The 72089-nt window shown below is 37.5% G+C and overlaps 2 non-coding genes and 1 pseudogene across 2 annotated transcripts; 1 reads left to right on the top strand and 2 right to left on the bottom strand.

Annotated features, from left to right (window-relative positions):
* The first annotated feature begins 19183 nt into the window (after positions 1-19183).
* On the top strand, positions 19184-29988 carry LOC148580770 (uncharacterized; annotated as a pseudogene).
* Positions 29989-35949: 5961 nt separating this feature from the next.
* Positions 35950-36057, bottom strand: LOC148580771 (small nucleolar RNA R71). Its single transcript, XR_015896303.1, has one exon. It is a non-coding gene; the product is annotated as a small nucleolar RNA R71 (small nucleolar RNA).
* Positions 36058-42495: 6438 nt separating this feature from the next.
* Positions 42496-42603, bottom strand: LOC148580772 (small nucleolar RNA R71). Its single transcript, XR_015895553.1, has one exon. It is a non-coding gene; the product is annotated as a small nucleolar RNA R71 (small nucleolar RNA).
* Positions 42604-72089: the final 29486 nt, after the last annotated feature.

A 72089-nucleotide genomic window follows, 5' to 3' on the forward strand; every position in this document is an offset into this window, starting at 1 on the left:
AAAAATCCCGGAGATTCCTCAAGGGATGCATTTTCCTCCCCAAGGATATTGGAATCAATAAAATACTTCTCTAAGATAATTAAGCTCTAACATGGATCAGCTGAGGATGGAACACTAAGAGCATGCCACCATCCTCCATGAAATAAGAGAAGATCAAAGAGCTATGAGGGAAGAGCAATAGAGACAAGGGCATGACATAAAAGAAATCAAGCACTCCATTGAATTCTCTAGAGGAAGTAGTAGCCACTGTCACTAAGGTGGTCACACTCCACATCCCCCTTTGTTTATGTTATTTTTTCTGTTTTTCATTGTATTTAATTGTTTGTTCCCTTTTTCTAAGTGCATGATCATCCTTTGTTTTGTCTTAAGCTATGAAATATTCCATGCATCTCTCACCATACTTAAAAGAAAATTTTATTTGAAAAAGAATAAGGAGATGCATGAATTTTGAGTTATATAATAAGAATAGTTCAATTATTTGATGCGGTGGCATTGCTTTTACTTTCTGAATGCATGAATGAACAGTGCATATTTGACGTTGGAGTTAAAAATGTTGGCTCTTGAAAGAATGATGAAAAAAGAGAAGTATTATTGGTAATCTGAAAAATCCAGAAAAATTGATTCTTGAAGCAAGAAAAATAGCAAAAAGAAAATAAAGAAAAAAAAAAGACAGAAAGAAAGAAGAAAAAAAATATTTTATCTTGATTTGAGTGGATTTCATCACATAAACCTACACTTAAGCACCATAATAGCATACTTTTGTGTTTGATCCCTAAATTGAACCTAAATGTGAAAACATGCATTTTAATGCTTAGATTAGTGATTTTTAATTCCACTTTCATGTCATTCGATACCGTGATATGGTTTGTGAGTGATTTCCTGCCTTGAAGGCAAGAATGGATGGCCAAAAGTGGAAGAAAGCATGTACAAGGGAGAAAACATGATGAAAACAAAGAAAGCACACACAGTGACGTGTGCGTGCGCACGAGTGCCTGTGCGTACGCACAGTAGAATTTCCAGCTGAGTGTGCGGACGCACACGTCTGTGCGTCCGCACAAGACCCAACACGTGATTTCATTAATGAAACACATGACTTGTGATTTCAGAGGCCTTTTGGGCCATTTTGGAAGGTTGGAAGGCTGAAATGGAAGGCTATATAAAGGGGATATCAACACATTTGAAAGCATTAGGTTTTAGTTTAGTTTTTCTTAGTATTAGGAAGCTTCCATAGGAGTAGGAGTAGGAGTAGTGTAGCTTTGCTCTCTTAGGGTTTAACTTTCATTTCCATTGTAGCATTTTATAGCAAGCTTTGATCTTTCATTTTGCTTCCTTAGTTGTAAGTACTCTCAATTTCCTCTTAATTAAAGCATTTTCATTTTCTTGGTTCAAGTTAATTTGTTTATATTGCAATTTGTTATTTCTTGAAGTTTTGATTAATGAATTTTATGTTTCATGCTCACTTTATGTTTGATTGCTTGTTTATGTTTGGTTTTGTTGATAGTTGGTTATAGTTTTCTAATTTCCTTTACAATTTCTCATGCTTTACTTTTGTGCACACAAAGTGTTTGTGAAAATGCCAACTCTAGATTTTGAGTAGATTTTCCCACCTTGGCTTGTGGTTTGAGCTCCTAGGATACTAGAGTCATAATGTCCGACTTTTAGTGGTAATTCTTGGGTAGTTAGTTGACTCTTGTTTCCATTGATGTTAGCCTTTTATCAACTAGTTTGGTAAGTTGGTTAGGACTTATGGATTAAGGTCAATTATGCTTGCTTGACTTACTCCTCAATGGTTGGAGTTGACTAGGCGAGATTGACTCATCATAATTACCATAGTTGTGGTTATGGTGATGATAGGATTCTTTGGATACTCAACCCAAAGTCAAGGCTCTCTTATTGCGTTTTCACTAGTTTGGATCCTATTTACCTTTGCTTGCACTAATTCTAATTTTGATAATCTCTTTGTTCTTTTATTGCTTAGTTATTTTAATCTTTCATTTCTTGTTTGAAAACCCGCCTTTCCTCACAACCGGAAGAAAAACACTTCCAATTGCATCCTAGGGAGAATGACCCGAGGTTTAATTACTCTCGGCTATATTTTGTTTTGAATTGGAATATTTGACATGAGCATTACTTGTTGGTTAGGAACTATACTTACAATGTCAATCTTATTTTGAGATTAAATTCCTAGCCGGCGGTTATGTTCACTATCAAATTTGGCGCCGTTGCCGGGGAGCTACAAACGGTGTTATATCTTTTGGTTGTTGTGAATATGTTAATAGTGTAAATAGCACCTTTTGTTTGTTTGTTTTCTTTTGTTAATAGGTTTCTGTTTATATTTTCTTAATGACTTTTTCACACCATCACCACAATGCACCGCACTGGAACCCAAACACTTACCTTTATAGTCACCAATCTTATACACCATCACCTCACTACAAACAAAACCCTTACCCTCATGAGTTTGATTGTCAACCTTAATCACCTCAATCTTCACCTTCATACATGGATCAAGCCGCACAAGAAGTACTTTTCATGCTCATTCAAGAACAACAAGAGTTCCAGAAGAAGCAAGAGTAAGTCATGTCCACTCTAGCACAAGCTTTAGCTCGTTTAGCTTCATTGCGTTCATGCCACGAGCAAGAGAGTTTGGTGGATGAATGTATGGAACCAAGTGAAAAGTGTGGAGTGAAAGAAGAATTGCAAAATCAAGAAGAGGAAGTTGAGGCACAACATGAAGTGCAAAAGGAGGTAAATGAAGCATTGGTAGGAATTGATCAAGAGGATTCCATCATTCAAGATTTTTTGTCCAACTTGGGTAATTCCTTCAATGACCTTCATGAACCTCTATCATTAGATTTGGAAGGAGATGTTGATGTAGATTTCACACAACCCCCAATCTTTGACTTGAGTGATGATGAAGAAGACTCTAAAAAGGTTGAGGAAGATTTTTGTTTCCAAAAGGTGGAAGCAGTTGAGCAAGAACAAATTAAGCGGGTGAAGACTTCTCTAACGAGCTTCTTAGGCCCACATCAATATGCCATTTTGGAAAGGGATGGTCAACTTCGGAACCTTCTTGGAGTAGTGGATGGTGAAGAGAAGAATGTTAATTGGCAAGGGAATGAAGAGTTCATTCATGGAGCCGATTTATCATTTGGAGCTCAATTTTGGTGTAAGAGTCAATTTAATGGATTCCGGAGAGTGCACAATCTTGTCAATGGCGATAGAGGAACTCAAGTATGGGATCCAGGAATTAATTTCAAGAGTCAATACTTGAGGATCCTAGATGCTAGTTTGAAGTCTCTTAAGAGTTTGATGCAACCTAATTGGGACCCCGGAGGTCGAATCAATAGCAAACTTGGTTGGAGATTCGAGGAGAAATGGAAGCATAAGCCACCCTAACAAGGATCTCCTCACCAAGTCCAACATAGGACTATAAACCAAAGTGCTAGGTGGGAGACACCCCACCATGGTAGTATCCTTCTAACTTTCTCTCTTTTACCTTTTGTTTCATGAATAATTGGTTATTTTGCTTGGTTGGTTGTTTTATTTTGATGTTTGTTAGGTAGTTTTAGTAAAATAAGGTGTTTTGGGAGTTTTGTGGTGTCCCGGGACTTGAAAACCTATTTTGGATGTCAATTTTGATGCCCTAAAGGCATAATTTTTGTTGTTGCAGAAACAGAGACCTGTGCGTCCGCACATCCCCCTGTTTCCTCGTCCCTGTGCGTCTGCACGAATCTGTATGTCCGCCCAACCTTAAACACTTCCTCTGGTCGTGGCATTCGCAGCTTTCGTGTGTCTGCACACTAACCCTCTTTTCCCTCGGTGCGGCCGAACACCATTCGTGCGTCCGCACAGTTCGCCCACCTTTAAAAAAATAAGAAAGAAAGAAAAAAAAAAGAAAGAGAGAGCCTCTGTGCAAACGCACACCGTGTGTACGGCCACACAGCCTAAACAAAAGCCCCTGTTCACAGCGTCCGCATCTTTTGTCCGATCGCACGCCACCCTGTTCCTTCTTTTGTGTGTCCGCACACCTTCGTTCGCCCGCACAAGCTGCTTTACGTCTTCTATCCACAGTGCGCGCACATGCATCCCTCATTCTCCTTGTCTGCATCCTTACACGACCTCGTGTGTTCGCACAAGTTAATTTTCGAACGTTAATTCGAAAAGAGAGGGAGTGTCGCGTTTCAGTCTCCTCAGTAACCCTATCTTCTTCTTTTCTTCTCTCTCTAAACAATACCACTCACCCCTCCTCTTCACGTAACCACTTCCCTCTGTCCACCTCCGACGCAACCCAAGCGCCCACATCCACCAATCAAAGGTGGAGCTCTTGAGAGACATTCTCCCCGGATTGTGTTTGTGCACGGAGGACCGTGCAATGCTTAAGTGTGGGGAGGATTCGTCATTTTCGGGGTGTAAATTTCTTTTTCGAACACTTCGCGCTTAAATTTTTGTTTTTTTATTATGTTTATTGTAGACATTTAGAGTGTTTTTGTTTGTTGCATTGCATTTTCTTCATATTTTATAACTATTGCATTTTGCATCTTTTGCATGGTATATATCTTATAGATAGAAGTTGTGATTGGATGATGTGAATAGCATATACCTAGTTATCTTGATCCTAATTGTTCATGTTAATTTTTTTGCATAGTTGAAAATTAGGAAAAGAACTAGGAAATTTTGTAAAATTTTCCATCCATCACACCATACATACATATAGGAAATAAATCTTTGTGAAAAACAACAAATTTTACATGAATTTTGTTTTTAGGGTATTCTGTTAAATTGATTTGAAAATTGTTTTTAAACTTGCTTGAATGGATTTTTATGGATCATAGAAGAGAGATAGAACAAATTACCTTGTGAGCTTTTTGGCTATATTGAGTGGTTACACATTTTAACTACTAATTTTTGTACTTGTGTGATATATCTCTTCTATGATTGTGATCTTGATTTTGCTTGATTCTTTATTTTCAATGTTTGATGTTTTGAATGCATTTAGCATGATTGAGGCCATTTTTGAATTAAACTTACTCACCCATGTGGACCTACCCTTGCATCTACCTTTGTTAACCCCTTTTGAGCTTGTTAATCCCCTTTGTTTTAATTGTTAGCACATCACAACCCTAAGCGAAAAACCATGAATTACCTTGAATTGAATCTTTGATTGGTTTAGGTTGAAGAGTGTGTTTCATTTAAGTGTGGGGGAACTTTTGGGAAACATTGGCGGTGAATGAAAAAGTTTATATTGGGTATGCATTGAAAAAATAAAATTTGAAAAATGGGTGCACATTCATGTATCAATTTGCTTTAACCAAATGCATTTGTCCTAGAAAAAGAAAAAGAAAAAAATGGAAAATGAAAAATGAAATGAAAAAATAATAATAATAATGGTAATAAGATGGGACAAAATTCATCCCATAGAAAAAGAAAAAAATGATGAATAAGAAGTGCATATGTGGATTTGGATGAAAAAGATGCATGAATGTGTATAAAAAGTGTGATTATGGGAAGTTAGGTTGCATATTTTGTTATTTGGTTGAGTTGGACACTTGAGGTAATCAAAGATTCAATTCATTAGTCCACTTAGCTATATTTACACTACAAGATTTTTGTTTATTTGTGGCAATTTTTTTTCTTATTTGTGGAGGTTTATAACCCCCACCAAATGGTTCGTGGGAGTTTCTAAAACCTCCAAAATTTGAGGTGCCACGAGGTCTTTTGTGGGGGTTTTTAAAAACCTCCACAATCTGTTTAGTGGGGGTTTTGTGTGTGTTTAGTGGGGTTTTATATTGGACTTTTGTGGCAATTTTAAATCACTTGTGTGGCAGTTTAAAACCTCCACAAACCCTGTGATTATTTATTTATTTTTAATTTCAAATAATTCATTAATCTCATTTCATTTACATACTCTCAAATTAAAAATTTATTTGTTAATATCAAAATTTAAAAATTAAATATTTTATAACACAATTCCTCAATATAAGACATAACTCTATATATAAAAAAATTTTCAATGTCAATAGTTCCAAATATAATTGCATATGGTATTGCTCTACATAACTGTTACTATTTTTCTTTAAAAAGTAAAATAAAACAACAACTTCAATATTTTAATATCATCTAATTATATAAAAGTCTTAAATATTTGTCTTCGGATATCCGTTGCTATCACTAGCTGATCTCCTAGCATCAAAGAGAGTAGTAGACTTAATCTCTATAGTAAAAGAATGCACTTGCACATTAATCAATAAACCTATATATGTAAAATACGTACATTAAACAGGATGCTGTTGGGCAAGATCAAGCAGAGGGATCACTGCAGATTGTTTATAATTGGATGGATAGTAAGACAAAATCTCTTTGACCTTCATGGAGCACAGAATAAAATAATCATAATTTTTATGTTAAACCTAAGTAGCTATACATCACATACCTGATATGTGTGTGGAATCAAAGAACCACATCTCTTGGAAATATTATTATGAAAGGCATCAAATTAGAAATTATCCATTCTCAGCAAATATTTTCAACTCTAATAACCAACTTTAAAACCTATATATCCATAACTGAAGTAATTAGAATAAACTACTCAGCAAAAATTGTAACACGGAACAAAATAGTTCCTCACATTAAGGTAAAATGACAGATAACTAGACACAGTTGAAATTGACCTAGCATCACTATAACAAACTCTAATATTAAAACATTGATTCAACTATGAAAGAATCTACAAAACTTTAAACCTAAAATAAAAACTTATTACCTTATCATCAAGTGGAAGACTGCAGGACATTGGATCCCATTCGGTTACTTCAGCATCTGCCATGCTTGAATCATCTATTAATAATTGAAATTTTTGCAATATAGGGTGTTATTATAAATTGATATTATTATAAATTGATATTATTATAGGATAGGTTCCACCAAACGGCTACGAATTGATGTTATTAGCAAATTAAATTTAAAAATTTATATTATAAACAATTAAACTTCAAGAAAGCAAGGAAATCAACCATTTTGCAACGGATGACATGTTTACTTTCTCAATTTCATATCATGACTTTGGAATTTGGATTCAATCATCCATTACCATTATATTCCTACTTGCGTCCTTTTTTCACTCCATGTTAATCCCTACTCATGAATGATAAATTCTTCAGCGACATTAATCAAAAGGAAGATATATATATATATATATATATATATATATATATATATATATATATATATATATATATATATATATATATATATATTAAACCGATCTAGGACAATGAATAATTGAATTAAACAATGTCCAAAAGTGCAAAAATTGTACAGAGATAGAAGAAGAGGTTGGGGACTTGTATTATTGAAAGACAAATCAAGTGATTTCTTTAACATGATTTTGATAGTTGTATTAGTTGTGTATACAGATCAAACAAATTAGATGCGAACATTAACCTCACGAGTAAAATCCAAATTAATATGGTTCAGTCATCATCTTTGAATTCCCGGTTTGAAATGAAACATGAAAATGGTGATCAACCATACAAGAGCAAAGTCTTCACCACATTTTAATCCTAATATATCTAACAACTATTTCAGAATTGAGGGTTCCTAAGTATGTTAATATATCTAACAACTCTGCCAATAGTGAATGGTATACGAAATTGTTACTCAGGTTGTGAATTAGTGTTCGAAATTGATTCCCTGGCGATGGCACCAAAAACGGATGCACAGAACCATGGTCTAAACATATCTTCACAACTTCGCATAACTAACCAGCAAGTGCACTGGGTCGTCCAAGTAATAAACCTTACGTGAGTAAGGGTCGATCCCACGGAGATTGTTGGTATGAAGCAAGCTATGGTCACCTTGTAAATCTCAGTCAGGCGGATATAAAATAGTTATGGAGTTTTCGAAATTAATACTAAAATTAGGATAGAAATACTTATGTAAATCTCTGCTTTCCTGCTGTCTTCATCCAATCCGTCTTACTCCTTTCTATGGCTGGCTTTATGTAAGGATGTCACCGGTGCCAATGGCTACTTTCAATCCTCTCGGGAAAATGGTCCAAATGCTCTGTCACAGCACGACTAATCGTTTGGAGGCATCACCCTTGTCATTGGTTGCATCCTATTCCTCTCTGTGAAAATGGTCCGATGCGCTGTCACTGCATGGCTAATCATCTTGGAGGTTCTCGATCATACTGGAATAGAATTTACTATCCTTTTGCGTCTGTCACTACACCCAGCACTTGCGAGTTTGGAGTTCGTCACAGTCATTCAATCCCAGAGTCCTACTCGGAATACCACGGACAAGGTTTAGGCTTTCTGGACTCTCATAAATGCCGCCATCAATCTAGCTTATACCACGAAGATTCTGATTAAGAGATCTAAGAGATACTCATTCAATCTAATGTAGAACGGAAGTGGTTGTCAGGCACGCGTTCATAGGGAATGATGATGATTGTCACGTTCATCACATTCAGGTTGAAGTGTGAATGAATATCTTAGAAGCGAAATAAGATGAATTGAATAGAAAAAAGTAGTACTTTGCATTAATCTTTGAGGAACAGCAGAGCTCCACACCTTAATCTATGGAGTGCAGAAACTCTACCGTTGAAAATACAAAAGTAATGAAGGTCCAGGCATGGCCGAATGGCCAGTGCCCAAACGTGATCAATAGATCAAAAGATAATCCAAAGATGGTTCAAAAGATGATCCAAAGATGGTTCAAAAGATGATCCAAAGATGTCTAATACAATAGTAAAAGGTCCTATTTATAATAAACTAGCTACTAGGGTTTACAGAAGTAAGTAATTGATGCATAAATCCACTTCCGGGGCCCACTTGGTGTGTGCTTGGACTGAGCTTGAAGTCTACACGTGGAGAGGTCATTCTTGGAGTTTAACGCCAGCTTTTGTGCCAGTTTGGGCGTTGAACTCCACTTTGCAACTTGTTTCTGGCGCTGGACGCCAGAATTGGGCAGAGAGCTGTCGTTAAATGCCAGTTTACGTCGTCTAAACTTGGGCAAAGTATGGACTATTATATATTTCTGGAAAGCTCTAGATGTCTACTTTCCAAAGCAATTGGAAGCGCACCATTTTGAGTTCTGTAGCTCCAGAAAATCCATTTTAAGTGCAGGGAGGTCAGAATCCAACAGCATCAGCAGTCATTCTTCAACCTCTGAATCTGATTTTTGCTCAAGTCCCACAATTTCAGCCAGAAAATACCTGAAATCACAGAAAAACACACAAACTCATAGTAAAGTCCAGAAATGTGAATTTAACATAAAAACTAATGAAAACATCCCTAAAAGTAACTAGATTCTACTAAAAACATACTAAAAACAATGCCAAAAAGCGTATAAATTATCCGCTCATCACAACACCAAACTTAAATTGTTGCTTGTCCCCAAGCAACTGAAATCCAAATAGGATAAAAAGAAGAGAATATACTATAAATTCCAAACTATCAATGAAACATATCTCCAATTAAATGAGTATGATGATTCTTGAACACAGCTATTTTATGAGTCTTGGCCGTGGCTCTAAGCACTTTGTTTTCTAGTATTACCACCGGATACATAAATGCCACAGACACATAATTGGGTTAACCTTTTCAGATTGTGACTCAGCTTTGCTAAAGTCCCCAATTAGAGGTGTCTAGGGTTCTTAAGCACACTCTGTTTTCTTTTGCTTTGGACCTTGACTTTAACCGCTCAGTCTCAAGTTTTCACTTGACACCTTCACGCCACAAGCACATGGTTAGGGACAGCTTGGTTTAGCCGCTTAGGCCAGGATTTTATTCCTTTAGGCCCTCCTATCCACTGATGCTCAAAGCCTTGGGATCCTTTTTATTACCCTTGCCTTTTGGTTTTAAGGGTCATTGGCTTTTTGCTCTTGCCTCTTGGTTTTAAGAGCTTTTGGCTTTTTCTGCTTGCTTTTTCTTTTTTTTTTCTTTCTTTTTTTTTTTTTGCTATTATTTTTTTTTCTCTTTTTTTCTGCAAGCTTTGTTCTTTGCTGCTTTTTCTTGCTTCAAGAATTATTTTTATGATTTTTCAGATTATCAAATAACATGTCTCCTTGTCATCATTCTTTCAAGAGCCAACATATTTAACATTCTTAAACAACAACTTCAAAAGACATATGCACTGTTCAAGCATTCATTCAGAAAACAAGAAGCATTGTCACCACATCAATATAATTAAACTGAGTTCAAGGATAAATTCGAAACTCATGTACTTCTTGTTCTTTTGAATTAAAACATTTTTCATTTAAGAGAGGTGATGGATTCATAGGACATTCTTAACTTTAAGACATAGTTACTAAATACTAATGATCATGTAATGAAGACACAAACATAGATAAGCACTTAACATAGAGAAAACGAAAAACAGAGAAAGTAAGAACAAGGAATGAGTCCACCTTAGTGATGGTGGCGTTTCCTTCTTGAGGAACCAATGATGTCCTTGAGCTCTTCTATGTCTCTTCCTTGTCTTTGTTGCTCCTCCCTCATTGTTTTTTGATCTTCTCTTATTTCATGAAGGATGATGGAGTGCTCTTGATGTTCCACCCTTAGTTGTCCCATGTTGGAACTTAATTCTCCTTGCCTTGAGTGGAAGGCTTCAAGTTCGAATCCCAGCAAAGCCATTTTGGCTTTGCTTCTTTGCCCAAGCGCTCCTTCCTTGAGTGTAAGCTCCCAAGTTTGATTCCTAGTGAAGCCATGTTGGCTTATTTTCCTTGCAAGTAGCGCTCCTTCCTTCTCTTGGTTCATGGGTTCGAAACTTTGTGGCTTCACTAGCAAACATTGCACCTTGAATTTATTTGAAGTGGAACCCAATAAAGTTAAGTGAGTTAACCGAGCGCTATGTTTGTTGCCTTGTTTCCTTGGTTCCTTGTAGCGCTCGGTTAAGTCCTGCAGCGCAGCATTCTTTGCCTTTGCTTCCTTGAATTGGATTAGCGCTCAATAAGAGAGTGCTGAGCTCTTTGAGAGGGTGCTATGGCTTTTCTCCTTTGATGTGCCACGCTTTTGTTTCCTTTGGCTACGCTTCATAGGCCACGCTTTCTTGTTTCTTTCTTTTCTTCACCTACAAGTAATTAAAACAACCAATCAAAGTATCACCAAATTCACAAGGTTTGTAAATAATTCAAAAACCAATTAATTTTAGTTTGAACCTCATGATTCAATGTCAAATAAAGGATGGTTGATTGATTTAACAAAACCATGCAAAACCATTCCAAATTACTTATTTCTAATACAAGAAAGTGCATAAATCCTAATGAAACAAGTAAAAATTGCTTGAAAAGCTTGCATAAGATGACTTGTCATCAATGCTCTGCCTTCCTTCCAAAGTTTGAGGCAACGTTGATGGTCCAACTTTGGCCACCAACGTTGTTTCTCCTCCTTCTTTCCATGGCCCTTCTTCAACATCCTTCCATGCCTTTCTCCACCTATCATCAAGCAATACATGCATCAAAGCCTTGCTAATATCATGAGAGATTGCATCATTCTTAGCACACAAGTAATTATGGCATAAATCTCATAAAAAAGCATCAAATTAACTATGTTTGAATGAATCAAGGTATGTATGAACTTTTATTCCAAATGATTGCTTATAGCTCAAGAAAATGCATAAAATCTACTAAAAACAAAAGAAAAAGGCTAGTGAAACTAGACTAAGATGCCTTGGCATCAGTGGTCAAAGTTAGCACACTAACGCTATGGTTAACGTTGTAAAGGAGGAGAAGGCAACGTTAGTGGCCAAAGTTGGCTCACTAACGTTGCTACTAATGTTGCCAAGGAAGAAGAAAACAACGTTAGTAGCCTAAGTTGGCTCACTAACATTGCTACTAACGTTGCCAAGGATGAAAGGCAACATTGCACTACAACATTTTGGGTCTATGGCCATGGTTTTTTTGGTAACGGTAAAAAACCGTGACTATAGACCTCTATGGTCACGGTTTTTTAGGGTGACCAAAAAAAAAAAGCTATGGTCACGGTTTTTTTGGAAAGGATGACCATAGAGTACCTATGGTCACGGTTTTTTAAAAAAAGTGGCCTAAAAGGGTCTATGGTCACGGTTTTGAGGGGTGACCTAAAGGGATCTATGGTCACGGTTTTTTACAGTGACCAAAAAGGGGCTATGGTCATGGTTTTTAAAAAAAGGGTGACCTAAAAGGGTCTATGGTCACGGTTTTTGGGGTGGCCTAAAGGGGTCTATAGTCACGGTTTTGGAGGGTGGCCTAAAAGGGTCTATGGTCACAGTTTTGGGGGTGACCTAAAGGGGTTTATGGTCATGATTTTTTACAGTGACCAAAAAGGGACTATGGTCACGGTTTTTCAAAAAAGGGTGACCTAAAAGGGTCTATGGTCACGGTTTTGGGGGTGACCTAAAGGGGTCTATGGTCACGGTTTTGGGGGTGGCCTAAAAGGGTCTATGGTCACGATTTTGGAGGGTGGCCTAAAAGGGTCTATGGTCACGGTTTTAGGGGTGACCTAAAGGAGTCTATGGTCACGGTTTTTTATAGTGACCAAAAAGGAGTTATGGTCACGGTTTTTAAAAAAAGGGTGACCTAAAAAGGTCTATGGTCACGGTTTTTGGGGAAGACCTAAAGGGGTCTATGGTCACGATTTTGGGGGTGGCCTAAAAGGGTCTATGATCACGGTTTTGAGGGTGACCTAAAGGGGTCTTTGGTCAGTTTTTTACAGTGACCAAAAAGTGTCTATGGTCACGGTTTTTCAAAAGGGTGACCTAAAATGGGTCTATGGTCACGGTTTTGGAGGGTGACCTAAAGGGGTCTATGATCACAGTTTTAATCATTTGAGTTTAAATTAATGAAGATTTTTATGTATTTTTTATAATTTTAAATATTTTATCTTTTAAGAATTTTAATAATTAAATACTAATAATAATTTTATATGATTTATTAAATATTAAAATTTTAAATTTAATTTTATAAATAAAAAATTAAGTTGAATACTATTAATTTTAAATTAAAAAAGATTAAAAACTTAATAACATAAAAAATGATTTAATAAATTAATAATGGAAGTGTTATATAATTAAATTTAGGAAATTCCTATTATGAATAAATTATGATTTATTTATTAAATTGAGTTCTTAGAGTTAGAGATTAATTTATTAGGAATGATTAAATAGAATTTTATAAATACTTTAGATTTAACTCAATTAATATTTATGTACAACTTTTATTTTAATTAGTTATTTTTTATAAATTGAAATTAAAGTTATGATGGAAAAATAGTGAAAGATCATATAATTTAATTTAAGTAATTGATATTTTGAATTTAACCGTATTTTATAAAATGTAATTAGTATATTTACTTTATAATTTAAATTAGAAATAATTATCTGAACTCAATGATATCTTGATAAATGAAATTTTATTTGTTATAAAAATAATTTTGACAGTATTATATTTAAATTATAAATTATTATTTTACCTCAAATATTTTATAAAATTATTATATTACTTATATATATTTTATCTTAGTCCTAAAAATTTCTAATAACAACCCTAATATCCCAAATTTCCCAATTTAATACCCTAAATCCCTAAACACACGCACACAACACTCAGTGAGTGAGGGAGAAAGGGGAACAGAGAAGAGAGAAGGGGGTGCTCGAGGGAGAAGTGGGGAAGAGAGGAGGGGATGACGCGGCTAGGTCCTTCCCGCCGTCACCGTTGTCCTTGAGGTGCGGGAGGAGAGAGAGATTTGCTTTTCAGAGGCGTTGATGGAGAGAAGGAGCCGCGCTCTGCTGCCCATCCGCCACCGAACTGCCGCACGCGAGGAGCCATTGCCATCGCGGAGAGAGAAGCATCGCCGTTGAGCCAGAGCCACCGCTGGGGGTTCTTCGCCATCACCATCTTCGTCATCCTCGCGAGCTGTAGCGCCGCACAGTCCAGCCACCGTGACCTCCGTAGAGCCACTGTTGTTGCGATGTTCCGCCGTCACCGCTGTTGCCCTAGAGAAGGTGTCAAGTGTACAACCTGTAGACTCTGGTATTTTACCTTAAACTTCTTATTTTTAGTGCTTCTATTTGCATTTACATTGTAGTTCACAATTAACAAAACTATTATTAATATTTTTTTTCCAGCATCTAATAAAAAATTTGAATCTCTGAGACTTAATAAGTATGTTCCATAGGATTTGGCAGATCCAGAGAATTTGGGTTTATTACTTACAGTTCGGTTGAGGAGGCGTCAAGTGCCATTTGTAACAACCCTAATTTTTGAGTACGCGAGATCTTTTCTGAATACACGGATTTCTCCAAAAGATCAGTAAAGGGAATACCTCTTCTGTATCATCAAGCATCTCAATCCTCATTGTCATTATATTATCTTTAACTCAGGACCTTAGTTGAGACAAGCTCAATAATGCGGTCACGAAGAACCTAGTTTTTGAACCGTATCGGTTAGGGGTTTTGATTCGGTTTTTCGTAAATAGTCTCAGTTTGACAAACTGGACTCGACTTATGAGAGGAGAGAGATAATAGTATAATATTATCATTATATTAGTATTATAAAATGCTTGAATGATATTATAAGGTTACCTGGTCTGTTTTAGTTAAAAACAGAAAATCGGTTTAACCGGGTTTACGGTTTACTGGTGCAGTTTAGCAGCAGCACTCTCTGATGACTTTAGCAATGCTAAGGCCTCATTATACATGTTCTATTCTCATAATAAATATGTTACTAGTGTCATTTATGCTAGTAGCTCAGAAAATAATTTTTAGAGATATTTTTACGAGTGTTCCGATACACCTAGTTTTAGTAGTTGTACACCTGAGATATTTTAATATTATTTTAACCCACCTCCAAGCCAACCAATCACAACTCACCTTACACCCCCAAGACCTCCAAGGCTGTCTCATTTCATCATTTTGGCCGAAAATAACAAGAGAGAAAAGAGAGAAACTTTCATGAACACTTAATCTTCAAAGCTTGATTTCTTCTGAACCAAAACTCAAATCAAAACTCCGATTTCACCAAAATGATCCTCTCTTCTTCCTCTACATAACCATGTAACTTATCAAGGCTGGAAATAAGGTTAGATGGCTGTCCCTTTCCCATTTAAATTTGGTTTTCAAAGAAAACCATGCAAAACATGTGTTTTCTTGATGTTCTTCCTTAGGAATCATGCTTAAATTGACTTGAGGGCCAAGAAATGTTAATTTCCAGCAAGTATAAGGTGAGATATCTCTTCCTAACATGCTGAGTGAGATTTGGTCAGTTGAGAGTTTTTGGATTTAAAGTTGTTCTTGATGTGATTTAGGAGGAAAAAGTGCTTAAGGACCACCTGAAAGTTTAACCGAATTAGGAGCAGCAAAACTAGGTAGGGTGTCACGAAATTAATCTTGATTATTTGTGTTTGAGTTGTGTGAATGTTGTATTATTTGGATGTGCTAAAAATTGGTTGCATATATGATGGATTCTTGGTGAAAATTTGGTGAAATTTTGATGAAATTTTATGAAATTCAAGCTTTAAAGTTCATGTTCTTGGGCAGCTGGAAAAACGAAACCCTAAGCTTAAATTGAGGTTCAATATGTGTTGAAATCATGTAGAAAAGATGGGGTTTTAGTGGCTGCTAATTTATTATGAATTATGGTAAAAATTGGTTGCTGAAAAGACTAAAAAACGGGTAAAAACAGAGAAAGAATCTGAAGAATTTATGAAGAACATGAAGAACACTTTGAGTGTGATGAAGAACAATGAAGAACACCTTTTTGATTCATAAAAGGGCAAGGAAGTAATTAATTTGGTGTTTGGGGGGTTATTTTGTAATTTTCAAAAGTTAGGGTGGTAAAAGTAGAAATATTAAAAGTTACGGGTGGTAAAAAGTGAATTTTAAAGGTTAAAGGTTAAAGTAAAGTTAATTTTCGAAAAATTAATAATAAAATAATAAATAATGATAAAATATTAAATAATAATATTTAATTAAAAATAATATTTTAATAAAAATAATAAAATAATACGGAAAAGGCAGTTTTCTGTAAAAGCTTTAGAAAGACAACTTTAAGCACAGAATCTCATAATTACCTTCATAAAACACTTAGGGAGTGGTAATAACATGATAGTGAGGCAAAGATAAAGAAAAGATAAAAAGTTGAAGAAAAGATAAAAATCGAAGAAAAAGTCTGTAAAGTTTTAATGACAGAAAAACAGACAGAGACTAGTGAACGAACTAGGGCAACATAGCTAGTCCTGGAATTTGCGAATAGGGTTAGGAATTATATGAAAAGTTAAACTGTTTCAGTATAGACTTAATGAACCTATACTTGGGACAGGCGAACTATTCATACCGAAATTTACATAAACTTTAAATACATACGTTAAGCAGAGAAATACAGAGAACAGAGTAACCAGAGTAAAGTAAAGAGATAAAGAGAAAAAGAGTAATATAGATACAGATGAAAAGAGTAATCAGAGAAGAGAAAAGAGATGCAGAGAACAGAGTAATTAAAACAGAGTAAAGAGATACAGAGAAAGAAAGAGGTACTGCATAAGAATGTGAAGGTGATGATGAATAATGAGAATGATAATGAATGATGATAATGAGAATGATTATGTGATGATCTTCTGCGTGAAGGCAGTCAGATAAGATGGTGGTACGACCACTTAGAGTGCTTTCCTGGGATACTTAGCTATAATGCTATTCTGTAAGTCAGAGGACTCTTACAGAGGTATCGAGAACACACGACTAGCAAATACTCCTGTAAGTCAAAGGACTCTTACAGTGAGAGTGTGTGTATGCTCCTGTAAGTCAAAGGACTCTTACAGAGAGTGTGTTGGGCAGATATAAGTTAACTAGCTCCGCCATGCAAGTCAAAGGACTCTTGCAGTGGTTTGCCTCACAAGTCAAAGGACACTTGCGAGGGGCATTGCCAACAGGGAAGCCTTACCTGGTCAAAGGACTCCGGGTAACATCAGGAGCGGGTATGTAACCGACAAATGAGCTCATTACCTGCGCTAGGGCTAGACATGCATCATATTTGGTTGCGCATTTCCTCTGTTATGATTGTTGTTTGAATGTATGCCTTCTTTGTTTTCATTCTATTCTCTGTGTCTGTGTTTTGTTTTCTTGTATTCTTTTGTTTGTGTTTTGCTTTATGTTTTCTTTATTTTCTCTATTTATCTGTTTCTTCTATCTACTACTTCTCGGTATTCTGCTATTTATCTGCTAAACAACACGGAATTAATGAACGTAACTAATAACCCCGGCCCTACTAAGAACTCCCCAGTTCTTACCCCTTCTCTCTCCCTTCCCCCTTCAGATGGAAGTTTGGGTACACTTTCGTAGTTCGCTGATGACCGTTCACAAAGAGGATTCCGCTCTTGGTAGTCTTCAGAGTCTAGGGTGAATCCCGTTCTCTGTTTATATGTATATACTATGAGACCAGCCAATGTCTGCACCCCGTTTGTATGCGAACTTTAACTTAAATCCTGTGTACGAGACTCCTGTTGTGTGGCTACTTGATGGGGTACCAGAGAGACGCCCTATGGCAATGTCTGATCGTGCAGAGGAGTAGCAGATGATGTTCTACCTTTTGATGAAGTTCCACCTGACTTGAGTTTTGAAGACTTAGAACGTACTTTCCCTCACTTTAGTAGTTTAGAGGGACTAGGTGAGTATAGAGTCTAGGCTAGTCTGGGTGCCAGCTTAGGTACCTCTTGAACAGGTCAGGACCTGGGATGTTGTATGTATGTATATGTATATAGTTATTATCTAGCTATATCTAGGGGTGTTCTAACTAAAAGTCTATACTCTAATAAAGGCTGGATCACTGAATGTTGTTAGCTACTTGTGATGTATTTATGTGTGACTGTTTATAACTGTTTTATCTGTTTTTATTTGTGAATTGATTATAAATGATTATGTTTATTAATCCAAACGTTTTCAGAAAAAAAAAAAGGTACCTCACTAACTAACTACGATTTTAACAACGAATCAGGCTCATATAATAAATAATAGATAATAATTAGGATGACAAATTGGTAGCACTCGGTTTCTGGTATGTCCTAGGCGTACTGAAAATTCGGTCGTTACACCATTCAGGCCTTAGATGGGCAGGTATACAGATTTTCTGCTTCTATGGTGTTAGTAATCATGTCAATTGATACATTTTTGGAGCTACATAGTTTCATGTTTAAATCTGTAGAAGTATGGATGCTATACTTGTCAAGCAAATTTTGTCTAATTATATGTAGGTAATTTTTTTAAACATTATTTTTTGAATTTGTGCCATAGATATTTCATGTGATCTTCAATTAAATGTTTCCCTTTCAGGAATGTAGAACACTACTAATTCTTAGCCTTTATGTGTAAATTTCTCAACTTATCTTTGATCCTAGCAAGACATCTTCTTCCAGAGTTCCAGTGATGCTTTGTATCTTGTAGTTTATATTATGTTGCTCTCTATTCTATGTTAATGAAAGAATATGTTAAGAAAAACAAAGTTCATGTTATGTTCACTACAAAAAAACAGACATGATCCAAGTGAGAAAGAGAGTAAAAACCACAAATTGTTCCCTAGCCTAAACTTTTTTATTCCCAGTGGCAACTTTATTCTTTGGTTTTGGTTTATTAGCTTTTAGTTCCTAGATGTTCACATTGTGAGACAGATGAGTACTATTTTGTAAAATTTGATTGGGGACTAAAATTTCTCTTTTGCATGTTTAATTGCTAATCTTTATAATAATTTGAAATTTAGGGAATAATGGTTGAAAAACAACAATGAAAGACTAAAGTTGCCACTCAGAAAATGTTTCTAAACCAATTAGGGGTTTTACTCGGTGAATAGACTAGTGTTTGAATTATTTAATTAGTGTACCATCTTGGTGAATTTTCTTAACTGTTATTGTGATTAGTTTATCAACTGTAGTGATTTTTCCTTATTGCTATGTTTATATGGTTTTTCAATGTAAACAAAGGAACGTTGTTCATTAGCTTAATCCGATAAAGACCAAGGTCACTAAGTATTGAAGTGGATGTCATTACTCGTAATAATTTATTTGTGTGTTGTTTTCTGATGAATCAAGATAATAATATTAACTTATGTACCATAGAAGTTTTAAGTTAACCTTAATCAACAACAAATTCTTTATTCAATAGCATGATAACAACAAAGAACCGAGAATTATTTAGAAAACTCCAAATTAAAGAGTAATCGATAATGGTATTTGATCTTGTTGAGCCTGAAATTTGTCTTGATCACTTTCACAGTGGTAACATAAGATAGTACTCCATATATGAGTTATTTTTCTAGTCTTTAGTTTAAATTTAAAATCTGATATTAGAAAGTCAATTTTGGATTTTCATATCTGTGTTTTTTATTATTCATGAAGCTCTTTTGAATCTAGCCTTTATGAATTTGTTGTATTTTATTTTTTAATAATTGTTTCTAAGCTTGTGATTGATTTGATTTTTTTTTTATAATTGTTTCTAAGCTTATGATTGTTTTACATGTAGCTAGTAGACACTTGTTCCATATTATTTTTCTAAGAGATTTTTTAGTTGGTCATAATAGGGTCAATATACTCTATAATATTATTTTTTTAATGCTAAAAAGTTTTATATATGGCTGAAGTGAATTCTTCTGATTAATCTATGAGGAGAAAATTTCAGGAAAAAATAGATAGATAATTTGATATGCTTCCAGTAACATCAATTTTTTAACTCTTATAGCTTCTTGTTGTGCTATTGATCCATCTTAAGAACACTGTCAGCCGGCTCTAATGCTGTTCTCTCTATCTCTCTCTCTCTTGCAGAAATTTTTGCATATCGTGTTGTATCTTTGCTTTATACTCATGATGTCTCAATTGCTTATCACTTGGTATTTTTTTTGAGAACTTAATTGTCGGTTGTTATAACAACTGTCTATATATGAATATTTGCCAAGGTTTACTTGTTGGTGATTTGTAACATTATTTAAAAATGAATCCCACCTTTTATGTGCCAACTAATTATTAAAATAATAGTATTTAGTGAATAATGGTTGTGAATAATTCTTGAGTGTTGCTGTAGATGACTGTTTCTCTTTTTTTGCTGCATATGTATTGCATCATCAAAAGCATTTTTGCAAGATATCTAACATGTTTATTTCTTTTACGTGTAGGAAGACATGATGTGATGAAGAAAATATGTTCCATACAAATATCAGATGGAATGGGTCTTACAATGACCTTAGATATGTAAATGTAATATTTTGATGTGTTATGTACTTTTTGAGGTATTACATGTAATTGGAAAAATTACACTCTAGTTTGATTTGTGTTGTTTAGACTAAAAATTAAACATATCTATCTTATAATGAAACTTTTATGATTTAGATTTCTTGAATTTCTTATTTTTAGATTTATTTTGTGATTATTATCATTTTGGGATGTGATTATAATTTTAAAAAATTGAATCTCATAAACAACAACAGGCTATAGTCACCGTTTTAAAAAACCGTGACTGTAGAGGCTATGGCCACGGTGAAAAACCGTGACCATAGATAAGGCTATGGTCACGGTTTTAAGGAAGGGTGACCATAGAGGCTATGGTCTTAGTGAAAAACCGTGACCATAGATAGGCTATGGTCACGGTTTTAAGAAGGGTGACCATAGAGTCTATGGCCACGGTGAAAAATCGTGACCATAGATAGGCTATGGTCACGGTTTTAAGGAGGGTGACTATAGAGTCTATGGCCACGGTGAAAAACCGTGACCATAGATAGGGCTATGGTCACGGTTTTAGGTGGGGGGACTATAGAGTCTATGGCCACGGTAAAAACCGTGACCATAGATAGGGCTATGGTCACGGTTTTAAAGAAGGGTGACCATAGAGGCTATAGTCACGGTGAAAACCGTGACCTTCACCATGACCATAGCATAATCTATGGTCACGGTTTTAAGGAGGGGTGACCATAGAGGCTATGGTTACTGTGAAAACTGTGACCATAGATAAGGCTATGGAGCAATGTACGTACGCACAAAGGGAAAAATTGCTCGGGGGCGCACGCATGAGGCATTGTGCATACGCACATTAGGCAGAATGTTGTTGGCCCCATTAGTGAGCTAACACCAGTGGCAACGCCCTAAGTGGATTTTGAACGCAACGTTAGTGCCACCGTTAGTGCACTAACGGTGGTGTTAACACTAGTGCCAACATTCATTTCCAAGGTGCCTCATGCAACTATGAGAACGTTAGTGAGTTAACGCCTGATAGAGGAAAATTGTCGGTAAAGAATTTTGCAAAAATAGTTACGTTGAAAGTATAGTTCTAAACCAACAATGAATCCTCAAATCAAATTTTAATATGGTTGTTACTAGTTCAACCCCAATAAAATAACCGAGAGTATTAATCACGGGTCGTTCTCCCTAGGGATTACAATGAAGTGCTTTAATTATTGGCTATGAAAGTATATTTTGGGGTTTTTATAATAAGGAACAAAAAATGTAAATAGCAAAAGAAATAAGCTAATAACTGAGAAATCTCTTGGCAAGGAATGAGAACTAGAAGTCCTATCCTCGTTATCATCATCAATTGTGACAAGAAGTATCCATTACTCCACTTAGTTAACCTCTAACTATGAAAGAAAGTCAAGTGGATGGAATTGGCTCTTGTTCAAAAGTCCTAGTCAAATCATAGTGAAAGACTAGCTTTAGTGGCATTCAAGTCAACTAGCAACTTCCAATTATCAATCAACAAAAGAGTTTGATAACTCAAGAGTCTCCAATTAATCAACCCAAGCCAAGAGGAGAAAAATCTACTCTAAAATCCAACCAAGTATTTTATCAAACACTTGGAAGGCATAAAAGGAAAGCATAATAAAATGACAAGAAATATAAAATCTAACACTTCCAAATGCAAGGAAGTAACAATAACAAAGCAATTAAACAATAAAGGAACATAAAACATGAAATTGCATTAAAGGAAATTAAAATCAACAAAGTGCTCATAGACATGAAAGTAGCAAAATAGAAGAAATTAACAAAAAGAACTAAGAGAGCAAAGATGTAGCAATAAAAAGTTTTAATTACTTTTTATTATATTTTTATTAGTTTTTATACAAAAATCACATTTCTAGACTTTACTATGAGTTTGTGTATTTTTCTGTGATTTCAAGTATTTTCTGGCTGAAATTGAGGGACCTGAGCAAAAATCTAATTCAGAGGCTGAAAAAGGACTGCAGATGCTGTTGGATTCTAACCCTCCTGCACTCGAAGTGGATTTTCTGGAGCTACAGAAGCCCAATTGGAATGCTCCCAATTGGGTTGGAAAGTAGACATCCTAGGCTTTCCAGAAATATATAATAGTTCTACTTTGCTCGAGATTTGATGGTCCAAACTGGCGTTCAAAGATAGCCTAAAACATCTTGGCCTAAAACGCCCAAACTGGCACCAGAATTGGAGTTAAACGCCCAAAATGGCACCAAAGCTGGCGTTTAACTCCAGGAACAGCCTATGCACGAAAAAGCTTCAATGCTCAGCCCAAGCACACACCAAGTGGGCCCCGGAAGTGAATTTCTGCACTATCTGCACTTAGTTACTCAATTTCTGTAACCCTAGGCTACTAGTTTAGTATAAAAACTACTTTTAGAGATTTATTTTATAATCTTTTGATCCACTTTTGATCTTTTGACCATTGTTCACGTTTTGAGAGGCTAGCCTCACGGCCATACCTAGACTATTTTCACTTATGTATTTTCTACGGTAGAGTTTCTACACCCCATAGATTAAGGTGTGGAGCTCTGCTGTTCTTCATGAATTAATGCAATTACTACTGTTTTCTATTCAATTCACTCCTACTTCTTCTCCAAGATATACTCTTGTTCTTAATTCAGTTAAGTCAGAATGAAGGGGTGACCCATGACAATCACACAATTTTCGTTACTTGCTTAGCCAAGATCCGCATGCCTGACAACCACAAAGCGGTTGGTGCACGAAATATTGATCTCTGACACGGCGCCAAAAACTTGGTACGTGCGATCGTAATCTCAACACTTTCCTCACAACTCTGCACAACTAACCAGCAAGTGTATTGGGTCGTCCAAGTAATACCTTACGTGAGTAAAGGTCGATCCCACGGAGATTGTTGGCTTGAAGCAGGCTATGGTCATCTTGTAAATCTCAGTCAGGTAGATTCAAATGGTTATGGAGTTTTGATAATTAAAAGATAAATAAAACATAAAATAAGGATAGAAATACTTATGTAATTCATTGGTGGGAATTTCAGATAAGTATGTGAAGATGCTTTGTTCCTTCTGAATCTCTACTTTCCTACTGCTTTCATCCAATCCTTCATACTCCTTTCCATGGCAAGTTGTATGTTGGGTGTCACCGTTGTCAATGGCTACTTCCCGTCCTCTTAGTAAAAAGGGTCCTCTACGGTTTCTATATGGCTAATCAACTGTCTGATTGCTCTTCTCGGATAAAAAATACCATGCACAGATATCGTATGGCTAATCAGCTGTTGGTTCTCAATCGTGTCGAAATAGGATTTAATAATCCTTTTGCGTCTGTCACTACGTCCCACAGTCACGAGTTTGAAGCTCGTCATAGTCATCCCATCCCAGATCCTACTCGGAATACCACAGATAAGGTTTAGACTTTCTGGATCTCAAGAATGCTGCCAATTGATTCTAGCCTACACCACGAAGATTCTGATCTCAGACTCAGATGCTCTGTTGTCGGGAGAGACCATGTGAATCGTTGAAGAGAGATCCAAGAGATATACATTCAAGCTTGTTTTTATGTAGAATAGAAGTGTTTGTCAGGCACGCGTTCATAAGTGAGAATGGTGATGAGTGTCACATAATCATCACATTCATCATATTCTTGTGTGCGAATGAATATCTTAGAATAAGAATAAGCATGAATTGAATAGAAAACAGTGGTAATTGCGTTAATACTCGAGGAACAACAGAGCTCCACACCTTAATCTATGGTGTGTAGAAACTCCACTGTTGAAAATACATAAGTGATAATGGTGTTCATTGGCTTCGGCCCCAGAGAGGGAACCAGAATGACCAAGACCTCTAATACAATAGTAAAAAGTCCTATTTATATTGAACTAGTAACCTAGGGTTTACAGAAATAAGTAAATGATTCAAAAATCCACTTTTGGGGCCCACTTGGTGTGTGCTTGGGATGACCACTGAAGCTTTCATGTGTAGAGACTTCTCTTGGAGTTAAACGCCAGTTTGTAGCATGTTTTTGGCGTTTAACTCTAGTTTGTTACTTGTTTATGGCGTTTAACGCCAGAATAGGGCAGAAAGCTGGTGTTGAACGCCAGTTTACGTCGTTTAAACTCAGGAAAAGTATGGACTATTATATATTGCTGGAAAGCTCTGGATGTCTACTTTCCAACGCAATTGAGAGCGCGCCATTTAGAATGATTGGCCTCCATAGGAACTCAGAATTCAGATAGTGTTATTGATTCTCCTAGTTTAGTATGTTGATTCTTGAACACAGCTACTTTATGAGTCTTCGCCGTGGCCCTAAGAACTTTGTTTTCTAGTATTACCACCGGATACATAAATGCCACAGACACATGACTGGGTGAACCTTTTCAGATTGTGACTCAGCTTTGCTAAAGTCCCCAGTTAGAGGTTGATGAGCGGATAATTTATACGCTTTTTGGAATTGTTTTTACATAGTTTTTAGTATGATTTAATTAGTTTTAGTATATTTTTATTAGTTTTTAAATAAAAATCACATTTCCGGACTTTACTATGAGTTTGTGTGTTTTTCTGTGATTTCAGGTATTTTCTGGCTGAAATTGAGGGACTTGAGCAAAAATCAGATTCAGAGGCTGAAGAAGGACTGCAGATGTTGTTGGATTCTGATCTCCCTGCACTCAAAGTGAATTTTCTGGAGATACAGGAGTCCAAATGGATATAGGCTAGAATTATTGGTGGCCATTCTTGAGATCCGAGTCTTCGTGGTATAGGCTAGAATTATTGGCGGCCATTCTTGAGATCCGGAAAGTCTAAACCTTCTCTGTGGTATTTCGAGTAGGATCTGGGAAAGGATAGCTATGACGAGCTTCAAACTCGCGAGTGCTTGATGACAAGTCATCTTAGCCTAGTTTCACTAGCCTTTTTCTTTTGTTTTCAACTGAATTATACACTTTCATGAGCCATAAGAAAGCCAATTGGGTAGATTTTCATGTTTCCTTTGATTTAATCAACCATGTATGAATTCATGCTATTTCATGAGGTTTTATGCTATAATTGTCACATATTATGAAAGAATGAATATCTCATGATTTTGAGCATAGCTTTGATGTGTTTGGTTGATTAATGATAGGTGAAGAAAGCTTGGAGAAAGGTTGAAGCAAGAAGGAATGGTTAGGAGGAAGAGAGGACAAAAAGTTTGAGCAAAAGTTTGCCTCAAACTTTAGCTCAAACTTTTGGATTAATTGAAAATGAACCAGGAAGCAAAAAGCTGGACCAAAAGTTAGCCTCAAACTTTTTGGCTAACTTTTGGACAAAAGCTGGAGCAAAAGTTAGCCTCAAACTTTTTGGCTAACTTTTGGCATCACAAAACACACCCTGGAGAGCAAAAGTTTGCGCCAACGTTAGCCCCTAACTTTTTGGCTAACGTTGGTGCATGAAAAACACTCCCTGGACTAGCAAAAGTTTGCGCCAATGTTAGCCCCTAACTTTTTGGCTAACGTTGGCACCATGAATAAGCAAGGGGAGGCCAACGTTGGAGCAAAAGTTAGACCCCTAACTTTTGCCCCAACGTTGGTATCAGCAAGGAAGGGTGCTGATGTGAAAAGTTGGAGCAAAAGTTAGCCCCTAACTTTTACTCCAACTTTTACTCAAGCTTTCATAATTCCAACCCGGTTCAATTCGGTTCTTCTCCAAACTCCAAGAGCAATCAACCAAGGCCTCTCTCAACCCAATTCCATCAAGAGCAAAGGCCCAATTGAAGGCTTGAAGACCATTTGAAGAAAGTGTATAAATAGCATAGGATTTAAGTTTTTCGTGGAGCTTCCCTTTTAGTTTTTCAGAATAGTTTTCTTTTCGGTTTGCTTAGAGCTCACTTTTACATTTCTTAGCATTGTTGTTTTAATTCAAGAGAATTTGGGAGGAGAATTGATCTCTCTTCTTCCTTGTTCTTGCCCAGCACTCTTTACTTTTCTTGTCTTGGATTTTGGGTGGAGAATTGAAGAAATTCTGTTTCAATCTCACCTTGGGAGCTTGTTTAATTTTCTGCTTAATTGAATTTCAATTTTGGTTACTTGCTTCTTCATCTACTTTCTTTGCAATTTACAATTTCCTTTGCAATTGTGCTTGTTGGATCTAGGAAGGCATTGAGATCTAGACTTGGTTTTCTAGTCTCTTGGGTCCTGAGATCTGAATTCAAATTTTACATCCTCTGTTTACTGCTTTTCATGCTCATTACTTTTCTGTTTTAGATCCGATTCGATCCAAGTCTTCTTCTATTTCTCTGCTTGTTGAAATTTTACGTTTCCTTGTTTAATTTCTGCAAATCCAACTCCCAATTCCCTTTACAATTCAAGCCATTTACATTTCTTGCACTTTAAGATTCTGCAATTTACATTTCTTGCGTTCTAAGTTTCTGCCATTTAATTTCTTTCTCTTTAAGATTCAGCACTTTAAATTCCAGTTCTCTTTAATTTCATGCAATTTACCCATTTCTTTTACTTTATATGCAATTTAAATTCTGCAAATCACAAATCTCTCAACCAAATCTTGATTCGCTTGACTAAATCAACCACTAAACTAAAATTGCTCAATCCTTCAAGATCGACCTCACTCCCGTGAGTTATTATTTCTTGATGCAACCCGGTGCACTTGCCGGTTAAGTTTGGGTGTTTTGGAGAAATTCGTTTTTCCACGAAAATATCCCATCAAGTTTTTGGCGTCGTTGCCGGGGATTGATTAGATTGACAATGATTAAGTGAGGTGGTGATCTAGATCTAGCATTTTTATTTTCTGTTCCCTTAATTTTCAATTAACCCACTAACTGTTTGAATTTTTGCTTAAGCTAACTAAAACTTCATTCTAGAAGTAGATTGAAGTGTCACTGGTTTGTGTGTTTCTTATGTTCTGCTTGTATGTCAGGTACAAGAAGAAATACACCCATCTTTCATGAACAAGACGAAAGAACTCTTAGAAGGTTAAGAAGAGCTGAAAGAGGGAAAAATATTGTTGGAGAAGAGGAATCAGAAGAAGAATTCCAAGATATGGAGGAACATTCAACCAATCCACCAGGTGGAGCAGACAACAACAATAACAATCCACCCCAGAGGAGAGTTTTAGCTTCCTATACTTTTGCAAATCCTAGACATTGTGGAAGTAGCATCTTAACACCAAATGTCAATGCAAACAATTTTGAACTAAAGCCACAACTCATCACTTTGGTTCAAAACAATTGCTCTTTTGGTGGAGGACCACTTGAAGATCCGAACCAACACTTATCCACCTTCTTGAGGATTTGTAACACTGTTAAAACTAATGGTGTGCCTCCTGACAGCTACAAGCTATTACTATTCCCATTTTCTCTCAGAGACAAGGCCACTCAATGGTTGGAATCCTTTCCAAGAGACAGCATCAACAATTGGGATGATTTGATAACCAAGTTCCTTGCCAAATTTTACCCACCTCAAAGGATCATAAGGTTGAAGACTGAGGTACAAACATTTACACAAGTGGAGGCTGAACCCATCCATGAGGCATGGGAGAGATACAAGGCTCTAATCAGGAAATGTCCTCCTGAAATGTTCACTGAGTGGGATAAGCTGCAGAATTTCTATGAGGGCTTAACATTGAAATCTCAAGAAGCTTTGGATCATTCAGCTGGAGGTTCCTTGCAACTCATGAAAACTGCAGAGGAAGCTCAAAATCTCATTGATATGGTGGCTAACAACCAATATTTCTTTGCTCATCAAAGAAACCGCCAACCATCACAAAGAAGAGGAGTAATGGAGCTAGAAGGAGTGGACTCAATCTTGGCTCAAAACAAGATGATGCAGCAGCAAATTCAACAACAATTTGAGCAAATGGCCAAGAGGATTGATAGTCTCCAAGTTGCAGCAGTTAACACTAGCCAACCATCAACCACATGGGGGCAGAATGAAGAAACTCAAGAAGAACAATAACAAGAGCATGTACAGTATATGCACAACCAAGGACCAAATGAAGTGTATGGTGATACATACAATCCATCCTGGAAGAACCACCCAAACCTCAGATGGGGAGATAATCATACCCAAAACCAACAACCATGGCAGAGGAACTCAAACCAAAATAACCCAAGAAGCAACCAAAACCACAACCAGCAGCAAACTAACCAAAACCCCTACAGAAAACCTCAAAACAACTACCCCAACCCCAACCAGTACCAATCTAATAACCAACCCACCAACCAAAATGCCTACCATCCACCACCCACATCTCATAACCCACCTCAAGTATCACCTGAAGCCCAAAGAATCACTAACTTGGAGGCCGTGATAGACAAAATGTTGAAACACCTGGAAATGACAACCAAGAATCATGAAGCATCCCTGAAGAGCCTAGAGAGACAGATGGGGCAAATCTCCAAGCAGATTTCTCTTGAGAGACCCTCAAGCTCTCTGCCGAGTGACACAATTCCAAATCCTAAGGAAGAATGTAAGGCGATACAATTAAGGAGTGGGAGAACATTGATGAGAAATAATAACACTACAAAGAAGCAAGCAGAGAGCAGCAAAAGTGCAATAGAAGATGAGGAGCAAACAAAGGCAGATGAAGCTAAGGATCAAGTTATGATGCCAAACAAGAGAATTGAGAAACTCAAAGAGAAAGACAACCAGCCACACGGTTCAACAGAAGTGACTCAGGGACAGCAGCAAATAGGAAAGAGCATCACACCTCCACTACCATACCCCCAGAGGTTCAACAAAGAAACCAAGGACCAGCATTTTCACAAGTTCCTTGAGACTTTCAAAAAGCTGGAAATTAATATTCCTTTTGCTGAAGCACTTGAGCAAATGCCTCTGTATGCCAAGTTTTTGAAGGAGCTTATCAACAAGAAAAGAAGTTGGGATGAGAAGGAAACCATACTGCTCACTGAGGAATGCAGGGCTTTGATTCAAAAAGGGCTTCCCCCTAAGCTTGAAGATTCAGGGAGCTTTTTGCTACCTTGCACCATTGGGGAATTAACCATCACTAAAGCAATGTGCGATCTAGGAGCAAGTATCAACTTAATACCATCCTCCTTGGTAAAAAAGCTGCATATAGAGGAAGTTAAACCAGTACAGATATCTCTAGAGCTAGTAGATAAGTCAACAGTATACCCCAGGGGTATGATTGAAAACCTGCTGGTCAAGGTGGACAGTTTCATATACCCTGCAGATTTTGTGGTTCTAGATTCAGAAGGGGATGATGGTGACTCTATTATTCTGGGAAGGCCATTCTTGGCCACCGCTAGAGCTATCATAGACATAGAGGAAGAAGAATTAACTCTCAGAATGCATGATAAGAGTGTCACTCTGAAGGTGTTACCAGAAGCACAGTTTGGTAATGAGAAGAAAAACTATATGGAACTTGACAAGGAAGAATCTCAGTTAAAGGAAGAAAGCAACAAGGCGATTCACAACAACATCCCAAGGCAAAAGATTGTGCAAACTGATGAAGAAGTCCAAGAGAATATGGGAGTATTAGCCACTGAAAGGATGAAAGATCCCCAAGGTAAGCCTACGGCCAGAAAAGAAAGGTCAACGAAAGAAAGGATGAAACACAGAAACAAAACAAAAAGGGGTTGGAAGAACAGGAAGACTCCAACAGAAGGGCTTTCCAAATGTGACAAAGTGCAATTAATATATCAACAACTGGGAGCAAGCCGACAGACTGATGACTATTACAATGTTAGCAATATACTCTCGTTGGAAAATGCTGAAATTGAACACCAGAGAACAAAGAGGAGGATCACAGTCAGGGGAGACAAGTTGAGGCACTACAATCCTCAACCACCATAAAAGAAAGCCCCAATGTCAAGCTAGTGACAATAAAAGAGCTCTTGTTGGGAGGCAACCCAACCTGAGGTAGTTTTCTTTTCATAGCTTTTTCAATAAAAATGTTGAATAATTGACATGTATTGCAAGGAGCTAAGTTTGGTGTTGCACACCAAAAACAACTTAAGGGAGAATGGAGGATTCTAAGTTTGGTGTTCCACCAAAACCTCATTCAAAAGCACATTCTAACTTCCTGCACATTGTTAGTTCCAAGCAATCGAACAGATTATTCAACCACTTAACTGCCTTTTAGTCTTAACTTCATAACCTTTAGCAAGGACACAAGATTTTGCCTAGAGTTAACCTGTTGTATCCAGAGAAGTGGCAAGAACTCAAGTTTGGTGTTCCCACACCAAATTAAATCCACAAGCCACACTCAATTCATGCATACTAACTGGTCATCTAAGGGCTTGAGAAGCAAGCTACTTTTGAGAATTAAGCAGGGAATTCACCACCATTTGAAGACACTATGCATCATAACTCAAAAGGGCACAACAGAAGGAAGGCAAAGGAATTGCAAACCAATAGGTTGTATTTATACTTAACTCTTACTGTTGAAAAATGTTTCGACTTGTGTTTTGATAAAGTGTTCATCTAATACAAGTAGAATTTCTCTTAGAATAAGTAAGCTAGTCTATGTGTATGCTTGTGTGTTTACTTTCACTGAACAAAACGCATGCTTTGTCCCCTGCATTTTCAATTCAATAAAAGAAATGTTTGAATGTGAAGTGAGATAGTTCTCTGTTAGATAGAAGTACAGTAAAAGTAAGAGGTGGTGTGTGTGTGATTGTATAATAGCTCACTTTGGTGAATAAGAGACCTAGGATGTCCCCTTCTAAGTATAAAGTGGCCTACTGTCTATGAATCTCAATCAAATAAAAATCCTTGGTTAGAAAGAAAAATAAAAAAAGAAAGAAAAAAAATAGCCAAAGAGTGGTAGAACAAAAGAAAACAAAAAAGAAACAAAGCTGGACACCAATAGCTTGAACCTTAGAATATATGCCTGTGGTGTCTTTGTATTAGGATCTGCTTGGATTATTAAACTCTTTGGAGTGCATCAACACTTGATGACTTGGGTTAACTAACCCGGGATCATCAGCTAAAAGTCCACTATCAAGAGCAACCTAACTACAAGGCATTTAGTAACCCAAAGAGGTGCTGGGCATCAATGTTCTAAGAAGAAATGTGAGCCAAGTGTCTATAGTGAATAATGTGTCAAGTATAAAGAAAAGGAAATGAACTTGCTACACATGACACTCAAATAAAGCTTATGAACAAGATAATAGCCAAGGATAAAGGAATAATGAGAGGTCATAGCAGTATGTTACTTGAAGCTTGAAGGAGGCTTTCTAGGCTTAAGAGTCAATAAGAGGTGAGTGTGTACATATCCACATAAAACCCCATGAACTACCAATAACACTCTACTAGCATGAACATCCTCTTCCATTTCATTCTTTCTTCTCAATAAATCATTTCTTGCTTGGGGACAAGCAAGCTTTAAGTTTGGTGTTGTGATGACAAGTCATCTTAGCCTAGTTTCACTAGCCTTTTTCTTTTGTTTTCAACTGAATTATACACTTTCTTGAGCCATAAGCAAGCCAATTGGGTAGATTTTCATGTTTCCTTTGATTTAATCAACCATGTATGAATTCATGCTATTTCATGAGATTTTATGCTATAATTGTTACATATTATGAAAGAATGAATATCTCATGATTTTGAGCATAGCTTTGATGTGTTTGGTTGATTAATGATAGGTGAAGAAAGCTTGGAGAAAGGTTGAAGCAAGAAGGAATGGTTAGGAGGAAGAGAGGACAAAAAGTTTGAGCAAAAGTTTGCCTCAAACTTTAGCTCAAACTTTTGGATTAATTGAAAATGAACCAGGAAGAAAAAAGCTGGACCAAAAGTTAGCCTCAAACTTTTTGGCTAACTTTTGGGCAAAAGCTGGAGCAAAAGTTAGCCTCAAACTTTTTGGCTAACTTTTGGCATCACAAAACACACCCTGGAGAGCAAAAGTTTGCGCCAACGTTAGCCCCTAACTTTTTGGCTAACGTTGGCGCATGAAAAACACTCCCTGGACTAGCAAAGGTTTGCGCCAACGTTAGCCCCTAACTTTTTGGCTAACGTTGGCACCATGAATAAGCAAGGGGAGTCCAACGTTGGAGCAAAAGTTAGACCCCTAACTTTTGCCCCAACGTTGGTATCAGCAAGGAAGGGTGCTGATGTGAAAAGTTGGAGCAAAAGTTAGCCCCTAACTTTTACTCCAACTTTTACTCAAGCTTTCATAATTCCAACCCGGTTCAATTCGGTTCTTCTCCAAACTCCAAGAGAAATCAACCAAGGCCTCTCTCAACCCAATTCCATCAAGAGCAAAGGCCCAATTGAAGGCTTGAAGACCATTTGAAGAAAGTGTATAAATAGCATAGGATTTAAGTTTTTCGTGGAGTTTCCCTTTTAGTTTTTCAGAATAGTTTTCTTTTCGGTTTGCTTAGAGCTCACTTTTACATTTCTTAGCCTTGTTGTTTTAATTCAAGAGAATTTGGGAGGAGAATTGATCTCTCTTCTTCCTTGTTCTTGCCCAGCACTCTTTACTTTTCTTGTCTTGGATTTTGGGTGGAGAATTGAAGAAATTTTGTTTCAATCTCACCTTGGGAGCTTGTTTAATTTTCTGCTTAATTGAATTTCAGTTTCGGTTACTTGCTTCTTCATCTACTTTCTTTGCAATTTACAATTTCCTTTGCAATTGTGCTTGTTGGATCTAGGAAGGCATTGAGATCTAGACTTGGTTTTCTAGTCTCTTGGGTCCTGAGATCTGAATTCAAATTTTACATCCTCTGTTTACTGCTTTTCATGCTCATTACTTTTCTGTTTTAGATCCGATTCGATCCAAGTCTTCTTCTATTTCTCTGCTTGTTGAAATTTTACGTTTCCTTGTTTAATTTCTGCAAATCCAACCCCCAATTCCCTTTACAATTCAAGCCATTTACATTTCTTGCACTTTAAGATTCTGCAATTTACATTTCTTGCGTTCTAAGTTTCTGCCATTTAATTTCTTGCTCTTTAAGATTCTGCACTTTAAATTCCAGTTCTCTTTAATTTCATGCAATTTACCCATTTCTTTTACTTTCTATGCAATTTAAATTCTGCAAATCACAAATCTCTCAACCAAATCTTTATTCGCTTGACTAAATCAACCACTAAACTAAAATTGCTCAATCCTTCAAGATCGACCTCACTCCCGTGAGTTATTATTACTTGATGCGACCTGGTGCACTTGCCGGTTAAGTTTGGGTGTTTTGGAGAAATTCGTTTTTCCACGTAAATATCCCATCAGTGCTGGGCGTAGTGACAGACGCAAAAGGATTACTGAATCCTATTCCAGTATGATCGAGAACCGACAGATGATTAGCCGTGCGGTGACAGCGCATATTGGACCATTTTCACTGAGAGGACGGGAAGTAGCCATTGACAACAGTGATGCCCTACATAAAGCTTGCCATGGAAAGGAGTAGGAATGATTGGATGAAGACAGCAGGAACCAGAGGTTCAGGAGGAACAAAAACATCTCTATACGCTTATCTGAAATTCTCACCAATGAATTACATAAGTATTTCTATCCTATTTTATATTTTAATTATATTTTAATTATCAATTCACCATAACCATTCGAAATCCGCCTGCATGAGATTTACAAGGTGACCATAGATTGCTTCAAGCTGACAATCTCCGTGGGATCGACCGTTACTCACATAAGGTTTATTACTTGGACGACCCAGTGCACTTGCTGGTTAGTTGTATGAAGTTGTGAAGAAGAACTAAGATTATGAACGTGCGTATTAAATTTTCAGCGCCGTTACCAAGGAATGAATGATCACGATTTTGCATACCAAGTTTTTGGCGCCGTTGCCGGGGATTGTTCTAGTTTGGACAACTGACGGTTCATCTTGTTGCTCAAATTAGGTAATTTTATTTTAATTTTAAGCTTTTTGTTTCTATTCTTTTTGTTTTCGAAAAAATTACAAAAAAAAATAATAAAATTATAAAAACCAAAAAAATTTGATGTTTCTTGTTTGAGTCTTGTGTCAACTTTTATGTTTGGTGTCAAATTGCATCTTTTTAATTTCAATAAAATTTTCGAAAACTCATGCATGTGTTCTTCATGATCTTCAAGTTGTTCTTGATGATTTTTCTTGTTTGATCTTTAAATTTTTCTTGTTTTGTGTCTTTTCTTGTTTTCCATATGCATTTTCAATTTGTTAGTGTCTCAACATTAAAAATTTTTAAGTTTGGTGTCTTGCATGTTTTTCTTTTCTTAAAAATTTTTTCAAAAATATGTTCTTGGTGTTCATCTTGACATTCAAAGTGTTCTTGCATGCATTGTGTGTTTTGATTCATAATTTTCATGTTTGGAGTCTTTTTGATGTTTTTCTCTCTCATCATTAAAATTCAAAAAAAAATATCTTTACCTTATTCTCTCATAAATTTTCGAAAATTTGGTTTGATTTAGTCAAAAAGTTTTTAAATTTAATTGTTTCTTATGAGTCAAGTCAAATTTTCAATTTAAAAATTCTATCTTTTTCAAAAATCAAATCTTTTTCATTTTTCCTTTCATAATTTCGAAATTTTCAAAATTTATTTTCAAAATATTTTTCTTATTTCTATTTCATATTTTCGAAATTAATGCTAACAATTAATGTGATTGATTCAAAAATTTTTAGTTTGTTACTTGCCTAGTAAAAAAGGTTCAATCTTTTAAATTTAAAATCATATCTTTTTGTTTCTTGTTAGTTAGGTAATCAACTTTAATTTTTCAAAATCAAATCTTTTTAAATTTCTTTTTCAAATCTTTTTCAAATAAGTTTCAATCACATCTTTTTCAAAATCAATTTCAAAATCTTTTCTAACTTCTTTTCTAACTTCTTATCTTTTCAAAATTGATTTTCAAATCTTTTTCAATTAATCTTATCTTGTTTGATTCTTATCTTTTTAAAAACTACATAACTAATTCTCTCTCTCTAATTTTCGAAAATCACTAACATCTTTTTCAAAATTCCTTTTTAATTAACTAATTGTTTTAAATTTTACTTTAATTTAATTTAATTTTTCTTTTTTTAAAATTTTTTTTTGAATTTTAACTTTAATTTTAAATTAAAAACAAAAATATTTTTTATTTTATTTAATTTTCGAATTCTTCCTTCTCTCATCCCCTTCTATTTATTTATTTATCTACTAACACTTCTCTTCTACTCAAAAATTTGAACCCACTCTTCTCTTCTGTGTTCAAATTTTTATCTTTTCCTTCTTCTATTCTTCTCTTCTTATACTTACATAAAGAATCTCTATACTGTGACATAGAGGATTTCATATTTTCTTTTGTGTTCTCTTCTTTTTCATATAAGCAGGAACAAGGATAAGAACATTCTTGTTGAAGCTGATCCTGAATCTGAAAGGACTCTGAAGAGGAAGCTAAGGGAAGCTAAAGCACAACTCTCTGGAGAAAATCTGACAAAATTTTTTGAAAAAGAAGGAGACATTGCCGAAAATAATAACAATGCAAGGAAGATGCTTGGTGACTTTACTGCACAAAATTCCAATTTACATGGAAGAAGCATCTCAATCCCTGCCATTGGAGCAAACAATTTTGAGCTAAAGCCTTAATTAATTTCTCTGATGCAACAGAACTGCAAGTTTCATGGACTTCCATCAGAAGATCCTTTTCAGTTCTTAACTGAATTCTTGCAAATCTGTGATACCGTTAAGACCAATGGGGTTGATCCCGAGGTCTACAGGCTTATGCTTTTCCCGTTTTCTGTAAGAGACAGAGCTAAAATATGGTTGGACTCTCAACCTAAAGATAGCCTGAACTCTTGTGATAAGCTGGTCACGGCTTTCTTAGCCAAGTTCTTTCCTCCTCAAAAGCTTAGCAAGCTTAGAGTGGATGTTCAAACCTTCAAACAAAAAGAAGGTGAATCCCTCTATGAAGCTTGGGAGAGATATAAGCAACTGACCAAAAAGTGTCCTTCTGACATGCTTTCAGAATGGACCATCCTGGATATATTCTATGATGGTCTGTTTGAATTATCAAGGATGTCATTGGACTATTCTGTAGGTGGATCCATTCACCTAAAGAAAACGCCTACAGAAGCTTAAGAACTCATTGACATGGTTGCAAATAACCAGTTCATGTACACTTCTGAAAGGAATCCTGTGAGTAATGGGACGCCTCAGAGGAAGGGAGTTCTTGAGATTGATACTCTGAATGCCATATTGGCTCATAATAAAATATTGACTCAGCAAATCAATATGATTTCTCAGAGTCTGAATGGATTGGAAGCTGCATCCAACAGTACTCAAGAGGCATCTTCTGAAGAAGAAGCTTATGATCCTGAGAACCCTGCAATAGCAGAGGTGAATTATATGGGGGAACCCTATGGAAATACCTATAATTCCTCATGGAGAAATCATCCAAATTTCTCATGGAAGGATCAACAAAAGCCTCAACAAGGCTTTAATAATGGTGGAAGAAACAGGTTTAGCAATAGCAAGCCTTTTCCATCATCCACTTAGCAACAGACAGAGAATTCTGAGCAGAATCCATCTAACTTAGCAAATATAGTCTCTGATCTATCTAAGGCAACATTAAGTTTCATGAATGAAACAAGGTCCTCCATTAGAAATTTGGAGGCACAAGTGGGCCAGCTGAGTAAAAGAGTTACTGAAACCCCTCCTAGTACTCTCCCAAGCAATACAGAAGAGAATCCAAAAAGAGAGTGCAAGGCCATTACCTTACTTGGTGTGGCCGAACCCAAAGAGGAGGAGGAGGACGTGAATCCTAGTAAGGAAGACCTCCTGGGATGTTCACTGACCAATAAGGAGTTTTCCTTTGAGGAACCAAAGGAATCTGAGGCTCATTTAGACACCATAGAGATTCCATTGAACCTCCTTTTACCATTCATGAGCTCTGATGACTATTCATCTTCTGAAGAAGATGAAGACATTGCTGAAGAGCAAGTTGCTCAATATTTAGGAGCAATCATGAAGCTGAATGCCAAATTATTTGGTAATGAGACTTGGGAGGATGAACCTCCATTGCTCATCAAGGAACTAAATGCCTTGGTTCAGCAAACTCTACCTCAAAAAGAAATAGGATCCTGGTAAACTCCTAATTTCCTATAACATAGGCACCATGACCTTTGAGAAGGCTCTGTGTGACCTGGGGTCAGGAATAAACTTAATGCCACTCTCTGTAATGGAGAAACTATGAATCTTTGACGTGCAAGCTGCCAGAATCTCATTAGAGATGGTAGACAACTCAAGAAAATAGGCTTATGGACTAGTAGAGGACATGTTAGTAAAGGTTGAAGGCCTTTACATCCCTTCTGATTTCATAATCCTAGACACTGGGAAGGATGAGGATGAATCCATCATCCTTGGAAGACCCTTCCTAGCCGCAGCAAGAGCTGTGATTGATGTGGACAGAGGAGAATTGATCCTTCAACTGAATGAGGACAACCTTATGTTTAAAACTCAAGGATCTCCTTCTGTAACCATGGAGAGTAAGCATGAAAAGCTTCTCTCACTGCAGAGTCAACCAAAGCCCTCACAGTCAAACTCTAAGTTTGGTGTTGGGAGGCCACAACCAAACTCTAAGTTTGGTGTTGAACCCCCACATTCAAATTCTAAGTTTGGTGTTGGAAGGTCCCAACAATGCTCTGAACATCTGTGAGGCTCCATGGGAGCTCACTGTCAAGCTATTGACTTTAAAGAAGCACTTGTTAGGAGGCAACCCAATGTTATTTAATTATATCTATTTATTTTCTATTGTTATTTTATGTTTTTTTTAGGTTGATGATCATGTGGAGTCACAAAAACTACTGAAAAATAAAAAACAGAATGAAAGATAGAATTAAAAATAGCTCACCCTGGAGGAAGAGCTTACTGGCGTTTAAACGCCACTAAGAAGCATCAAACTAGCGTTTAACGCCAGAAAGAAGCATCAAGCTGGCGTTAAACGCCAGAAACAAGCATCAGACTAGCGTTTAACGCCAGAACAAAGCATGGAAGTGGCATTTAACGCCAAAAACAGGCAGCAGCCTAGCGTTAAACGCCAGTATTGCATACAAAGGGCATTTTGCACGCCTAATTGGAGCAGGGATGCTACATCCTTGACCCCTCAGGATCTGTGGACCCCACAGGATCTCCACCTACCCTAACTCTCTCTCTTCACACCTTTTCATAACCCTCTTCCCCAAATACCCTTCACAAATCACCTCAATCACTTTTTCCCATCACCTCTGATGAGCGGATAATTTATACGCTTTTTGGCATTGTTTTTAGTATATTTTTAGTAGGATCTAGTTACTTTTAGGGATGTTTTCACTAGTTTTTATGTTAAATTCACATTTCTGGACTTTACTATGAGTTTGTGAGTTTTTCTGTGATTTTAGGTATTTTCTGGCTGAAATTGAGGGACTTGAGCAAAAATCAGATTCAGAGGTTGAAGAAGGACTGCTGATGCTGTTGGATTCTGACCTCCCTGCACTCAAAGTAGATTTTTTGGAACTACAGAACTCAAAATGGCATGCGTCGAATTGCGTTAGAAAGTAGACATCCAGGGCATTCCAGCAATATATAATAGTCCATACTTTGGCCGAGTTTAGACGACGTAAAAGGGCGTTGAACGCCAGTTCTACGCTGCTGTTTGGAGTTAAACGCCAGAAATAGGTTACAAGCCAGAGTTGAACGCCAGAAATACGTTACAAACTGGCGTTCAACTCCAAGAATGACCTCTGCACATGGAAAGCTAAAGCTCACCAAGTGGGCTCCGAAAGTGGATTTATGCATCAATTACTTACTTCTGTAAACCCTAGTAGCTAGTTTATTATAAATAGAACTTTTTACTATTGTATTAGACATCTTATGATTTTTAGTTCATCTTTGAATCATATTGATCACATTTGGGGGCTGGCCATTCGGCCATGCCTGGACCTTCATCACTTATGTATTTTTAACGGTAGAGTTTCTGCACTCCATAGATTAAGGTGTGGAGCTCTGCTGTTCCTCATGATTTAATGCAAAGTACTACTGTTTTTCTATTCAATTCAACTTATTCCGCTTCTAAGTTATCCATTCGCACCCAAGAACATGATGAATGTGATGATTATGTGACGCTAATCATCATTTTCACTTTTGAACGCGTGCCTGACAAACACTTCCGTTCTACATGCAAACAAGCTAGAAGGAATATCTCTTAGATATCTAATACAGAGGACCGAGTCTGAGATATTAGAATCTTTGTGGTATAAGTTAGAACCCATGGATGGCCATTCCTGAGATTTAGAAAGTCTAAACCTTGTCTGTGGTATTCTGAGTAGGATCTGGGAAGGGATGGCTGTGACGATCTTCAAACTCGCGAGTGCTGGACGCAGTGACAGAAGCAAAAGGAGGGTGAATCCTATTCCAGTATGATCGAGAACCTCAGTTGATTAGCCGTGCTGTGACAGAGCATTTGGACCATTTTCACAAGAGGATAGGATGCAGCCATTGACACGGTGATGCCTCCAGATGATTAGCCATGCAGTGACAGTGCATCGGACCATTTTCCAGAGAGGATGAAAAGTAGCCATTGACAATGGTGATGTCCTTACATAAAGCCAGCCATGGAAAGGAGTAAGATTGATTGGATGAAGACAGCAGGAAAGTAGAAGTTCAGAGGAACGAAAGCATCTCCATACGCTTATCTGAAATTCTCACCAATGATATACATAAGTATTTCTATCTTTATTTTCTGTTTATTTATTATAAATTTTCGAAAATACCATAATCAATTATTATCCGCCTGACTGAGATTTACAAGGTGACCATAGCTTGCTTCATACCGACAATCTCCGTGGGATCGACCCTTACTCACGTAAGGTTTATTACTTGGACGACCCAGTGCACTTGCTGGTTAGTTGTATCGAAGTTGTGAATGAAAAATGATTTATTAAGACGTGCGTACAGAGTTTTTGGCACCGTTGCCTGAGATCACAATTTCGTGCACCATGTTTTTGGCGCCTTTTCCGGGGATTGTTCGAGTTTGGACAACTGACGGTTCATCTTGTTGCTCAGGTTAGGTAATTTTCTTTTTGTTTTATTTTCAAAAATTTTTCAAAAATCTTTCAAAAATTTCTCATCTGTTTTTGAAAAAAAAATAAAAAATAAAAAATTCTTTTCAAAAAAATTTTATTATGTTCTTCAGAATTTTTAAGAATGAATTCTAGTGTTTCATGAAGCATGTTGAAGCCTGACTGGCTGTAAAGCCATGTCTAATCCTTTTGGATAGGGGCTTCCAACCATCAGCATAGAGGCAAGTTAATTTGATAAGTAATGAGCAGTATGTTCTGATGTTACATGCTAAAGCTTGGCTGGCTATTAAGCCATGCCTAACCCTCAGATTGGAGCTTTAGACTAAGAGTACAAAGATTCCTGGAATTCATATAAAAAATTTTGGAATCCTTATTTTTATTTTTCAAATAATTTTCAAAAAATCCAAAAAAATCATAAAATCATAAAAATCAAAAATTTTTTGTGTTTCTTGTTTGAGTCTTGAGTCAATTTTTATGTTTGGTGTCAGTTGCATACTCATCTTGCATTTTTCGAAAAATTCATGCACTCATAGTATTCTTCATGATCTTCAAGTTGTTCTTGGTAAGTCTTCTTGTTTGATCTTGATATTTTCTTGTTTTGTGTCTTTTCTTGTTTTTCATATGCATTCTTGCATCCATAGAGTCTAAACATGAAAGATTTCTAAGTTTGGTGTCTTGCATGTTTTCTTTGCATATAAAAATTTTCAAAAATAAGTTCTTGATGTTCATCTTGACATTCAAAGTGTTCTTGGTGTTCATCTTGACATTCATAGTGTTCTTGCACTTATCACATGTTTTGATCTAAAATTTTCATGCATTGAGTCTTTTTCATGTTTTTCTCTCTCATCATTAAAAATTCAAAAATCAAAACAATATCTTTCCCTTTTTCACTCATAAATTTCGAAAATTTGAGTTGACTTTTTCAAAACTTTTTAAAACTTAGTTGTTTCTTATGAGTCAAATCAAATTTTCAATTTAAAAAAAAAAATCTTATCTTTTTCAAAATCCTTTTCAAAAATCAAATCATTTTCATTTTTCTTAGTTATTTTAAAAAATTTTAAAAATATTTTTCAAAAATCTTTTTCTTATCTTTATCACATAATTTTCGAAAATAACATTATCAATTAATGTTTTGATTCAAAAATTTCAAGTTTGTTACTTGTTAAGAAAGATTCAAACTTTAAGTTCTAGAATCATATCTTGTGATTTCTTGTGAATCAAGTCATTAATTGTGATTTTAAAAATCAAATCTTTTTCAAAACAAATTTCAATCATATCTTTTCAAAAATATCTTTTTATCTTATCTTTTTCGAAATCATATCTTTTTCAAAAATTTGATTTTAAAATATCTTTTCTAACTTCTTATCTTCTTATCTTTTCAAAATTGATTTTAAAAATTTGTTTCAACTAACTAACTAACTTTTTGTTTGTTTCTTATCTTTTTCAAAACTACCTAACTAACTCTCTTTCTCTAATTTTCGAAAATCCCTTCCCTCTTTTTCAAAATTTCTTTTTAATTAACTAATTATTTTAATTTTTTATTTTAATTTTCGAAAATTACTAACCTTTTTCAAAAAAACTACTAACTCTTTTTCAAAAATTATTTTCGAAAATCCTCTTTCTCTCTCATCTCCTTCTATTTATTTATTCATCTACTAACATATCTTCCTCACTCACCAAAAATCCGAACCCCCTCTCTCTCTCTGAGTTCAGATTTTCTCTTCTTCTTTTCTTCTACTCACACAGGGACCTCTATACTGTGGTAAAAAGGATCCCTATTATTATTATTTTTCTGTTCCCTCTTTTTCATATGAGCAGGAGCAAAGACAAGAATATTCTTGTTGAAGCAGATCCAAAACCTGAAAGGACTCTGAAGAGGAAACTAAAAGAAGCTAAATTACAACAATCCAGCAAGAACCTTTCAGAAATTTTTGAACAGGAAGAGGAGATGGCAGCCGAAAATAATAATAATGCAAGGAGGATGCTTGGTGACTTTACTGCACCTAATTCCAATTTATATGGAAGAAGCATCTCCATCCCTACCATTGGAGCAAACAACTTTGAGCTAAAACCTCAGCTAGTTTTTCTAATGCAGCAAAACTGCAAGTTTCATGGACTTCCATCTGAAGATCCTTTTCAGTTCTTAACTGGATTTTTGCAGATCTGTGATACTGTTAAGACTAATGCAGTAGATCCTGAAGTCTACAGGCTCATGCTTTTCCCTTTTTCTGTAAGAGACTGAGCTAGAGTGTGGTTAGACTCTCAACCCAAAGATAGCCTGAACTCTTGGGATAAGCTGGTCACGGCTTTCTTAGCCAAGTTCTTTCCTCCTCAAAAGCTTAGTAAGCTTAGAGTGGATGTTCAAACCTTCAAACAAAAAGAAGATGAATCCCTCTATGAAGCTTGGGAGAGATACAAGAAACTGACCAAAAAGTGTCCTTCTGACATGCTTTCAGAATGGACCATCCTGGATATATTCTATGATGGTCTGTCTGAATTAGCTAAGATGTCATTGGATACTTCTGCAGGTGGATCCATTCACCTAAAGAAAACGCCTGCAGAAGCTCAAGAACTCATTGACATGGTTGCTAATAACCAGTTCATGTACACTTTTGAGAGGAATCCTGTGAGTAACGGGATGCCTCAAAAGAAGGGAGTTCTTGAAATTGACACTCTGAATGCTATATTGGCTCAGAACAAAATATTGACTCAGCAAGTCAATATGATTTCTCAGAGTCTGAATGGAATGCAAGCTGCATCCAACAGTACTCAAGAGGCATCTTCTGAAGAAGAAGCTTATGATCCTGAGAACCCTGCAATAGCAGAGGTGAATTACATGGGTGAACCATATGGAAACAGCTATAATCCCTCATGGAGAAATCACCCAAATCTCTCATAGAAGGATCAACAAAAGCCTCAACAAGGCTTTAATAATGGTGCAAGAAACAGGTTTAGCAATAGTAAGCCTTTTCTATCATCTAGTCAGCAACAGACAGAGAACTCTGAACAAAATACTTCTAATTTAGCAAACTTAGTGTCTGATCTATCTAAGGCCACTGCGAGTTTCATGAATGAAACAAGGTCCTCCATTAGAAATTTGGAAGCACAAGTGGGCCAGCTGAGTAAAAGGATCACTGAAATCCCTCCTAGTACTCTCCCAAGCAATACAGAAGAAAATCCAAAAGGAGAGTGCAAGGCCATTGACATAGTCAACACGGCCGAACCAAGAGAGGAAGGGGAGGACGTGAATCCCAAGGAGGAAGAACTCCTAGGACGTCCAATGATCAATAAGGAGCTTCCCTCTGAGGAACCAAAGGAATCTGGGACTCATCTAGAGACCATAGAGATTCCATTGAACCTCCTTATGCCATTCATGAGCTCTGATGAGTATTCCTCTTTTGAAGAGAATGAGGATGTTACTATGGAGCAAGTTACCAAGTACCTTGGTGCAATCATGAAGCTGAATGCCAAATTATTTGGTATTGAGACTTGGGAAGATGAACCTCCCTTGTTCACCAATGAACTAAGTGATCTGGATCAACTGACATTGCCTCAGAAGAAACAGGATCCTGGAAAGTTCCTAATACCTTGTACCATAGGCACCATGATCTTTGAAAAGGCTCTGTGTGACCTTGGTTCAGGGATAAACCTCATGCCCCTCTCTGTAATAGAGAAACTGGGAATCTTTGGAGTGCAAGCTGCTAAAATCTCATTAGAGATGGCAGACAATTCAAGAAAACAGGCTTATGGACAAGTAGAGGACGTGTTATTAAAGGTTGAAGGACTTTACATCCTTGCTGATTTCATAGTCCTAGATACTGGGAAGGATGAGGATGAATCCATCATCCTTGGAAGACCCTTCCTAGCCACAACAAGAGCTGTGATTAATGTTGACAGAGGCGAATTAGTCCTTCAATTAAACGAGGACTCCTTTGAGTTTAAAACTCAAGGACATCCTTCTGTAAACATGGAAAAGAGGCATAGTAAGTTTCTCTCAAAACAGAGTCAACCAGAGCCCCCACAGTCAAACTCTAAGTTTGGTGTTGGGAGGCCACAACCAAACTCTAAGTTTGGTGTTGAACTCCCATATCCAAACTCTATGTTTGGTGTTGGAGAGTCTCAACAATGCTCTGAACATCTGTGAGGCTCCATGAGAGCCCACTGTCAAGCTATTGACATTAAAGAAGCGCTTGTTGGGAGGTAACCCAATTTTTATTTAATTATATTTTTATTAGTTATATGTCTTTATAGGTTCATGATCATGTGGAGTCACAAAATAAATCAAAAAATTAAGAACAGAATCAAAAACAGCAGAAGCAAAATCACACCCTGGAGGAGGATCTTACTGGCGTTTAAACGCCAGTAAGGAGCATCTGTCTGGCGTTCAACGCCAAAACAGAGCATGTTTCTGGTGTTGAATGCCAGAAACAAGCAGCATCCTGGCGTTCAAACGCCAGAAATGCACAGTGAAGAGGAGCTGGTGCTGAACGCCAGAAACAAGCATCTGGCTGGCGTTCAACGCCAGAAATATGCTGCATCTGGGTGTTGAACGCCCAGAATAAGCATCAGTTCGGCGTTTAAACGCCAGAATTGCATGCAAAGGCATTTTACATGCCTGATTGGTGCAGGGATGAAATTCCTTGACACCTCAGGATCTGTGGACCCCACAATATCATCTCAGCATCTGTGGACCCCACAGGATCCCCATCTACCACCACTCACTCTCTTCCCTCTTCTCAATGTTCATCCTCTCTTCCCAATAAACACTCTTCCCCAAAACTCTTCACCAGTCACCTCAATCTCTCTTCCCTATCACCACTTCACCACTCACATCATCCACTCTTCCCCATAAACCTACCTCATAAACTCCACCTACCTTCAAAATTCAAAATCAATTTCCCCCCCAAACCCACCCTTATGGCCGAACCTTACCCCCTCCCTTCCCTATATATAGCCCTCCATTCTTCTTATTTTCACACAACACAACCCTCTCTTCTCTTCTTGGCCGAATACACCTTTCCCTCCTCTTCTTCATATTTTCTTCTTCTTCTTCTTCTCTTCTTTCTTCTCTTGCTCGAGGGCGAGCAATATTCTAAGTTTGGTGTGGTAAAAGCATAAGCTTTTTGTTTTTCCATTACCATTGATGGCACCTAAGACCGGAGAATCCTCTACAAAAGGGAAAGGGAAGACAAAATCTTCCACCTCCGAGTCATGGAAGATGGAAAGATTCATCTCCAAAGCCCATCAAGACCACTTCTATGATGTTGTGGCCAAGAAGAAGGTGATCCCCGAGGTCCCTTTCAAGCTCAAGAGAAATGAGTATCCGGAGATCCGACATGAAATCCAAAGAAGAGGTTGGGAAGTTCTAACAAACCCCATCTAACAAGTCAGCATCCTAATGGTTCAAGAGTTCTATGCCAATGCATGGATCACTAGGAACCATTATCAAAGTAAGAACCCGAACCCAAAGAATTATCTCACCATGGTTCGGGGGAAATACTTAGATTTTAGTCCGAAAAATGTGAGGTTGGCGTTCAACTTGCCTATGATGCAAGGAGATGCATGCGCCTACACTAGAAGGGTCAACTTTAAGCAAAGGTTGGACCAAGTCCTCATGGACATAGGTGTGGAAGGAGCTCAATGGAAGATTGACTCCAAAGTCAAGCCGGTTCAACTGAGAAGATTGGACCTCAAGCCTGTAGCTAGAGGATGGTTAGAGTTCATCCAATGCTCCATCATCCCCACTAGCAACCGATCTAAAGTTACTGTGGATCGGGCCATCATGATTCATAGCATCATGATTGGAGAGGAAGTAGAAGTTCATGAAGTCATCTCCCTTGAACTCTACAAAATAGCCGAAAAGCCCTCTCCCTGGGCAAGGCTAGCTTTTCCTCATCTTATTTGCCATCTATGTTACTTAGTTGGAGCTTTCATAGAAGGAGACATTCCCATTGAGGAAGAGAAGCCCATCACTAAGAAAAGGATGGAGCAAGCAAGAGAGCCCATTCATGGATCTCAAGAGACGCATGAAGCTCATCACCATGAGATCACAGAGATGCCTCAAATGCATTTTCCTCCACAAAACTATTGGGAGCAAATCAACACCTCCGTAGGAGAATTAAGTTCCAACATGGGACAATTAAGGGTGGAACATCAAGAGCACTCTATCATCCTTCATGAAATTAGAGAAGATCAAAAAGCAATGAGGAAGGAGCAACAAAGACAAGGAAGAGACATAAAAGAGCTCAAGGACATCAGTGGTTCCTCAAGAAGGAAACGCCACCATCACTAAGGTGGACTCATTCCTTGTTCTTACATTCTCTGTTTTTTTATTTTTTTATGTTGAGTGCTTATCTATGTTTGTGTCTTTATTACATGATCATTAGTGTCTAAGTGTCCATGTCTTAAAGTAGTGAATATGAATCCATCACCTCTCTTAAATGAAAAATGTTTTTAATTCAAAAGAACAAGAAGTACATGAGTTTCGAATTTATCCTTGAACTTAGTTTAATTATTTTGATGTTGAGACAATACTTTTTGTTTTCTGAATGAATGCTTGAACAGTGCATATGACTTTTGAAGTTGGTGTTTTAGAATGTTAAATATGTTGGCTCTTGAAAGAATGATGACAAGGAGACATGTTATTTGATAATCTGAAAAATTATAAAAATGATTCTTGAAGCAAGAAAAAGCAGCAAAAAAACAAAGCTTGCAAAAAAAATGGCAAAAAAAAAAAGAGAAAAAAAGCAAGCAGAAAAAGCCAAAAGCTTTTAAAACCAAGAGGCAAGAGCAAAAAGCCAGTAACCCTTAAAACCAAAAGGCAAGAGTAATAAAAAGGATCCCAAGGCTTTGAGTATCAGTGGATAGGAGGGCCTAAAGGACTAAAATCCCGGCCTAAGCGGCTAAACCAACCTGTCCCTAACCATGTGCTTGTGGCGTGAAGGTGTCAAGTGAAAACTTGAGACTGAGCGGTTAAAGTCAAGGTCCAAAGCAAAAGAAGAGTATGCTTAAGAACCCTGGACACCTCTAATTGGGGACTTTAGCAAAGCTGAGTCACAATCTGAAAAGGTTCACCCAGTTATGTGTCTGTGGCATTTATATATCCGGTGGTAATACTGGAAAACAAAGTTCTTAGGGCCACGACCAAGACTCATAAAGTAGCTGTGTTCAAGAATCAACATACTGAACTAGGAGAATCAATAACACTATCTAAACTCTGAGTTCCTATAGATGCCAATCATTCTGAACCTCAATGGATAAAGTGAGATGCCAAAACTATTCAAGAGGCAAAAAGCTACAAGTCCCGCTCATCTGATTGGAGCTATGTTTCATTAATAGTTTGGAATTTATAGTATATTCTCTTCTTTTTATCCTATTTGATTTTCAGTTGCTTGGGGACAAGCAACAATTTAAGTTTGGTGTTGTGATGAGCGGATAATTTATACGCTTTTTGGCATTGTTTTTAGTATGTTTTTAGTAGGATCTAGTTACTTTTAGGGATGTTTTCATTAGTTTTTATGTTAAATTCACATTTCTGGACTTTAATATGAGTTTGTGTGTTTTTCTGTGATTTCAGGTATTTTCTGGCTGAAATTAAGGGACTTGAGCAAAAATCAGATTCAGAGGTTGAAGAAGGACTGCTGATGCTGTTGGATTCTGACCTCTCTGCACTCAAAGTGGATTTTCTGGAGCTACAGAACTCAAAATGGCACGCTTCCAATTGCGTTGGAAAGTAGACATCCAGGGCTTTCCAGCAATATATAATAGCCCATACTTTAGCCGAGTTTAGACGACGTAAAAGGGCGTTGAACGCCAGTTCTATGCTGCTGTTTGGAGTTAAACGCCAGAAATACGTTACAAGCCAGAGTTGAACGCTAGAAATACGTTACAAACTGGCGTTCAACTCTAAGAATGACCTCTGCACGTGGAAAGCTAAAGCTCAGCCCAAGCACACACCAAGTGGGCCCCGGAAGTGGATTTATGCATCAATTACTTACTTCTGTAAACCCTAGTAGCTAGTTTATTATAAATAGGACTTTTTACTATTGTATTAGACATCTTATGATTTTTAGTTCATCTTTGAATCATATTGATCACATTTGGGGGCTGGCCATTCGGCCATGCCTAGACCTTCATCACTTATGTATTTTTAACGGTAGAGTTTTTGCACTCCATAGATTAAGGTGTGGAGCTCTGCTGTTCCTCATGATTTAATGCAAAGTACTATTGTTTTTCTATTTAATTCAACTTATTCCGCTTCTAAGATATCCATTCGCACCCAAGAACATGATGAATGTGATGATTATGTGATGCTCATCATCATTCTCACTTATGAACGCGTTCTTGACAAACACTTCCGTTCTACATGCAAACAAGCTAGAAGGAATATCTCTTAGATATCTAATACAGAGGACCGAGTCCAAGATATTAGAATCTTCGTGGTATAAGTTAGAACCCATGGATGGCCATTCCTGAGATCCGGAAAGTCTAAACCTTGTCTGTGGTATTCCGAGTAGGATCTGGGAAGGGATGGCTGTGATGATCTTCAAACTCGCGAGTGCTGGGCGTAGTGACAGACGCAAAAGGAGGGTGAATCCTATTCCAGTATGATCGAGAACCTCAGATGATTAGCCGTGCTGTGACAGAGCATTTGGACCATTTTCACAAGAGGATAGGATGCAGCCATTGACACGGTGATGCCTCCAGATGATTAGCCATGCAGTGACAGCGCATCGGACCATTTTCCAGAGAGGATGAAAAGTAGCCATTGACAATGGTGATGTCCTTACATAAAGCCAGCCATGGAAAGGAGTAAGATTGATTGGATGAAGACAGCAGGAAAGCAGAAGTTCAGAGGAACGAAAGCATCTCCATACGCTTATCTGAAATTCTCACCAATGATATACATAAGTATTTCTATCTTTATTTTCTGTTTATTTATTATAAATTTTCAAAAATACCATAATCAATTATTATCTGCCTGACTGAGATTTACAAGGTGACCATAGCTTGCTTCATACCGACAATCTCCGTGGGATCGACCCTTACTCACGTAAGGTTTATTACTTGGATGACCCAGTGCACTTGCTGGTTAGTTGTATCGAAGTTGTGAATGAAAAATGATTTATTAAGACGTGCGTACAGAGTTGGCGCCGTTGCCTGAGATCACAATTTCGTGCACCAACCTCTTAACCACTCACATCCATCCACTCTTCCCCATGAACCCCACCTACCTCCAAAATTCAAATTCTTTTCCCTCCCAAACCCAACCCTAATGGCCGAACCCTAAACCTCCCCCCACTCCTATATAAACCCCTCATGCCTTCTTCATTTTCACACAACACAACCCTCTCTTCTTCCCCTTGACCGAATACACACCTCTCTCCCTCTCCTCCATTTTTCTTCTTCTTCTCCTTCTTTCTTTCTTCTTTTGCTCGGGGACGAGCAAACATTTTAAGTTTGGTGTGGTAAAAGCATTGATTTTTATTTTTCCATAACCATTAATGGAACCTAAGGCCAGAGAAACCTCATGAAAGAGGAAAGGAAAGGCAATTGCTTCCACCTCTGAGTCATGGGAGATGGAGAGATTCATCTCAAAGGTCCATCAAGACCACTTCTATGAAGTTGTGGCCAAGAAAAAGGTAATCCCTGAGGTCCCTTTTAAGCTCAAAAAGAGCGAATATCCGGAGATCCGACAAGAGATTAGAAGAAGATGATGGAAAGTTCTCTCTATCCTATTCAACAAGTCAGGATCTTAATGGTTCAAGAGTTCTATGCAAACGCATGGATCACTAGGAACCATGATCAAAGTGTGAACCCGAATCCAAAGAATTGGCTTACCATGGTTCGGGGGAAATACTTAGATTTCAGTCTGGAAAATGTAAGGTTGGCGTTCAACTTGCCAATGATGCAAGAAAACGCACGCCCCTACACTAGAAGGGTCAACTTTGATCAAAGGTTGGACCAAGTCCTCATGGACATATGTGTGGAAGGAGCTCAATGGAAAGTTGACTCAAGAGGCAAGCCGGTTCAATTGAGAAGATCGGACCTTAAGCCTATAGCTAGAGGATGGTTGGAGTTCATCCAACGCTCAATTATTCCTACTAGCAACCGGTCTGAAGTTACTGTAGACCGGGCCATCATGATCCATAGTATCATGATTGGGGAGGAAGTGAAAGTTCTTGAGGTTATACCTCAAGAAATCTATAAGGTGGCTGACAAGTCTTCCACTTTGGCAAGGTCAGCCTTTCCTCACCTCATTTACCACCTCTGCAATTCGGTTGGAATTAACATAGAGGGAGACATCCTCATTGATGAGGACAAGCCCATCACTAAGAAAAGGATCGAACAAACAAGATATCATGGACCTCAACAAGAGCATAAGGAAATTCCTCACCATGAAATCCCTGAGATGCCTCAAGGGATGCACTTCCCTCCACAAAACTATTGGGAGCAAATTAACACTTCCCTAGGAGAATTAAATTCCAACATGGGACAACTAAGGATGGAGCACCAAGAGAACTCCATCATCCTCTATGAGATTAGAGAAGATCAAAGAGCTATGAGGAAGGAGCAACAAAGACAAGAAAGAGACATAGAGGAGCTCAAGAGCACCATTGGTTCTTCAAGAAGAGGAAGACGCCACCCTCACTAAGGTGGACCCGTTCCTTAATCTCCTTGTTCTTATTTTCCTGTTTTTCGTTTACTATGCTTCATGATTATTTATATTTGTGTCTTTATTACATGATCATTAGTGTTTAAGTGTCTATGTCTTAAAGCTATGAATGTCCTATGAATCCATCACCTCTCTTAATTGAAAACTGTTCTAAAAACAAAAGAACAAGAAGTACATGGTCGTCCAAGTAATACCTTACGTGAGTAAGGGTCGATCCCACAGAGATTGTCGGCTTGAAGCAAGCTATGGTTATTTTTTAATTCTTAGTCAGGTGATTAATAATAAGAGTGATTATATTTATGAAGAATAAAAAGCATAAATTAAATAGTACTTGTATGCAGTAATGGAGAATATGTTGGAGTTTTGGAGATGCTTTATCTTCTGAATCTCTGTTTTCCCCCTGTCTTCTTCTTCAAGCATGCAAGGTTCCTCCTATGGCAAGCTGTGTGTTGGTGGATCACCGTTGTCAATGGCTACCATCCGTCCTCTCAGTGAAAATGGTCCAGGTGCACTGTCACCGCATGGCTAATCATCTGTCGGTTCTTACTCATGCTGGAATAGGATCCATTGATCCTTTTGCGTCTGTCACTACGCCCAACCCTTGTGAGTTTGAAGCTCCTCACAGTCATTCAATCCCTGAATCCTACTCAGAATACCACAGACAAGGTTTAGACTTTCCGGATTCTCAAGAATGCTGCCAATGGATTCTAGCTTATACCACGAAGATTCTGATTAACGAATCCAAGAGATACTCATTCAATCGAAGGTAGAATGGAGATGGTTGTCAGGCATGCGTTTATAGGTTGAAAAGGGTGAGGAGTGTCACAGATCATCACCTTCTTTATATTGAAGTGCGAATGAATGTCTTAGATAGAAACAAGCGTGTTTGAATAGAAAACTGAAATAATTGCATTAATCCATTGAGACACAGCAGAGCTCCTCACCCCCAACAATAGAGTTTAGAGACTCATGCCGTCAAAGAGTACAAAGTTCAGATCTAAAAATGTCATGCTGTACAAAATAAATCTCTAAAAGTTGTTTAAATACTAAACTAGTAACCTAGGTTTACAGAAAATGAGTAAATTATGATAGATAGTGCAGAAATCCACTTCCGTGGCCCACTTGGTGTGTGCTGGGACTGAGACTTAAGCTTTACACGTGCCTAGGATGTTTCTGGAGTTAAACGCCAGGTTGTAACCTGTTTTGGGCGTTTAACTCCAACTTGTTACCTGTTTCTGGCGTTTAACGCCAGAATAGGGCAGAAAACTGGCGTTGAACGCCAGTTTGCGTCTTCTAAACTCGGGCAAAGTATGAAATATTATATATTTCTGGAAAGCCATGGATTTCTACTTTCCAATTCAATTGAAAGCTTTCCATTTGGACTCCTGTAGCTCCAGAAAATCCATTTTGAGTGCAGGGAGGTCAGAATCCAACAGCATCTACAGTCCTCTTTCAGCCTCTGAATCAGATTTTGCTCAGGTCCCTCAATTTCAGCCAGAAATTACCTGAAATCACCAAAAAACACACAAACTCATAGTAAAGTCCATAAATATGATTTTTATTTAAAAACAAATAAAAATATACTAAAACATAACTAAATCATACTGAAAACAATATAAAAACAATGCCAAAAAGCGTATAAATTATACGCTCATCACATCACCAACCTTAAATTGTTGCTTGTCCCCAAGCAACTGAAAATCAAATAGGATAAAAAGAAGAGAATATACTATAAATTCCAAAATATCAATGAAACTTAGCTCCAATCCGATGAGCGGGACTAGTAGCTTTTTGCCTCTTGAATAGTTTTGGCACCTCACTTTATCCCTTGAAGTTCAGAATGATTGGCATCTATAGGAACTTAGAATTCAGATAGTGTTATTGATTCTCCTAGTTCAGTATGTTGATTCTTGAACACAGCTACTTTATGAGTCTTGGCCGTGGCCCTAAGCACTCTGTTTTCCAGTATTACCACCGGATACATACATGCCACAGACACATAACTGGGTGAACCTTTTCAGATTGTGACTCAGCTTTGCTAAAGTCCCCAATTAGAGGTGTCCAGGGTTCTTAAGCACACTTTGTTTTTGCTTTGGACCTTGACTTTAACCGCTCAGTCTCAGGTTTTTACTTGACACCTTCACGCCACAAGCAAATGGTTAGGGACAGCTTGGTTTAGCCACTTAGGCCAGGATTTTATTCCTTTAGGCCCTCCTATCCATTGATGCTCAAAGCCTTGGATCCTTTTTACCCTTGCCTTTTGGTTTTAAGGGTTATTGGCTTTTTGCTCTTGCCTTTTGGTTTAAAGAACTTTTAGCTTTTTCTGCTTGATTTTTCTTTTTCTTTTTCTTTTTTTTTCGCCATTTTTTTCTCTTTTTTTTTCGCAAGCTTTTGTATTCACTGCTTTTTATTGCTTCAAGAATTATTTTTATGATTTTTCAGATTATCAAATAACATGTCTCCTTTTTTATCATTCTTTCAAGAGCCAACATATTTAACATTCATAAACAACAATTTCAAAAGACATATGCACTATTCAAGCATTCATTCAGAAAACAGAAAGTATTGTCACCATATCAAAATAATTAAACTAGTTTCAAGGATGAATTCGGAATCATGTACTTCTTGTTCTTTTGTAATTAAAACATTTTTCATTTAAGAAAGGTGATGGATTCATAGGACATTCATAACCTTAAGGAATAGACTCTAATCTTTATTCATTATTTAATAGAAATAATATAAGTTAGGCATAAAAGCAGACACTTAGCAATAAAAGAAAAGAAACTAAAGACATAAAGACAAATGACTCTAATTTTAATACTCATAGACTCTTAAAATAGATAAAAGGTTATCACAGAATTAGGACTTAATAACCTTTTCTTTGGGAGGTAGATGCCTCTTTAGTCTGTGGAGTGCTTGGCCTTTCAAGAGATAGCTTCTGGCGCTTCAGTTTTTTTAGTTCACGCCCTTGCTCTTCTTGTTCCCTAAGCAGCTTGCAGAGCATGCTGTTTTGACTTTGCTGTTCTTTCTTCAGTTGATCCATAGCTTCTTGCAACTTGGTGATAGATGCTTCTAGGCGCCCCCAGTATTCAAATTGAGGAATTTCCGGGAGGAACTCTTGTGCTCTCCTCTTGATGGAATCGTCCTGCACTTGTCCTTCCATTGACTTTTTGGTGATTGGTTGCTCAACTGAAATATACTCATCTACTCCCATCTTTTCTCCAGCATCTTTACATAACAGGGAGATCAAGCTTGGATAAGCCAATTTGGCATCTTTGGAGTTCTTGTTTGCAATTTTGTAAAGCTCACAAGAAATCAGCTGATGAACTTCCACATCTTTTTCCAGCATAATGCAATGGATCATCACTGCTCTTTTGATGGTGACTTCAGAGCGATTGCTAGTGGGCAGTATAGAGTGCCCAATAAAGTCCAGCCAGCCTCTGGCGACTGGTTTGAGATCCCCTCTTTTGAGTTAGTTTGGGACACCCTTTGTGTTGGTTGTCCATTTGGCTCCAGGGAGGCATATGTCCTCTAGGATTTTGTCCAAGCTATGATTTGGTCTCATCATTCTCCTATTAAAGGAGTTTGAGTCATCTTGCAGTTGAGGCATCTTGAAGATCTCCCTTATTTTGTCAGGGTGGGTGTGAACAATCTTCCCTCTGACCAGAGTTCGATAGTCATAGAATGTGGTTCCAACTATTCTCTGCCTGTCTGTTTGCCACATATTAGAGTAGAATTCCTGAACCATGTTTCTTCCCACCTTTGTTTCAGGATTAGCTAGGACTTCCCAGCTCCTGTTTCGAATTTGCTCTTGGATCTCCGGATAATCTTCTTCTTTCAGATCGAATTTAACTTCCGGGATCACTGATCTTAGACCCATTATTTTTTAGTAATGGTCTGAATGTTCTTTGGTTAAGAACTTTCCTTGATTCCAAAGTGGTTTTGGAATATTCTCTTTCTTGCCTCGTGAGTTGCTTTGTTTTCCCTTAGGAGCCATGATCTTGGTGGGTATTGGCTTAGTAATCACGAATAAACACACCAAACTTAGAGGTTTGCTTGTCCTCAAGCAAAAGAAAAGAAAGGAGATGGATATAGGGAGAGCCAAGTTCGAATTGTGGAAGAGAGGGGGAGGCCGAACGAGGATTTAAAGGGAAGGGGGTGGGTTTTCGAAAATCTTTTAAAAAGATACGATAGAAAATGTGATTTGGAAAAAATAAGTAAGATAGGTAAAGATGTAATTTGAAATTGAAAATATATGAAAGATATTTGAAAAAGATAGATTTGTTCTAAAAATATTGTAAAGATTTGAAAAAGATATTGATGAGTTTGAAAAAAAAAAGAATTTTGAAAAGGATAGATTTGTTTTGAAAGAGATTTGAGAAGAGGTCGGAGAAGAATTAAGAAAGATTTAATTTTAGGATTAAGATATTTTTTAAAAATTTTTGGAAAAAAAAGTTTGAAAAAAGAAAGTATGGAACATGTTTACGCAAGAAAAATTGTTGGAGATATGAAATTTTGAAAAAAATCGAAGTTGGGAACAAGAACTTCCTCCCCTCCACAATCCTGGCGTTAAACGCCCAACTGCTGCTTGTTTTGGGCGTTTAACGCCCATCTGTAGCCTCTTTTGGGCGTTTAACCCAACTGTTGCTTCTGGCTGGCGTTAAACGCCAGAAATCTTTCATCACTGGGCGTTTTTCTGAACGCCCAGGATGCTGCAAGTATGGCGTTAAACGCCCAGAATGGTGCCCATTCTGGCGTTTAATGCCCAAAAAGGTATCATTACTGGTGTTAAACGCCCAGTAGATGCTTCTTTTGGGCGTTTAACGCCCAATTATACCTCTTACTGGCATTTTCTTGGCAGTGAGCTCCTTCTCCCTGTTTTGCATTCTGAATCCTTCTGTCGCCCTGTGAACTTATGTAATTGATTCTTTACCTTGATGATTATTTATATTAAACTTGTATATTTAAAAATAAATAAATAAATAAATAAAAAGCTTTGCTAATGGCTGGGTTGCCTCCCAGCAAGCGCTTCTTTATTGTCGTTAGCTAGACCTTGCTGAGCTTTTAATCTAGCCTCAGCCTTGAGCACTCTTGCTCAACATTTTCTTTAAGATAATGTTTGATTCTCTGTCCATTAACAATGAACTTCTTATTAGAATCAATATCATGAAGCTCCACATAGCCATATGGTGAGACACTTGTAATCACATATGGCACCCTCCACCGGGATTTCAGTTTCCCGGGGAATAGCCTGAGCCTAGAGTTAAACAGCAGAACCTTCTGTCCTGGTTCAAAGACTCTAGATGACAGCTTTCTGTCATGCCACCTTTTTGCTTTCTCTTTGTAAAGCTTGGCATTTTCGAAAGCAGTGAGTTTGAATTCCTCTAGCTCATTTAGCTGGAGCAATCTTTTTTCTCCAGCTAATCTGGCATCAAAGTTTAGGAATCTGGTTGCCCAATAGGCCTTATGTTCCAGTTCCACGGGCAGATGGCAGGCCTTACCATACACAAGCTGGTATGGAAAGGTCCCTATAGGAGTCTTGAATGCTGTTCTGTAAGCCCACAGAGCATCATCCAGGCTTCTCGCCCAATCCTGTCTACGGGTACTTACAGTACGTTCCAAGATTCTTTTTAGTTCTCTATTAAAGACTTCAGCTTGCCCGTTTGTCTGTGGATGATATGGAGTTGCCACCTTATGACTAATTTCATACCGGACCATAGCAGAGTAAAGTTGTTTGTTGCAGAAGTGAGTGCCCCCATCACTAATTAGTGCTCTAGGGACACCAAACCTGCTAAAGATATGTTTCTGGAGGAACTTCAGCACTATCTTAGTATCATTAGTGGGTGTGGCAATGGCCTCTACCCATTTGGATACATAGTTGACTGCAACCAGAATATAAGTGTTTGAGTATGATGGTGGGAAAGGCCCCATGAAGTCAATACCCCATACATCAAACAACTCAATCTCCAAGATTCCTTGTTGAGGCATGGCGTAACCATGAGGCAGATTACCAGCTCTTTGGCAACTGTCATAGTTACGTACAAACTCTCAGAAATCTCTATAGAGGGTAGGCCAGTAGAAACCACATTGGAGGACCTTGGTGGCTGTTCGTTCACCTCTGAAGTGGCCTCCATATCGTGATCCATGGCAATGCCATAAGATCTTCTGTGCTTCTTCTTTAGGAACACACCTACAGATTATTCTGTCTACACATCTCTTAAAGAGATAGGGTTCATCCCACAAGTAGTACTTTGCATCAGTAATTAATTTTTTCTTTTGTTGCCTGCTGTACTCCCTGGGTATGAACCTTACAGCTTTATAGTTTGCAATGTCTGCAAACCACGGTGTTTCTTGATTGGCGAACAAATGCTCATCCGGAAAAGTTTCAGAGATCTAAATAGAAGGAAAGGACGCCCCTCCTACTGGTTCTATTCGGGACAGATGATCAGCCACTTGGTTTTCTGTCCCTTTTCTGTCTCTTATTTCTATATCAAACTCTTGCAGAAGCAACACCCATCTTATGAGCCTGGGTTTTGAATTCTGCTTTGTAAGTAGATATTTAAGAGCAGCATGGTCAGTGTACACAATCACTTTTGATCCTACTAAGTATGATCTAAACTTGTCAATAGCATAAACCACTGCAAGCAATTCTTTTTCTGTGGTTGTGTAATTTTTCTGGGCATCATTTGAAACACGGCTAGCATAATAAATGATATTCAGAAGCTTGTCATGCCTCTGCCCCAATACTTCACTAATGGCATAGTTACTGGCATCACACATTAGTTCGAATGGTAATGTCCAACTGGTGCAGAAATAACTAGTGCTGTGACCAGCCTAGCTTTCAGAGTTTCAAACACCAGCAGACACTCTGTGTCAAACACAAATGGCGTGTCAGCAGCTAGCAAGTTGCTCAGAGGTTTTGCAATTTTTGAAAAATCCTTTATAAACCTCCTATAGAATCCTGCATGCCCCAGAAAGCTTCTGATTGCCTTAACATTGGCAGGTGGTGGTAATTTTTCAATTACCTCTACCTTAGCTTGATGCACCACTATTCCCTTGTTCGAAATCTTGTGCCCAAGGACAATCCCTTCAGTCACCATAAAGTGACATTTTTCCCAGTTTAAAACCAGGTTAGTCTCTTGGCATCTTTTCAGAACCAGTGTCAGGTGATCAAGACAGGAGCTAAATGAGTCTCCATATACTGAGAAGTCGTCCATGAAGGCTTCTAGAAATTTTTCCACCATATCAGAGAAAATAGAAAGCATGCATCTCTGAAAGGTTGCAGGTGCATTACATAGCCCAAATGGCATCCTTCTGTAGGCAAATACTCCAGATGGACATGTGAATGCTATTTTCTCTTGATCTTGGGGGTCTACTGTAATTTGGTTGTAGCCTGAATAGCAATCCAAAAAGCAGTAATAATCATGACCTGCTAGTCTTTTTAGCATCTGGTCTATGAATGGTAAAGGAAAATGATCCTTTCTGGTGGCTATATTGAGCCTTCCGTAGTCAATACACATGCGCCACCCTGTAACTGTTCTTGTAGGAACCAGTTTATTTTTTTCATTATGAACCACTGTCATGCCTCCCTTTTTGGGGACAACTTGGACAGGGCTCACCCAGGGGCTATCAGAAATAGGATAAATAATCCCAACCTCCAGTAACTTGGTGACCTCTTTCTGCACCACTTCCTTCATGGTTGGATTTAGCCGCCTCTGTGGTTGAACCACTGGCTTAGCATCGTCCTCCAATAGGATCTTGTGCATGCATCTTGCTGGGCTGATGCCCTTAAGATCACTTATGGACCACCCAAGAGCTGTCTTGTGTGTCCTTAGCACTGGAAGTAGTGCTTCCTCTTCCGGAGGATTTAAAGCAGAGCTTATGATCACTGGAAAAGTGTCACCTTCTCCCAGAAATACATATTTCAGGGATGGTGGTAATGGTTTGAGCTCGGGTTTAGGAGGTTTTTCCTCTTCCTGAGGAAGTTTCAGGGGCTCTTTCAATTCCTCTAAATCCTCCAGATCAGGCTGAACATCTTTAAAGATGTCTTCCAGCTCTGATTTTAGACTCTCAGCCATGTTGATCTCCTCTACTAAAGAGTCAATAAAATCAACTTTCATGCAGTCTTTTGGTGTGTCTGGATGATGCATGGCTTTGACAGCATTTAACTTAAACTCATCCTCATTGACTCTCAGGGTTACTTCCCCCTTTTGGACATCAATGAGAGTTCGTCCAGTTACTAGGAAAGGTCTTCCTAGAATGAGAGTAGCACTCTTGTGCTGCTCCATTTCTAGCACTACAAAGTCAGTGGGGAAGGCGAATGGCCCAACCCTGACAATCATGTCTTCAATCACGCCTGATGGGTATTTAATGGAGCCATCAGCAAGTTGGAGACATATCCGGGTTGGTTTGACTTCTTCAGTTAAACCAAGCTTTCTGATAGTGGACGCAGGTATTAGGTTGATGCTTGTCCCAAGATCACATAAAGCTGTCTTGGTGCAATTATCCTCTAATATGCATGGTATCACAAAGCTCCCGGGATCTTTAAGATTTTCTGGGAAGCTTTTCAGAATGACTGCACTGCATTCTTCAGTGAGGAGAACTCTTTCAGTTTCTCTCCAATCCTTCTTATGACTCAAGATCTCTTTCATGAACTTGGCATAAGAGGGTATTTGCTCAAGTGCCTCTGCAAACGGAATCTTTATTTCAAGAGTCCTGAGATAGTCTGCAAAGCGGGCAAATTGCTTATCCTGCTCCTCTTGCCGGAATTTTTTAGGATAAAGCATATTGCTTTGTATTACTCAACCTTAGTTGCTGTAGGTTTATTTCCTACAGAGGTGGTTGGAGAAGCCCTTTTAGAGGGGTTGCTATCAGCACTTGGGTGTGTCTGATCCGTCACTGGCGTTTGGATGCCAGGGTTAGAAGCTTGATTGGCGTTGGACGCCAGCTTCTTACCTGTTTCTGGCGTTTGAACGCCAGAACTGAGCTTCCATTGGGCGTTTGATGCCAGCTCCTTGCCTGTTTCTGGCGTTTGAACGCTAGAATTGTTCCTCTCTGGGCTCTTACTGTCCTCAGAGGGATTTTGGATAATATTTTGCTCATCCTATGTCAATTGTTCTTTCTTTGGCTTTCTGCTGCTCTAAAGTGAGGTATTTAATGTTTTTCCACTTCTTAATTGAACTGCCTGGCACTCTTCTGTTATCTGCTTTGATAACTGCTGTTTTGTCTGATTCAATTGTGCCTCCATATTTTTATTAGCATTTTTAGTGTCTTGTAGCATCTCCTTGAATTTTTCTAGCTGTTTTGTTAGAAAGCACAATTGTTGATTGAGTTCAGCAACTTGTTCTGGAGGACCAAGTTCAGTAGACACTGCTTTGGCTTCTTCTTTTATGGAGGACCCATTACTTATGTACAGATGCTGGTTTCTAGCAACTATATCAATAAGCTCTTGAGCCTCTTCAATAGTTTTCCTCATGTGTATAGATCCACCAGCTGAGTGGTCTAGGGACATCTGAGCTCCTTCTGTAAGCCCATAGTAGATGTCTAATTGCACCCACTCTGAAAACATTTCAGAGGGGCATTTCCTTAGCATCCCTCTGTATCTCTCCCAGGCATTATAAAGGGATTCATCACCCTCTTGTTTAAAGCCTTGGATGTCTAGCCTTAGCTGTGTCATCTTTTTTGGAGAGAAATATTGATTCAGGAATTTGTTTGATAACTGTTTCCATGTCCTTATGCTTGCTGTGGGTTGGTTATTTAACCACCTTTTAGCTTGATCTTTTACAGCAAATGGAAACAGTAACAGTCTGTATACATGATGAGGATTGTGCAAGAATTGTGCCATGTCAATGAGCTGAGGATTTAGCTCAAAACTGCCTGCTTTGATGGGAGGTATACAAATACTACTCCCATATGCAGCAGTAGTGGGATTAGCATATGACCCCAGAGTCCTTCTGGACTGTGCATTTCCACTTAGATCCATGATGAATGAAATGGAATTGATATGAATTGCAAAGAAAAAATATATTTTTATATATTTTTTTATTTTATTTAAGTAGAATAAACCGAATTACTAAGATAATTAAAAATAATAAGATAAAATAAAATAATTAGAAATTAGAATATAAATTTCGAAAACCAAGAGAAAAATAAATTTGAAAATGAAAGTAATTTCTTAATTAAGAAGATTGGAAAAACTTTGGATATGATTTTTGAAAAAGATTTTAAATTTTGAAAAGATTTGATTTTTAAAATAAAAATCTGAATTTTTAAAGGTAATTTTTGAAAAATCAATTAAAATAAAGGAAAAAGATATTTTTGAATTCAATGAGGAAAGGAAAACAATAAAATGACACAAGACTTAAAATTTTTAGATCTAATGCTCCTTGTTTTTCGAAAGTTTTGAAGAGAAAACACCAAGGAACACCAAACTTAAAGATTTTAAGATCTAAACACAAAGAAGCCTCAAGAACACTTTGAAGACTCACATAAACATAAAAAGAATAACAAACTTAAAACTTTTAGAAAACTAAAAATAAGTTTTTGAAAATAAAAAAAATAACAAGAAAACACCAAACTTAAAAGTTTGACATGAGATTTAATCAAAGAAAAATTATTTTTTTGAAAAAGTTTTAAAAGGAAAATTCCCAATTACCAAGAAAATAAACATAACGCTCTAGCCAATTGAGTTATAAATTTAAAGTGTTTTAATAAAGGTATTTAATGAATAAAATATTTTATATATATATATATTTTTTTAGATACTAATAATTCGAAAATGCACAAGAAAAACAAGAAAAATCACAAAACAAGAAAAACTAAAGATCAAACAAGGAAAATAAACAAAACAACTTGAAGATTAAGAAAGAACAATGAACACAAATTCGAAAATTTAAAAGAAAATTAAAACATGCAATTGACACCAAACTTAAAATATGAAACTAAACTCAAATAGAAAAACTCAATTAGCAGTTTATAAAATTTTCAAAAAATTTAAAAAGAGAAAATAAGGATTTAAAAAAAATTTCAACCAAAAACAATAATAGAAGACTCTAAACTAAAAAGAAAAATTTTTCCTAATCTAAGCAACAAAATAAACCGTCAGTTGTCCAAACTCGAACAATCTCCGGCAACGGCACCAAAAACTTGGTGCACGAAATCACAATCACACTCTTGCAATTCCGCACAACTAACCAGCAAGTGCACTGGGTCGTCCAAGTAATACCTTACGTGAGTAAGGGTCGATCCCACGGAGATTGTCGGCTTGAAGCAAGCTATGGTTATTTTGTAATTCTTAGTCAGGAGATTAATAATAAGAGTGATTATATTTATGAAGAGTAAAAAGCATAAATTAAATAGTACTTGTATGCAGTAATGGAGAATATGTTGGAGTTTTGGAGATGCTTTGTCTTCTGAATCTCTGCTTTCCCCTTGTCTTCTTCTTCACGCACGCAAGGTTCCTCTTATGGCAAGCTGTGTGATGGTGGATCACCGTTGTCAATGGCTACCAACCGTCGTCTCAGTGAAAATGGTCCAGGTGCACTGTCACCACACGGCTAATCATCTGTCGGTTCTCACTCATGCTGGAATAGGATCCATTGATCCTTTTGCGTCTGTTACTACGCCTAACCCTTGTGAGTTTGAAGCTCGTCACAGTCATTCAATCCCCGAATCCTACTCGGAATACCACAGACAAGGTTTAGACTTTTCGGATTCTCAAGAATGCTGCCAATGGATTCTAGCTTATACCACGAAGATTCTGATTAAGAAATCCAAGAGATACTCATTCAATCGAAGGTAGAACGGATGTGGTTGTCAGGCACGTGTTCATAGGTTGAGAATGGTAATGAGTGTCACGGATCATCACCTTCTTTATATTGAAGTGCGAATGAATGTCTTAGATAGAAACAAGCATGTTTGAATAGAAAACTGAAATAATTGCATTAATCCATCGAGACACAGCAGAGCTCCTCACCCCCAACCATGGATTTTAGAGACTCATGCCGTCAAAGAGTACAAAGTTCAAATCTAAAAAATTCATGGTGTACAAAATAAATCTCTAAAAGTTGTTTAAATACTAAACTAGTAACCTAGGTTTACAGAAAATGAGTAAACTATGATAGATAGTGCAGAAATCCACTTTTGGGGCCCACTTGGTGTGTGCTGGGGCTGAGACTTGAGCTTTACATGTGCCTAGGCTATTTCTGGAGTTAAACGCCAGGTTGTAACCTGTTTTGGGCGTTTAACTCCAATTTGTAACCTGTTTCTGGTGTTTAACGCCAGAATAGGGCAGAGAACTGGTATTGAACGCCAGTTTGCGTCATCTAAACTCGAGCAAAGAATGGACTATTATATATTTCTGGAAAGCCCTGGATGTCTACTTTCCAATACAATTGAGAGCGTGCCATTTGGACTCCTATAGCTCCAGAAAATCCATTTTGAGTGCAGGGAGGTCAGAATCCAACAGCATCTGCAGTCCTCTTTCAGCCTCTGAATCAGATTTTGCTCAAGTCCCTCAATTTCAGCCAGAAATTACCTGAAATCATAGAAAAACACACAAACTCATAGTAAAGTCCAGAAATATGATTTTTATTTAAAAACTAATAAAAATATACTAAAAACTAACTAAATCATACTGAAAACTATGTAAAAACAATGCCAAAAAGCGTATAAATTATCCGCTCATCAGGCGTCTTCCTCTTAAAGAACCAATGGTGCTTTTGAACTCCTCTATATCTCTTCCTTGCCTTTGTTTCTCCTCCCTCATAGCTCTTTGATCTTTTCTAATCTCATGGAGAATGATGGAGTGCTCTTGGTGCTACACCTTTAGTTGGTCCATGTTGTAACTCAAGCCTTCCAAGGAGGTGTTGAGTTGCTCCCAATAGTTGTATGGAGGAAATTGCATCCCTTGAGGCATCTCAGGGATTTCTTGATGAGGGTCTTCCTCATGCTCTTGTTGAGGTCCATGAGTGGGCTCTCTTGTTCGCTTCATCCTCTTTTTAGCGATGAGCTTGTCCTCTTCAATGAGGATGTCTCCCTCTATGTCAATCCCAGTCGAATTGCATAAGTGACAAATGAGGTGAGAAAAGGCTAACCTAGCCAAAGTGGAGGACTTGTCAGCCACCTTGTAGAGTTCTAGAGGTATGATCTCATGAACTTCCACTTCCTCTGCAATCATGATGCTATGGATCATGATGGCCCGATCCACAGTTACTTCGGATCGGTTGCTAGTAGGAATGATGGAGCGTTGGATGAATTCCAACCATCCTCTAGCTATAGGCTTAGGGTCCGGTCTTCTCAATTGAACCGGATTGCCTCTTGAGTCTCTTTTCCACTGAGCTCCTTCTACACATATGTCCATGAGGACTTGGTCCAATCTTTGATCAAAGTTGACCCCTCTAGTGTAGGGGCGTGCGTTTTCTTGCATCATTGGCAAGTTGAACGCCAACCTTATATTTTTCGGACTGAAATCTAAGTATTTTCCCCGAACTATTGTAACCAATTTTTTAGATTCGGGTTCATACTTTGATCATGGTTCCTAGTGATCCATGCATTGGCATAGAACTCTTGAACTATTAAGATTCCGACTTGTTGAATGGGGTTGGTGAGAACTTCCCAACCTTTTCTTTGAATCTCTTGTCGGATCTCCAGATACTCATTCCTTTTGAGCATGAAAGAGACCTCAGAGATCACCTTCTTCTTGGCCACAACTTCATAGAAGTGGTCTTGATGGACCTTTGAGATGAATCTCTCCATCTCCCATAACTCGGAGGTGGAAGCTTTTGCCTTTCCTTTCCTCTTTTTAGAGGTTTCTCCGGCCTTAGGTGCCATAAATGGTTATGAAAAAACAAAAAGCAATGCTTTTAGCGCACCAAAAAAATAAAAAACAAAAGAAGAAAGAAAATAGGGGAATAAGGAGAAAATGGAGTAGTGAGAGGTTTATATATGGGTGGGGGAGGGGTTGATTTTCGTGTATTGGGGTTGGGTTTGGGAGGGAAAAGATTTTAAATTTTTAAAGTGAAGTAGGTAGGGCTTTTGGGGAAGAGTGGATGGATGTGGGTTGGTGAAGAGGTGATTGGAAAGGGTGAATGAGGTGATTGGTGAAGGGTATTTGGGAAAGAATGTAATGGAAGGGTAGGAGAGAGAGGTGGGGTAGGTGAGGATCCTGTGGGGTCCACAGATCCTGAGGGGTCAAGGATTTCTCATCCCTGCTCCATTTAGGCGTGTAAACGCACTCTGTATGCAGTACTGGCGTTTAACGCCAGACTGCTGCTTATTTCTGGCGTTAAATGCCAACTTTTATACATTTTCTGATGTTAAACGCCAAGTTGCAACCTGTTTCTGGCGTTTAACACCAGCTTGTTGCTTCTTTCTGGCGTTAAACGCCAGTCTGGTGCTTCTTTCTGGCGTTTAACACCCAGAAAGGTGCCAGACTGGGCGTTTAACGCCCATTCTGCTACTTTTAATGGCGTTTAAATGCCAGTAAAAGTAACAATGGAAAATAAAATTTTGTGACTCTACATTAATTATTGCAGTTGTTTTTGTGACTCTACATGATCATCAACCTAAAGAAAACATAAAATAACAATGAAAAATAAAATTTAGCATAGATAAATAAAAATTGGGTTGCCTCCCAACAAGCGCTTCTTTAATGTCAATAGCTTGACAGTGAGCTCTCACAGAGCTTCACAGATGCTTAGAGCATGGTTGGGACCTCCCAACACCAAACTTAAAGTTTGAATGTGGGGGTTCAACACCAAACTTAGAGTTTGGTTGTGGCCTCCCAACACCAAACTTAAAGTTTGACTGTGGGGGCTTTGTTTGACTCTGCATTAAGAGAAACTTTTCATGCTTCTTCTCCATGGTTACAGAGGGAGATCCTTGAGTCTTAAACACAAGGTAGTCCTCATTCAATTGAAGGATCAACTCTCCTCTGTCCACATCAATCACAGCTTTTGCTGTGCTAAGAAGGGTCTTCCAAGGATGATGGATTCATCCTCATCCTTCCCAGTGTCTAGGATTATGAAATCGGCAGGGATGTAAAGGCCTTTAACCTTTACTAGCACGTCCTCTACCAGTCCATAAGCCTTTTTCATGGATTTGTCTGCCATCTCTAATGAGAATTTTGCAGCCTGTACCTCAAAGATCCCCAATTTCACCATTACAGAGAGTGGCATCAAGTTTATCCCTGACCCCAGGTCACATAGAGCTTTCTCAAAGGTCATGGTGCCTATGGTACAGGGTATTAAGAATTTACCAGGATACTGTTTCTTTTGAAGTAAAGTTTGCTGAACCAATGCATTCAGTTCATTGGTGAGCAAGGGGGGTTCATCCTCCCAAGTCTCATTACCAAATAACTTGGCATTCAGCTTCATGATTGCTCTAAGGTACTTGGCAACTTGCTCTTCAGTAGTATCCTCATCCTCTTCAGAGGAATAATACTCATCAGAGCTCATTAATGGCAGAAGGAAATTCAATGAGATCTCTATGGTCTCTGTATGAGCCTCAGATTCCTTTGGTTCCTCAAAGAGGAACTCCTTATTGGTCAGTGAACGTCCTAGGAGGTCCTCCTCACTAGGAATCACTGCCTTTTCACTCTCTCAAGGTTCGGCCATGTTACTCACAGTTATGGCTATGCACTCTCTTTTGGGATTCTCTTCTGTATTGCTTGGGAGAGTACTAGTAGGAGTTTCAGTAACCCTTTTACTCAGCTGACCCACTTGTGCCTCCAGATTTCTGATAGAGGAACGTGCCTCATTCATGAAACTGAGAGTGGCCCTAGACAGATCAGAGACTATGTTTGCTAAGCTAGAGGGGCTCTGCTCAAAATGCTCTGTCTGTTGCTGAGAGGATGATGGAAAAGGCTTGCGATTGCTAAACCTGTTTCTTCCACCATTATTATTGTTAAAGCCTTGTTGAGGCTTTTGTTGATCCTTCCATGAGAAATTTGGATGATTTCTCCATGAAGTGTTATAGGTGTTTCCATAGGCTTCACCCATGTAATTTACCTCTGCCATTGTAGGGTTCTCAGGATCATAAGCTTCTTCTTCAGAAGATGCTTCTTTAGTACTGTTGGATGTAGCTTGAAATCCATTCAGACTCTGAGAAATCATGTTGACTTGCTGAGTCAACATTTTGTTCTGAGCTAATATGGCATTCAGAGCATCAATTTAAAGAACTCCTTTCTTTTGAGGCGTCCCATTATTCACAGGATTTCTCTCAAAGGTGTACATGAACTGGTTATTTACAACCATTTCAATGAGTTCCTAAGCTTCTACAGGCATTTTGTTTAGGTGAATGGATCCACCTGTAGAATGGTCCAATGACATCTTAGACAATTTAGACAGACCATCATAGAATATATGCAGGATTTTCCATTCTGAAAGCATGTCAGAAGGACACTTTTTGGTCAGTTGCTTGTACCTTTCCCAAGCTTCATAGAGGGATTCACCATCTTTTTTCCTGAAGGTTTGAACATCCACTCTAAGCTTGCTCAGCTTTTGAGGAGGAAAGAATTTAGCTAAGAAAGCCGTGACCAGCTTATCCTAAGAGTTCAGGCTATCTCTAGGTTGAGAGTCCAACCATGTTCTAGCTCTGTCTCTTACAACAAAAGGAAAAAGCATAAGCTTGTAGACCTTAGGATCAACTCCATTGGTCTTAACAGTATCACAGATCTGTAAGAATTCAGCCAAGAAATAAAAAGGATCTTCTGATGGAAGTCCATAAAACTTGCAGTTCTGTTGTATAAGAGAAACTAATTGAGGCTTTAGCTCAAAATTGTTTACTCCAATGGCAGGGATTGAGATGCTTCTCCCATGGAAATTGGGAGTTGGTGCAGTAAAGTCACCAAGCACCTTCCTTGCATTATTGTTGGGTTCGGCCATATTTGTTTCTTTTTCTGTTTCCTTTTCGAAAATGTCTGTCAGGTCCTCTTCATAGTATTGTGCTTTAGTTGCTCTTAGCTTCCTCTTCAAGGTCCTTTCAGGTTCAAGATCAGCTTCAACAAGTATGCCTTTGTCCTTGTTCCTGCTCATAAGAAAGAGAAGAAAACAAAGAAAATATGGAATCCTCTATGTCAAAGTATAGAGATTCCTTAAGGTGAGTAGAAGAAGAGAAGAATAGAAGAATGATGTAAAGAGAAGAGATGAAGAGTTCGAACACAGAGAAGGAGAGAGGGTTCGAAAATAATTTAAAAATAAAGGAAAAATATTTTTTGTTTTTATTTTAATTATTAGTTAGAATTCGAAATTATAAAAAGGAATAAAATAAAGTAAAATTTAAAACAATTAGTTAATTAAAAAGAATTTTGAAAAAGAAGTTTATGATTTTCGAAAATTAGAGAGAGGAAAGTAGTTAGATGGTTTTGAAAAAGATAAGAATTTTAAAATCAAATAAAAAGTTAAGTAGTTACTTGAAAAAGATTTGAAAATCAAATTTTTGAAAAGATAAGAAGTTAGAAAAGATTTTGAAATTGATTTTAAAAAAGATATGATTGAAATTTACTTTGAAAAAGATTTGAAAAAGAGATTTAAAAAGATTTGATTTTTGAAATTAAATTTGATTACTTGACTAACAAGAAATTAAAAGATATGATTCTTAGAGTTTAAAGATTGAACCTTTCTTACTAGGCAAGTAACAACTTGAAATTTTTGACTCAAAACATTTAAATGTTAGCATTAATTTTGAAAAAATGAAATAAAAGTAAGAAAAATATTTTAAAAATCAATTTTAAAAGAATTTTGAAAAACATGAAAGAAAAATGAAAAAGATTTGATTTCTGAAAAAGTTTTGAAAAGATAGGATTTTTAAATTGAAATTTTGACTTGACTCATAAGAAACAACTAAATTTTAAAAAATTTTTACTTAGTCAATCCAAAATTTCGAAATTTATGAGGAAAATAAGGGAACGATATTTTTCTGATTTTTGAATTTTTAATGATGTGAGAGAAAAATACCAATTTGACTCAACACATGAAAATTTTAGATCAAAATAATTGATGCATTCAAGAACACTATGAATGTCAAGATGAACACCAAGAACACTTTGAAGTTCATGATGAACAATCAAGAACTTATTTTTGAAAAATTTTTAAGAAGAGAAAAACATGCAAGACACCAAACTTAGAAATTTTTCATGTTTAGACACTATGAATTCAAAAATGCATATGAAAAATATCATGCAACACAAAACAAGAAAATGTGAAGATCAAACAAAGAAAATCATCAATAACAACTTGAAGATCATGAAGAATGCAATGCATGAATTTTCGAAAATTTTTAGAAAAATTAAAACATGCAATTGACACCAAACTCAAAACTTGACTCTAGACTCAAACAAGAAACACAAAATTTTTGGTTTTTATGATTTTATTAAATTTTTTTTTGAAAAATAATTTGGAAAAAGAAAAATAAGAAATTCAAAAATTTTTAATAAGAATTCCAGGGATCGTGCCAGGTTAGTCTAAAGCTTGATGGCCAGCTAAGCTTCAACATATCATTATGAAACTCTAGAATTCATTCTTAAAAACTTTGAAGGATTTTTCGAAAACAAAAGGAAAATTGTGAAAGATTTTTGGAAAAAAAATGAAAAGAAAGTTACCTAATCTAAGCAATAAGATGAACCGTTAGTTGTCCAAACTCGAACAATCCCCGGCAACGGCGCCAAAAACTTGGTGCACGAAATTGTGATCTCTGACATGGCACCAAAAACTTGGTACGCACGATCGTAATCTCAACACTTTCCTCACAACTCCGCACAACTAACCAGCAAGTGCACTGGGTCGTCCAAGTAATACCTTACGTGAGTAAGGGTCGATCCCACAGAGATTGTTGGCTTGAAGCAAGCTATGGTCATCTTGTAAATCTTAGTCAGGTAGATTCAAAGGGTTATGGAGTTTTGATAATTAAAAGATAAATAAAACATAAAATAAGGATAGAAATACTTATGTAATTCATTGGTGGAAATTTCAGATAAGTATGTGAAGATGCTTTGTTCCTTCTGAATCTCTGCTTTCCTACTGCCTTCATCCAATCCTTCATACTCCTTTCCATGGCAAGCTGTATGTTGGGTGTCACCGTTGTCAATGGCTACTTCCCGTCCTCTCAGTGAAAATGGTCCTCTACGGTTTCTGTACGGCTAATCAACTATCGGATTGCTCGTCTCGGATGAAAAATACCATGCACAGATATCGTATGGCTAATCAGCTGTTGGTTCTCGATCGTTCCGGAATAGGATTTAATAATTCTTTTGCGTCTGTCACTACGCCCCACAGTCGCGAGTTTGAAGCTCGTCATAGTCATCCCATCCCAGATCCTACTCGGAATACCACAGACAAGGTTTAGACTTTCCGGATCTCAAAAATGCTACCAATTGATTCTAGCCTACACTACGAAAATTCTGATCTCGAACTCAGATGCTCTGTTGTCAGGAGAGATGATGTGAATCATTGAAGAGAGATCCAAGAGATATACATTCAAGCTTGTTTTTATGTAGAACGGAAGTGTTTGTCAGGCACGCGTTCATAAGTGAGAATGGTGATGAGTGTCACATAATCATCACATTCATCATATTCTTGTGTGTGAATGAATATCTTAGAATAAGAATAAGCATGAATTGAATAGAAAACAGTGGTAATTGCATTAATACTCGAGGAACAGCAGAGCTCCACACCTTAATCTGTGGTGTGCAGAAACTCCGCCATTGAAAATACATAAGTGATAATGGTGTTCATTGGCTTTGGCCCCAGAGAGGGAACCAGAATGACCAAGACCTCTAAAGTCCTATTTATATTGAACTAGTAACCTAGGGTTTACAGAAATAAGTAAATGATGCAGAAATCCACTTCTGGGGCCCACTTGGTGTGTGCTTGGGCTGAGCATTGAAGCTTTCACGTGTAGAGACTTCTCTTGGAGTTAAACGCTAGTTTGTAGCCTGTTTTTGGCATTTAACTCTAGTTTGTATCTTGTTTCTAGCGTTTAACGCCAGAATAGAGCAGAAATCTGGCGTTGAATGCCAGTTTGCGTCATCTAAACTCGGGCAAAGTATGGACTATTATCTATTGCTGGAAAGCTCTGGATGTCTACTTTCCAACGTAATTGAGAGCGCACCATTTGGACTCCTGTAGCTCCAAAAAATCCATTTCGAGTGCAGGGAGATCAGAATCCAACAGCATTTGCAGTCCTTTTCAGCCTCTGAATTAGATTTTTGCTCAAGTCCCTCAATTTCAGCCAGAGAAAACCTGAAATCACAGAAAAACACACAAACTCATAGTAAAATCTAGAAATGTGATTTTTGCTTAAATACTACTAAAAATATAATAAAAACTAATTAAAACATACTAAAAACTAACTAAAAACACTGCCAAAAAGCGTATAAATTATCCGCTCATCAGCGGTCTATATGATGTTCAACGTAGTCATTGGATGACGGCTGGAGTATACTCTCTTCGATATCTAATACACTAACCGAGTCCGTGAGATTAGTATCTTCGTGGTATAGGCTAGAATTATTGGCAACCATTCCTGAGATCCAAAATGTCTAAACCTTGTCTGTGGTATTCAGAGTAGGATCCGGGAAGGAGTGACTGTGACGAGCTTTAAACCTGCGAATGTTTGGCGCAAGTGACAGTGTGCAAAAGGATTAATGGATTCTATTCCGACGCTAGCGGGAACCGATAGATGATTAGCCATGTGGTAGCTGTACCTGGTATTTTTCATCCGAGACGAGAAATTTGACAGTTGATTAGCCGTGCAGAAACCGTAGAGGACCATTTTCACTGAGAGGATCTTACAGCTTGCCATGGAAGGGAGCACGCATGATTGGAAGAAAGCAGTAGGAAAGCAGAGGTTCAGAAGCAACAAAGCATCTTGATGCACACAAAACTTGTCTCTCAACAAATTTTCTTCGGCAAGTGTACCGAATTTGTCGTCAAGTAAAAACTCACAATAGAGTGAGGTCGAATCCCACAGAGATTGAATGATCAAGCAACTTTAATTAGAGGAATGTTCTAGTTGAGCGAACCAGAAATTGATTTGAGATTTGCAGAAAATTAAATGGCGGGAAAGTAAATAGCAGAAAAAGTAAATGCTAGAAATAAAGAGCTGAATGTAAATAGCGGAAAGTAAATTGCATAATCTTAAATGGGAATGGGGTAATTACTCATAAAAGTAAATGGCAAAAATTAAAGAGAATGGGTAAGATCAGAAATGGGGAATTCATTGGGCTCAGGAGATGTTGCATTCTCCGGATCAAGTTCATTTTCATC

The sequence above is a fragment of the Arachis ipaensis genome, chromosome B10 (assembly GCF_059453495.1).
Source record: "Arachis ipaensis isolate K30076 ecotype BB chromosome B10, ASM5945349v1, whole genome shotgun sequence".
Classification (NCBI taxonomy): domain Eukaryota; kingdom Viridiplantae; phylum Streptophyta; class Magnoliopsida; order Fabales; family Fabaceae; genus Arachis; species Arachis ipaensis.